The sequence below is a fragment of the Protomyctophum bolini genome (genome assembly GCF_963924005.1).
Source record: "Protomyctophum bolini genome assembly, chromosome: 18".
In the NCBI taxonomy this organism is placed as follows: domain Eukaryota; kingdom Metazoa; phylum Chordata; class Actinopteri; order Myctophiformes; family Myctophidae; genus Protomyctophum; species Protomyctophum bolini.
The window spans coordinates 34,542,598-34,614,686 of NC_137879.1; the positions used below are offsets into that span (position 1 = coordinate 34,542,598).

The 72,089-nt window shown below is 43.0% G+C and overlaps 3 protein-coding genes across 5 annotated transcripts in view; 1 reads left to right on the top strand and 2 right to left on the bottom strand.

Annotated features, from left to right (window-relative positions):
* Positions 1-35,553: 35,553 nt before the first annotated feature.
* Positions 35,554-36,756, bottom strand: LOC308333658 (nuclear factor 7, ovary-like; the record flags this gene model as incomplete). The annotated part of the gene is made up of 1 exon (XM_080790114.1): positions 35,554-36,756. One exon carries the CDS (start codon positions 36,754-36,756, stop codon positions 35,554-35,556), a length of 1,203 nt encoding a protein of 400 aa, XP_080646240.1.
* A 4,927-nt stretch (positions 36,757-41,683) lies between these two features.
* becn1 (beclin 1, autophagy related) lies at positions 41,684-58,249 on the top strand. 2 transcript variants are annotated; one of them, XM_080788728.1, is made up of 12 exons: positions 41,684-41,856; positions 43,338-43,496; positions 44,048-44,112; positions 44,864-44,922; positions 45,368-45,458; positions 46,369-46,505; positions 47,728-47,922; positions 48,292-48,438; positions 50,198-50,347; positions 51,342-51,402; positions 51,768-51,910; positions 55,737-58,249. In XM_080788728.1, the coding sequence occupies exons 2-12, from the start codon at positions 43,370-43,372 to the stop codon at positions 55,903-55,905; spliced, it is 1,344 nt and encodes a 447-aa protein (XP_080644854.1). In that variant the 5' UTR covers positions 41,684-41,856; positions 43,338-43,369; the 3' UTR covers positions 55,906-58,249. The 2 variants fall into 2 exon arrangements, with proteins under 2 accessions (XP_080644854.1, XP_080644853.1); XM_080788727.1 differs by having other exon boundaries at positions 41,684-41,852; positions 43,333-43,496.
* Positions 58,250-61,939: 3,690 nt separating this feature from the next.
* Positions 61,940-72,089, bottom strand: part of LOC308332878 (serine/threonine-protein kinase tousled-like 2) — a 31,636-nt gene continuing 21,486 nt past the window's right edge. Inside the window, exons 18-21 of one of the 2 annotated variants that reach the window (XR_013965761.1) lie at positions 71,557-71,668; positions 68,077-68,184; positions 63,451-66,970; positions 61,940-63,379 (exon numbers count right to left, since the gene is read on the bottom strand). Coding sequence is in view for 1 of the 2 variants with exons in the window: in XM_080789000.1 (XP_080645126.1) it covers positions 66,755-66,970; positions 68,077-68,184; positions 71,557-71,668 (436 nt within the window). In the remaining variant the exon portion in view is untranslated. Of the gene's footprint in view, positions 66,971-68,076; positions 68,185-71,556; positions 71,669-72,089 lie in introns of both variants that reach the window. The other variant, XM_080789000.1, reaches the window with a different exon arrangement.

Sequence of the window (72,089 nt, forward strand, 5' to 3'; positions counted from 1 at the left end):
AAGATGTATATCTAAAATAGGGGTAGACCTTTGGAATAGTCTAGATAAAGAGTTAAAACTATGTACGTCACTCATCAGATTAAAAAAAGTTGTTTAAAATCAAGGTACTTAATACATATAAAACACTGTAAGATCAATGTAATTCCCATTATGATTATTATCTTTATTATTGTTGTTCATCACTATTACTTAATTCCCCATTTGGACGGAGCTCTGATTGTTCTCGGCCTATTGTCTTAAATTAGCCTGTCACATCTTGTAAAACAACGAAAATAAGTTAAAAAAAAATGCTTTGTTCTCTTTTCTGCTTCTGCCGTTTTACTTTGTTTTTGGTTTTCTCGTTTTTCTTTTCTTACTTAGTTTTTGTTTTGTCAGTAACTAATGTTACTCTTAAAAAGGGTAGGCATAATAAGCTTTGGCTTCAGCCTACACCTTTTCGGTGCTAAACTTGACCTTATAATACAATCTGTCTTTAAAAATGTAAAAAATGTAAGTACCGAAATAAACTATTCATTCATAATGCGTCGGGTAACCGAAAGAAACAACCAAAAACATCACGGGAGGTTCCATTAGCCTTTTGCCGACTTCCTGGTCACGACCCGGGGTAATTTTCACCTTTAAAACAAAGAGCTGGCTGAAAAGACCTTGGCAAGGAGAGAACAGGTGGCAGTGAAAGAGCTTAGTATCCCACAGCGGTAGTTGCACTCAATGATGCTAAGAAATGATCTGTTGATGCGATACATTACGTTTTGTTCTTTTCTGCTGTCTTAAGTGCAATAACAGCTACAATTACATGTTTGTGCAATATATAGCCTATGCCTAGTGCTACAGGGGTTGTGAAATAACAGGAAGTCATGTGTGTTTTGTTTTAGCTTTGTGGTTTTGGTTGGCATTTTTTATTTCAATGTACGTACATGTTGCAATGACAATAAAGATCTATCTATTCTATTTGTAGGCCACTTTTTTTGTTAAGGCTTTTTTTGGATGCCACTAGCAATACCCTCAGTAAATCCTGGAGACCTGCTGTGTTTTATTTATTTTAAAAGGGAAAGTGTTTAAGTCTGTGTTGGTTTCATTAATATTTAACCATTAACAATTAAGATCTTGTAAATGATAACTACATTTATCCATTGGAACTCAGGTTCTTTCCCATTCCTGAAAAGAAAGGCTTTAGGACACAATGTTTCCACTTGACAGCAGCGATATTTTTCTCATGGACAAAAGGTGCTCGGCTTGCAGCAAAAACTGCAGCATTAGAGCTAGTAAAAACGTGCCTGCATATTCAAACTGGTTGCTAGTGGTTCAACATCGATCTTTATGCTTTAAGGTTAGGAGATAAGAAAGAAATGTAACTGAAACATTTTCAGAGGCTCTTTGTTCACTTCCACAGAAGGAAGGACATTTGAATAGTTTTGACAGATTGTGAGAAAACGGAAGGAGACCATGATATGAAATATTCAAAGCATTCAGAAGTTATCAGAATACCCAATGTGTACTGTGGGTAAAAACGTGATAACATGCAAATATAGGAGTGCCCAACATGCTCACTCTACTGTACTTTTGATTTGCATGAACAGAGGACAGGGCTTTTTCGACTAGCGGTTCATGCAGTGACTGGAGGTCACACACAAGCACAAAGATCAACGCTAAGGATCAACAGCCTATATTATGTACCACAGGTTTTGACGCGCAAACAACATGGCCTGCCCTTGGGATATAACTGTCAACTATTGTTGACAGTTATAGTCTGGGCCACTTTGTCACTGATCCAAAAAATGTCCCCCCGACGGCAAATGACTGGCATATCAGGAAGTGGACCAATGAACAAACAAAAGAAAATATCCCTGGCACTCCTACATGGTGTTGGTAGGGACCGGGCGTCTTATTTAACAATAATTAAATACTTATGTTTACAGGTTCAAAAACGAAAATAAAGAATACAGTTGGCAAATAGGCAAATGAACTTACGGCATGGTGAACAAGAACAAACAATACTAAGGATAATAATAAGGCAGGCACGAGAGAGGACAAGAGGGATCGAGTCTCTGCTGCAGAATGCTGTCGTCCCCTCCTGAAGGCCAAGTTCAACTGAGCTTTTATACAGACACAGGAAGCTGGTGTTGCCAGGGAGAACCAATAAGGAACAGAGGGGCAGGTCCAATCAGGGACCTGTCACTCAGAGCCATGTCTGTCAATTCACTTGAGTACTGCAGTAGGAGAGATACAGTTGGTTACCTGCCATACACATAAACAAGTAACAACTTATAATTATTATGCTCATTAAATAGCCGCTTTATAGGAAAATCTCTGAAGGCCAGACTGCATGTGGCCCCTCTAGGGGACTGTGGCCCCTAGAGGTGTCGGAGGCCCCTCGAGGTGTCAAGAGATCTAAAACGAAAATCATAGCCTGGTTTCCCATATTGATTGTAAAGAAACGATGTCAGCCAATCGAAAATAAATATCCCAAAGCTACAAAGTACACTTTTCTATTAAACTATTAAAACACCAGGCTCATGGACGTTCACAGCTTTACACCACGGGTGCTTTACTTCCTGGTCTGAGCTTAGATCCAGCCAATGATAAGGCTGGCTTTGGTAGCAGGGACATCCCTTAGTGGACTTGTGATTTGAATCAATTGAGAAAAAAATGTACTCGGTATAGGGAGATGTATATCTTCATCCATAAAGCAAGACAGGTGGGTGATTGACACTTAGACTTACAAAGCACACAAAAACACATGACACAGTGACTGACGCACTACCATACTGTACTGTTCTAGATCACCGTGCGCAAATGTCACATTGAACCTCAGCATTTACTTTATGTCCTCCACTCTACACAATCTACCAGTGTAATGTAATGTATTGACTCATTTAGAATGAAATCATGCCCTGTTCTTTTCTTTCCTTTCTTTCTTTTTTTTTTGTCTTTTTTATTTTGTATCCCTCTGTCTTATTTTGAAAAAGCTTAATAAAAATATTAAATACCATACTGTACTGTACTGTACTGTACTGTACTGTACAGTGTATATTAAACATAACCAATGAACACACCACCATGATGACGAATGCCTGATTTACATACTGGTTGCGTGTCGTGCACCTGGAGAAACAAAAGCCGCTCTAAAAGCTCCCAATGCATAGCGATGCAGCACTCTTATGTACTCTAACCCAACCCTCATACATTAGCAAACAAAACCATGAGTAAGGTCACACATACATTTGTCTATTAGTCCTCACTCAGCTCAACTTTAATTTCAGCTAGCTGACACAGAGGGGGTGAAACTAAAGAGGAAGCTATAACTACAACATGATGTCACTGAGCCACGGTGGTCAGCGCTCTCTGTTTTTACTAAACACCGTTTTGGTGGGCACCTCTTCACCGAACACTGGACTATGAACAGGCCTTTAGTCGACCTCTCTAGTACTCCCTGGCCGCAAGGTTCCCGGTTCGATCCCTGTGGACTCCCCCAGAGTTAGTGTAGAAGTGTCCTTGAGCAAGACTCTGAAGCCCTGATTGCCCCCGATGTGCAGGTTGGTGCCTTGCATGGTTTCCTCCACCGTGAATGTATGTAATCACTATGTAAATGCAGTGTTTAGTAGCCGTAGTTATTGCTTCTCGTTAACAGGCTCAAATAACATAAAGATCTATCTACTGAACAGGTAACATAGACACTTAACAGAAATAAAGAAACAGTAACTGAATATTTTACTATCTTCCTGTGCCTGTTCTACCTGGAAACGCATTTGAATGAATGAAATTAGATTAGCACACATAGATTAACTCACTGTCTTGATCCCTCCTTAGTCATTTGCAATATTTTGATTATTCTCTTTGCGATTGGTGGACTACTGCTAGTATTTGATGATTATTTTCTATGTGATTGGTCGACTACTGCTAGTATTTGCATCAGAGTTAAATGTGGAGATAGTACAGGGTTTAAATATTAGCGCTGCAGTCGTCAGTCACTCATAGAAGCCACGATGAAGACTCACACTCTTCTACTACTCTTTATGCTGACAGGTACGTTTCCTAATGTGGTTCTAATGTGCATGGTTCTAATGTGGTTCTAATGTGTTTCTTATGTGGTTCTAATGTGGATCTAATGTGTTTCTAATGTGGATCTAATGTGTTTCTTATGTGGTTCTAATGTGGATCTAATGTGGATCTAATGTGTTTCTAATGTGGTTCTAATGTGGATCTAATGTGGATCTAATGTGGTTCTAATGTGGATCTAATGTGGATCTAATGTGTTTCTTATGTGGTTCTAATGTGGATCTAATGTGGATCTAATGTGTTTCTTATGTGGTTCTAATGTGGATCTAATGTGTTTCTAATGTGGATCTAATGTGTTTCTTATGTGGTTCTAATGTGGATCTAATGTGGTTCTAATGTGGATCTAATGTGTTTCTAATGTGTTTCTAATGTGGATCTAATTTGGTTCTAATGTGGATCTAATGTGGATCTAATGTGTTTCTAATGTGGTTCTAATGTGGATCTAATGTGGTTCAAATGTGGATCTAATGTGGATCTAATGTGTTTCTAATGTGGATCTAATTTGGTTCTAATGTGGATCTAATGTGGATCTAATGTGTTTCTAATGTGGATCTAATGTGTTTCTAATGTGGATCTAATGTGGATCTAATGTGGATCTAATGTGTTTCTAATGTGGTTCTAATGTGGTTCTAATGTGGATCTAATGTGGATCTAATGTGGTTCTAATGTGGTTCTAATGTGGATCTAATGTGGTTCAAATGTGGTTCTAATGTGGATCTAATGTGTTTCTAATGTGGTTCTAATGTGGATCTAATGTGGTTCTAATGTGGATCTAATGTGGTTCAAATGTGGTTCTAATGTGGATCTAATGTGTCGCAGTATTTCTCTCTCTGGGTGGATCTCTGTCAGTTTTCTGCTCTACATGTAAAGTGTCTTGAGACAACTTATTGTGATTTGAGACTTTAATACATTTGAATTTATTGAATTAGATCTAATGTGGGTTGTCTTTGCGGAGAAGTGTTTTGTACAAAGTTTGCTTTCTTAAAGAAAACCAAATCAAAAGTGGTCTGTCATATCTGAATTCTAAATTTTGAGAGAAACGAAGACGGAAAAAGAAATTCCAAGAGAAAAATGTTGAAACCAACAACTGCATTGGCTTACATAAGGGTAAAAAAGCTGTGAGAAACCTAAAATACACCGTAATTTATACTTAATTGATTCGTATTACAGTATCGTTCACTTCAAATAACAGAAATAAGATGTGCTGCATCATACAGTTACGTATAAACTAGTCTTAGTAATGTAATGAAATGTTTACATTTCAGCAGCAGCAGAGAGGAACTTGGAGAAGAGATACTTTGGTGAGGACTGCACTTCGAAACAAAGGCTGTACCATGTGGAATTGATGAACCACGAGGGAAGATGTGCAGGTTCACTTATCAACCGTCGCTGGGTGTTGACCGCTGCTCACTGTCAACCAAAAATACCAGGGTGAGGAGTAGGTGTGTGTGTGTGTGTGTGTGTGTGTGTGTGTGTGTGTGTGTGTGTGTGTGTGTGTGTGTGTGTGTGTGTGTGTGTGTGTGTGAGTGAGTGAGTGAGTGAGTGAGTGAGTGAGTGAGAGAGAGAGAGAGAGAGAGAGAGAGCTAGATCACAGTGCTACTGAGGAGGTATAAAAAAGTGAGTGCCCTCCAACCCCACAAGGCCACTGGCCATGACAATATTCCTCTAGATTTCTCAGAGACTCAGCCATCTCTCTAGAGTCTAGCCCCACATAATAAACCTCTCCATCAAACAGGGACAGGTCCCCCAAGATTTCAAACTGGCCAAAGTAACCCCCCTGCACAAGAAAGGGAGCAAATTAGACCCCGGCAACTACCGCCCTATTTCTATTCTAAGCTCCATCTCAAAAGTGATGGGGAAAATAGTCTATGAACAGGTTGAAAAGTATCTTGCCACTAATAAATGAATGTATGAGTTCCAATCTGGCTTCAGAACATCCCACTCCACTGACACATGCCTTCTCTATTTGAGCGACCACATCAAACACGAGGTGGATGCTGGCAAATACTGCGGCATGGTCATGCTGGACCTCCAAAAGGATTTTGACCCTGTGAGCCACTCCATACTGGTAAACAAGCTAAAAAATCTTACCTGGAGGGGAGAGAACAGATGGTGGAGGTGAACGGAACACTGTTTCCTCTATCTGCAGGTCGATCACTGTGACACTCGGTGCACATCATTCGTTTGGCACAAAAACCCAGCAGGACAACAAGGACGTGGTTACTGTGGATCGACAGTTTAAGCACGGTAAGGGCGACATCATGCTTCTGCGGCTAGAGAAAGATGCACCGGATACTTTCCCTGCCATCCCCCTGCCACCAAAAGGATGTAAGAGTCCTGAAATTAAGTCCGACGTTGGCCTTGGAGGGTACGGACCTTACACATGGGATGAGACCAAAAAGCACTATACAACAGGTGAGCTGTATTCAGAGTTCACTTCAAGAAATGAGATCTAGACCTTATAAGGAGTCAAATAATACAGGATGTAACTAATGTATTTCCTTCCCAATTAAACAAGGTGGGATTAGACCTCTCCTGCTGCAGTGTGGCGTCATGAGAATAACACCATGCACCCCCACATACATCTGCTATACACATGGAAATGTGGATACCTGTTTCGTGAGTTTGTTACATTTGAATATTAAGCAATTGATATAATAATCGAATATTGTGGGTCACAGACCAAGCTTTACTTTTCTTAGATTTTATATTGAACAATAATTGTATAGGGCCCAAAATGTGGGCCCTGGCCCGGCCCAACCTGTGGAGTTCAGCCCATCCCCGGCCCAACCCGTTATGGTGCCACAGTTTTACAGCTCGAGCCGTGTGTGTGTGTGTGTGTGTGTGTGTGTGTGTGCGTGTGTGTGTGTGTGTCTAACCACAGGGAGACTCTGGTAGTGCAGTGGAATACGACGATGACAAGAAGAACGGTGTCAAGATCTATGGAGTACATAGTGCAGGCCACAAGCCTAATGGCTTGTGTTCAGGACAAGCTGTGGCCACAGATGTGTGTTTCCCTCAATACAGAGATTGGATCAACACAGTCCTCACTGATAAGCTTTATGATCCCAAGAATATACCAGTGGGCGACCCTGACTATTAATCATGATCATTGATCCTATGTGGTAATAAATTGATCCTATGGGGTAATAACTTGATCCTATGAGGTAATAAATTGAGATCTCCTTACATGGCATAAATGTCTCAGAGTAACTTTTATGTCTCAGTCATGTTTCTATTCACTTCACACCTTGTGCTTGTAGCTGGGGATGAAAGCTAGTTGTCTGTTTGCACTGAAAATAATTGATAACATACTACATTTTTTTAAAGGTATGCTTTTTAAGATGGGTGCCCACGATGGTAGCTGGGAGCTTAAAATGCCTATTCATGTAAAAAGGGGAAGAGGTCTTTTTTTATGGATTCTGTTACTATTGGGTATGCTAAATAACATACAAGGCATTGTTTTCAAGATGGCATCCACGATGGCTGCCAGGAGCTAACCTGGGATCTAATACACTTCAAGCCATACACGTCTAAAAACGGTTAATAAAACACCACACTTATGCCATCCTCGCGTTTGAATGTTTAATGGTCATACTGTACTTACGCCTCCCGTATATATGGGTCCCGACTACAAGGGGACCGGCCACCATGTTGGAACGGTCGAGAACCAAAAGTAATGACGAAAATAATGCTAATCCGTGCTCCATAGACTCTCATACTGGCCACCATCTTTAGCTTCATCTCGGAATTGACCCTCAGATTTGGTGACATGAGACAAAGTATGAACTTAGGATGTCACTAAAAGGCTATCATCGCTCCGGTTATAGCATGTTGTGCCCCACACACACACACACACACACACACACACACACACACAGCCAGTTGGGGCCACAGGGTGGTGCACTGCTCCTTTTTGTATTCAACACATCACAACACAACATTTTTCAAGTTATTCTGACACACACACACAAGTTGACATTTCACTCATGCCAGACTCCAATGATTGCCTCAAAGGCCCTTAAAGGGCTCTATAGATCAGATTTTTTTTTACTTAAGCTGTATGAGATACTTAATTAATATAGTGGTTGCAACTGTATTAATTGATTGCCCGAGTCCCGTGGTGGGAGTTCTGCTCTGGTTTTGTTGAAATATTAAGTAGTTCCGGTCATGTTGTGGGGGGGGGGGGGCACAGGGGGCCATGCATTCAAAGTAAATTAATCCACAAAACTAGCGTCATTTGTATTGTTGACCTATTTAGTAACAGACTATTGTAATTGTAACACTTTATTGTGGGCTCGCAACAGCGAGCACACACTAGTTATTTCCAGTTCATATTTGTGGGCTCGCAACAGCAAGCACACACTTGTTACACTTTCCTCCCTTTTTCCCCGAATTCCTACTACTTCCACATACTTTATGCTAGAAATCTAGTTCAAACTTCAAACTGTTCAGCTCTTTGCAGTGATTTATGCTTTTAAACCTTTTTTTTTTTACATTCTTTATAATGAGAGTCGATGGAAGAAAGGTCCCATTTTTCACAGTTCACCGTTTTGTGCTCTTATTACTCCGTCATACTTTCACTTTGAAACTCCATTCAAACTTTAAAATGTTCATCGATATTTTAATTTCCATTGGTGAAAGAGTTGTTTTGAAAAGGTTTATACTTTTTTTTAAATATTTAACTTTATTTATAGTTTTTTCCTCCCATAGACATGTATGGGATTTATCTCTAAATCAACCTCACTTTTGCAGCCTCATTACTCTAGCATACTTTGTCGTAGAAACGTGATTTAAACTTTAGCAAGCTCTCATGACTTTGGACTTTTTCGTGTTTTTTTCCGAAATTTGCAGTTCAATCGCAGGCCGCTTCGCCTAATTAGTGCCCCCTTAGAGTGCGGGGCCTCCTTGAGTAGATTGTGGAAATTGAAATTCTTCCCTCGGAAATCTACCAAACAAATTGTCGTCCTGGCCAAGATATTCACTGTACACGGATGGTCATTTTGTAGCCACGCATGTCCTCTTTCATTATTGAACCAAGCCGGTCCCCATTATTGAAGGATTGCAGCTGGTTCAGCACTTCGGACAGTTCCCAATGGCGGCATCCTTCAATTAAGGGAGGGTGCCGATTAAAGCTTATGATTTGGAACTGGACAATCATGCTGATTGCAGTAAGCATTGTTCAATTAATGGGGACCGGCTTGGTTCAATATTAATAATTACAGTTATGAGGGTATAAAACACATTGAATGCCCTGATGGCAGTTGATGAGAGTTACAACAAGTTGCACAACTCACGTGGGTAAAGTGTCGCTGCACGCTGTAATGGCAAGTCTACAGCCAGGCAAAAGAGGAGGCAAGATTCTGGTACATAATCGATGCCGCTACCAAAGAAACAAAACTAAGGGTGCCAAAATGTACTGGCGCTGTTGGAGGAAGACCTGTAATGTCTTCATGCAAACCTCGGCATTCAACATGGATGAAGCTAATCCAAATATCATCATTTTGAATGCTCCAGTCCACAATCACCGAGACGATGGTGATGTTATTTCAACTATACTGCCATTGTACAGAGGATGATTCAGGCGATTGAAGCTGAGCCAACAAAGCCGGTTAAGAGGTCTTATGGTAGAGACATGAGTATCCATCTAAACCAGTTATCTGTGAAGACTTCAACCTGACCTCTGAAGCTGAATGTAATTCTCTACATAATAAATATACTAAAACAATCCATTCATTTATAGTTGGTATATCATTTGTAAGACACTTTTTTTGGATTCCACTAGCAATACACTCAGCAAAATACTGTAGACCTGCTGTGTTTCATAAATATTTAACCATTAACAAGAGCTTGTAAATAATATAACTACATTGATCCATTGGAACTCAGGTTTTTTCCCCATTCCTGAAAAGCAATGTTTTTGGACAAACAATGTTTCCACTTGACAGCAGCGATGTGTTGCTCACGATCCAAAGGTGCTCGGCTTGCAGCAAAAACTACAGCATTAGAGCTAGTAAAAACGTGCCTGCATATTCAAACTGGTTTCTAGTGGTTCAACATCGATCTTTATGCTTTACGGTTCTCAAACATTCAAACTGCAAGGTCTCCCCTTAACTCTTTAAACCTTTGAAAAGGAGACCATTAATGCATTACTGAATACATCTTCATTAGACGTTAATGTCTCTAGAACACTGAAAAACACGAGACACTTGAGTTCAACCTGCTTCCTTTGGAACCGGGAAATGACTGCCACAAAAAAACCTTCTAAGAACAAAACAAAAACAGTGACCCACCAAACCATGGCACAAACTGGTCTCCCAGCTCAGAAGCATCATAGCCTACTGGTCCTTGTCACTAAAGCAGGGAGTGTTTGACCGTGTCCCTCTCCCTCCACACTGGGGAGGGTAAAATACTCTAATAAACCTTGTCTCAGTTAAAGTATGAGAAATGTAAAGAGCCCACCCTACAGAATATTTCAACTGTGGGCATTAATAATGGAGGCAGAACTTCCCTTGTCACATTGATTAATTAACTTATTTATTTATTTAATTCATCCACATGCAAAGACAACCATAAAACATACCGAATGCTTCCCCCCCCCCCACCCACTACAATCCTGTCATACTACAAATCAGTCAATTCATTGAATGAAAGACATTCGCCGATGGGCTTTAAAAGCATCAACCTACGCATCACATAATACAAGTTCACAACAGATTTAAAGCAGTAATTCATGATAACCTAAAAGTCTACAATGATGAATGGTTTAGCCATTCAGTCTCAGTGGCAGGCTGAACTGCCACAATCATCATGTACATGAGCATGTAGTTAAAAGACATCATTTAGCAGCAAGAGTAATACAACTAGAGCTGCATTTAACAATCATAATTATGGATAATATCGGTCCATCAAATTAAGATAGAACTTTAGCCTGCTATTGAATCGTTTTACGATCATGGAACAGTGATGAATATGCATATTGTAGCTGTTGGGAGGAAATTAACCACCTAACTCACATTTCTTTCATCCATAAATCAGTGAACACCCTTTACATCCGTGTGTCGTTTCGAAAATACGGAACCAATAGAAAGTAGTCAAATACGCTTTGGACAAAACCTCTTAACTCCATTGGACCCTCAAACTGTCTGTTAAAGCGACTAACTGCACCACCTCGACACCTCCCATGCAAGTAATTGACAATATATAAAGTCACAACAGCTTTGAGGAGAAGCGGTATTGCTTTGATTTCAAAATATAGGATTTTAGTAATTTTCTGTATTTAAAAAAAATGTTATTTCCTGGAAAAATGAACATCTTGGAGTTAGGTGGTTCATTATAATTTAGACTCACAAGGAAACTCGCTTTAGTTTGGTGTAAAAAATAAATAAAATAAATACTTTTGAATAAAAACAATTTAAAAAAAACTCGCTTTAGGAGATTGTGACTTCGTCATAATCACAGGGGGGGAGGCGTCGGAGATATGATTATATTCTTGTGCGGGCAGCCCTCCAAGCTCACTCCACTTCGAGCCTGGGATGCACGGTCGGTCATATGTATAAAGAGCGGAATGGCCTCACATTAACCGCATCCCTTTAAGCTTCTCTTAGCCAGACATATTGCCTTGACTCTGCTGTGGCCTTTGTAGAAAATAAGGTGACACGGTGAGAATCTGACTGACCTTTTCAAAGCAGGTACTATAGAACACTTGAGGCGGGTAAAGGAGGCGAGGCTAGCCCGGCAGAGGCTGGCACTGGAGGAGAGGCTGGTACAAGAAGAGGGGCTGGGCCGGCAGAGGAGGCTGGCCCAGGTGAGGCTGTCACAGGAGAGGCTTGCAGGAGAGGAGACGCTGGCACAGGAACAAAGATTCACAACAAAGATTCTCGTGAAACTCTAAAGTGCCAGGGAAAATATAATCATGTCATTATGCAACAACCATTGTTATTCTATTTTATTTTATCTATTTTCCTTTTTTTCTTGTATAAAAGTCATTTACATAAATCAGTGACAAATAAAACGTATTGAATCTTGAACAGCAAAGTGACTTTCTTTCTGCAATTATAAGTGATGGGTTTCAGGAAAATTGACTTTCACCAATTGCTATAGCTTTGTTTGAAACGGTCTACTGATAGCCATGGTTATACACATGCCACATGGGCTCAAATTAATAATGACACACACGCGCACACACACCAAGTAAAGCATTACTATGCATCATTATAGACCAGTAAGACGCGCAAACGCGGGAAGCGAACGCAGCTCGTACATATTTGGGTTTTGGACGTATAGCTGCTTTGGGGACTCCTTATATGGTTATGGCTGAGTCATGGTGACACAAATCACTCAGCTCCATATATGGGCACAAAAGCGGGACAGACAGACAGACAGACAGACAGACAGACAGACAGACAGACAGACAGACACACACACAGACATGATCTGCTAGGTCTCATAGTAAGTGCTCACTGCGTTCGCAATCACTGCGTTCGCAATTACATTCTGCTTTAAGTATGTTGTGATGTCAGAACAGGCCAGATCCATATATGGAGATATAGGGGTGATCAGATACGGAGCCCGGGCAGAGACATTTGTGCTGGTTCCGGACAACCGGAAATGCAGAGTACCCGTTCCACCCATTTGTCTGTGTCCCTTTTATGCCCATATATGGATATTTCTGTACCGACACTCGACACTCGGGCACTCACCTGTGGTGGCGTGGAGCGCGTGTGTCGAATTTTAAGTCGGTGGGGCAAACGGTTCTCGAGTTACGTGGATTACACACGTACAGAAGTACTGTAGGGAGACAGAGACATGGTGCATTTATAGATATATCTAGATGTGTCAATGATTTTTTCATGATTCTGAATCCATTCCAAGCATTTGTTTTGCACTTCAAAATAATGTAAATGTCAGAAAATACACATTAACATGAATCCAACGTATAGATAATGTAATGTCTGTAAACAAACAAACATAATACAAGTGATTTGCACAAAGCAAAGCAAAGCAAAGTTCTTCGTTTACCCAGGGAAGTGGACTAAGCTCAAGATGCTTGTTTACAGCCACACCCTGCTCATAGAACATTTCATGGTAGGGGTTCAATGCCTTGCTCAAGGGCACTTCAGCGGTGGTAATTCTTAACGTGCCGAACTGCCGACTTTCCGGTATCAAGACCGCTCTGCAAACCGTTCGGCCACCACTGAACACTGATGATATCACCCCTGCCCACTTTGACAAGCTGGAATGGCTTAGGGTTGACGAGTACAGCATCTTGCAAATGGGTCTGGTCCACAAGATTCGATACACCACCAAGAAACCTGTCTAAATACTTCCTTAATGTCAGTGAAGTCCACACCCACGACACCAGAGGAGGGACTTAAACAAACCATGTGCAACCCAGATTCGGCACAAACAAGGGACTAAATTAATTTCGCTCCTATGCCACAAAAATGTGGAAAAGCTACCAACTGTCATTAAGACATGTGAATCCCTTGACTCCTTCACAACCGCTCTCAAAGAGCACTATACGGACAGCTGCCATTCGAAACTGGCCCCCGTAAAATCTGAATCACCACCCACCCCTTTCCCCCCCTCGCTGTAGGCCTATATGTTTATGAAGATTTCCTGTTTTTGGCTATATATAGAAGTGTATATTTGTACGTCTAAAATAAATGTTATGAAGAATTGAAAACGGCGGACCCTCTTGTAAACAAGTGTAAAACTTTATGGTCGTCCACTCACAGTTAACAGTTTTTGTATCGAGTTGTGCTTGAAATGTAGGCCTAGTGTAATTCTGCAAACGGTTAATAAATACTTGAATCAATCAATCAGTATTGCTGTCAAACTCATCTATGAAGCCATCAAACCTGCTCCATCACATATCGGAAGCCTCATTACAAAACCCAGGGGAAAACTTCTAAACTACTGTAGTAGTCTCAAATATATCAAAGATCAACAACTATTGATCTATTGTCCCTGCTTTGTTTATGTCGCAATTAAGGCCGGGGTCCTTGTTTGGCCTGAAAACAGTTTAAGACCCCTGATGTGAACGTTTTGTATCATTGTAGAGCCTCACCATTAGGTCCTACAGCGAGGGGCAATAGTATATTCATATATTGGCTTATATATATTATATATTGGCTTGACGCGTGCACATACAATTCAATGTCCAGAGAGTTGTGTCATTTTCGATATGTCAATCCATTTATTCACATAAAGCCATATAGATAAACTACTATAAAGGACATGAACGCCACCAGCAACAAACAGCACAGTGTCACGGTCAAAAACTGTTTGGCTTCACACATTGCACACCTGAGTGCCATCACCCAACTGACAGGTAATAATGGGTTACCACTTACCAAGGTAACCACCCAGCCTCTGACTGACAGATGAGTGACACATCATTAATTAGCAATTTCACAACATTAATTTAAATAAACAAAACAAAATAAAATAGGAAGGCAATTTGGCTCCAACAATCATTCATAAATGCACGCATTGCCTAATATTTTAACAAACAGCCATGATGACGGTTCATCTTAACAGAACTGAACCGTGTGTGAATACTGAATAGTGATGTTCAAGGCTTGTGGACAAACCATGAAAATAAAGTCAACAACAACGTTACGTCATCATACCATTATTAGTTCCAAGATGTTCTGCTACTGTTTACTCCTGTTCCACGCAGTGTCGCTTGTACAGGATCAGAATCGGATCAAAGTTGTGATAAACTTCTTCGGCGAACGTCACCGTTCACGACGACGCACCATAATCATTTTTGGTTGATAGGATTTACTGATCCAAACGGTTTGTTTACATGGAAAATAAAACGGCTAGAAGCCACCAGCAAACGGCAGTGAGTGTTCCACTTGTAGCTTGCTTGTTGTTAGCATGTTTAGCATTGAAGCGCAGAAGCAGCATCTCTTGCCTAAAACTGATAGATTTGTCTAAGAGCGCTTTGCGCCTCCAGCCAATCACAAGTCGAGTTGTCTCAGCCAATCAACATGCCGAGTTCCCAGCGACTAGAAAAAGTCGCGGAACTGCCCAGCTTCCGCGTCGCCATGGCAACCGTGTTTGTTGATAGCCTCGGTGTCAGCCTGACACTGTCAGGCTTACGTTTGTTGATGGGAGGAATACTGTGCTGTGATTGGCCAGTTCCCCAAATAAAAGGTGAACGTTAAGCTCAACACCTCATTCACACTTTTTGTCTTTGTTCAGGACAGTTCAAAGGGAGATATAATATACAGAGAAAGGAAGCCACTAGACCTCAGCATAATATCCACAATGTCTTACAAACTTAGAGACAGAGAGCCTTCATGCAGCGACTCAGGAGATGATTCCACCTGTACAGCAGATGAATATGACTCCATGGTTTCAACTGGAGACAGCAGAAAGATGAGGATGAGAGTGAGACTGAGAGGAGAGGTGAAGCGTGAGGCAGGCCAGAAGGTGGAGGCAGCCGTAGTCCCACTGCAAAGACCCAAGAAGACACGTGGCCGTGTAAAGTTAGACAATGAGTTCATTGACAACCCGTTAAGGCGACGCAAAACCTTCTGCACGCGTAAAAATGGTTTAATAAAAAAGGTTAAAGAGCTCGCCAAGCTGACAGGAAGCCAGGTGCTGTTGCTGGTGGCCAGTGAAACGGGACACATCTACAAATGTGCCTCCGACAAGCTCCAGCCCATGTTCACTAGTGAGGCGGTCAATGCGGTTATTAAATCGTGCCTCAATTCACCACAGGGCTCACCACGCCACGATGAAGATGACGACGACGCTCCCATGGATTTGAGTGCCACGGCTGCCCCGGGCTTCAAAGAGAAGATGGACCTCACCTTCCAAGCTTCTGAGGAGGAGAGCACTAACGATGAATCGAAACCATCCGTCAATAACATCATGGCTAGTCGTCTACCAGGAACCGCCACCACCACCCGTGCCCAGTCCATGGTGCCCACAACCACCACAGCCAGTCTTGCGTCACCACCAGACTGTAGTCTCTCGCAATTTACAAGAGCTTCCGTCATACGTAGGCCTCTATATAGCATTCGGGGTACGGCTAGGCGAGACTACACCACCACCTCCGCTGTGCAGGTACAACAGCACAGCCATGCTCCGGCGTCCATCTCCCATGCAGGGCCATTTGACTTGCAGTTGTCACATGAGGAAGTGGTGGAATGTACTGCTGATTCAAGCCTATAGGCAGTTCAAGGCTCTTTGCCTTTGGTGGATCAAAGAAATCACTGCAAAGTGCCCGAGAAAATCAAGCGGTGTCTTATTATGCAACCTTTATATCATTGCCATTCTATTTTATGTTCTTGTATTTTAATTTTCCTGCTTTTACACAAATGTAAAAAAAGAAAAAAAAATCATTGTTATAATTCAGTGACAAATAAAACATATTGAATGTTGAATAGCAAAGCGTCTTTCTTTCTGTAATAAGTGATGGGTTTCACTATGGAAAATTAAATTGTCTTTCATCAATTGCTATAGTTACACATTGTCTGAAACTGTCTCCTGGGTCCTGATGACCATGGTTAGGACACGTATCACATGTCAAATTAATGACATTGATTCCTCTAATTTCCTCAGCTGATCCCTTCAACCCCACCCGCCCACACACGTAATTCATCATTATAGAATACGGTAGTTAATATTGCTATAGTGCTGTATCCATTGTCAGGTTTGGAGTTTAGCTTTAGTTCATTTCAACTGGTATCAGTGTTTTAGTTTAAGATTGTGATTCACGCTTTAAGGCTTGATGAAGGAACAACTCCAAAATGCATGTGTATTGTGTGTCACAACACGCGTGACTCTTGATGTATGGAGAACATGGAGTCATGGGTGTCACAGCCTGGGGCGAGACATGTCTTGTGAAATATATTTATTGAATTTGGGGGTATATTGCATACAAAATATAACCCACCCATATAGAACCCCCCCCACACACACACACAAAACACTGTGTGAAGGCAAACAAGAGTTTGCAACAAGATAATTTGTTTCAAGTAAAAAGTATAAAATAACATTTTTTAAATAACATAAAATAAAGTATAAAAAAATCAAATTGGAATTGTTTGAGGTGATATTGCTGGGTGCAGTACTTAGTTTAGACAGTTTTTGGTTTAGACTAGTCATTGGTTAGACCAGTCATTAGTCCTACAACTACAACCTATCTTAAACCCTCACCCTAAACCTAACCTCCCACGGGGCAGCACACCTAAACCCAACCTTAACCCATGTCTAACCAATGACTAGTCTAAACTAAGTATGCACCCCGATATGGGTTATTGTAATGACATTTAAGCCCAGTGACTTCAGGTGTGGACAGGAACAAAACAAAACATGAATCAAAGAGCTTGCACACTAGTCATAAAGCATAAATGTTGCAGACTGGTCACAAATCTGGCTAACTTTCCCCCAACTATAGTTGAAATAGTGAGCTCTGTTATGTGTCTAAGAACTACAGTGAAGTTGAAGTTGTGTCCATTTATGGAACCAAGTAATCAAGAACAGATACCTATAACATAGATCTTTCCTTTGAGACTGCAGACAGCTGTACCATTACCGTTGGATCAGCCTATCAGCTACTCCTTTCCTGAAGCAGATGATTTAGGGTTGAACGTGTACATTGCATTCACACAGCAGCCATCTACAGTATAGGACAGGATGACACATGGCAAAACATCATATAGACCGTCAATGGGAGAATGAAGAAGATGCAATAAAGGCTTTGGGACATTTCCATTTGCCGACCGTCTCCATCAGCTGCCAGGTGAATAGTCTTGCAGTTGTAGCGCTCCACTGAGTGCACACATCCCCACGAATCCTCCTCGCAGCCACCCACTGCATACTAGACATAGCCATCCAGCGCTATACCAGGCCTATGGAGCACAATCTCCTCATGTTGCCACGTCTGCCATACTGATCGAACCGTCCTTTCATTCTCCTCCGGGCCAAATACACAGTAAAGTCCATCGTGGGATAAGAGCATTGTTTAAATTGTTATGCCTCGATTGATAAAGAAATAAAGATTGTCAGACCTCAAGATACATTGCCATTAAAGATAATTGTAATAAACGATCTGAAAGGTTCAGTAACGCCCCTCAATTTGTTTTACCCCCCTCTGAATTACTGAGATAGTACAGGAGAAACCACCACAATAGGTCCCCCCCTCAATTTTTTTTAAATATAATGTTTGTACATTTATAAACTGTGTACATTGGTGACTATAATATGGCATTGTAGCTGATCTTGAGGCCTACAAAAACAGGGGGGAAATAAATCTTATCAACTAGTACCAACAAGGTCAACTAGTGGATTTACTAGTCAACGAGTTGAATAGTGAACAGTCGACTACCGTAGTTGCTTAAAGCCCCATGCTCAGGGCGCACAGTTAGGGGTAGAACCGTGCCTGCCTGCATGCATGCTGGGGGCACTACATTACGATCACCGTTTCCAATTACTCTCAAAATGCAAATGACTTTCAGCCGCTCAATTCAGAGACAAAACAGAGCTGTTTGACCTCTACTACAGTCCACTCTGATGGTTCCTCACCCTGACACAACCAGACCATGCCTGCGTACAGCGAAGGGGAGATGGTCCAGAGTCCCCCACTGCTTTGTTAGAGGATCAAAGGACTCTCAGCGCAGCTTATGAACTCCTCCCGGAGTCCCTGTCCTCCAACCATCACTATGACTTCAGGCACTGGGTAGTCACAGTAATGCATGTGCAGGTTAAAAAAAAGGTTATCATGCAGTAGCACCAATGATAACCTGGAGAGAATTGCCATATACATTCTCAAGTTATAGGTTTAAAACTGCAGAACGCTAAACATGAAAAGTTTCTAATTTTAATTATGATTCAAGTAGCATATGACGGGGTTTTTCGCGATTCTGAATCCACTCCAAGTATTAGTTTTGCACGACAAACATTCCTTGGGCTAAAAACTGCCATAGCCGTCATCACAAATGTGGTGAGGTCAGCAAAGCCGTTGACGGTCATGTTATTGCGTCAATCAATAATATTTTGCTCCGCTTTTTTTCTGAATGGTTATGTGGGTCATCATCACATTAATTAACCAAATAATGATGTAGAAATGTAGCATTGACAGCATGATAGCCTCCAAGGCCTCCCTAACATGCCGTTCAAACCAGGTGCCGTGAAACACTGAGAAGTGACTGACCTCTCTCTCTGCGCATACTAGGACACTTGTTTAACCACATCATGGCCACCTCGAACACCGTCTCCTCCGTGGACACATTGAGATGATCACTGGCAGGGACCTCTGTCAGTCTGTCCACACACAGAGAGAGGAACTCTTCATATGGACATAAAATACAGACTATTGATACATTATAACCCTGTTGTGTTCACATACTGCCTGAAGTAACCCATTCTCAGCTCAGAAGTGCTCAGCTCACTGGTGGTTTATTTATATGTGTCCTTGTGGAAAATAATAATAACAAAATCCCAAGTGACATATTCATAATATCAATACATTGATATCCATACCAGACATTCAATTGTTTCTGCACAGAGGTTTGGGTAAGCTTTGGTAGTGACAGGTTGAGTAACAGTGACAAAGCAAATATTATTTGACTAGGGTGGCCTGTCTCATACCACCAATCCCCACAAAACTATAAGCGAAAAAGCCCAAAACAAACAACTTGGGGAAAGCATGCTGGTAGACGACACTGAAGTGTTCATGAATGTAGTCCCTGCTGCTTTTCTCCAACATTTGACAGGAGTAGGCCTCGGCCAAGCCCTGACTCGCTATGCAGTTATTTTCATTCATGTGACGCTCCATTAATGTTAAAAATGGCAGGGCACAAAATCAGTAGTGCTAAATCTGGTGGAAGCAAAGGCAAGACTGAATGTCATTCCTACGCGTAAGCAACTCTTGGATGTTATTCTTGATCTGGAATCTATAATAGTTGCTATAGAGCACAGAAGTCTGACGTCACTTTCAGTACACAGGTTCATGTCTTTTATTATTTGCAGTGAAATCCCCATAGGGCGATTTTAGGTCGCTTCATATAAGAACTGCGTTTGAAAAATAAACCGATCATCCCGGCCTTTCTGTCAGGGGGATGGCTGTGCGTCGTTAATGATGTCAATTCATATTTGATACAGCCAGTTTCTGGCGGTGACTCGACTCGTACTAACCACGAAACATTAAATTAAAACCTTTAAAAAAAAAGAAAACATAATTAACATGTCAGTTTATGTTGTGCGACTGGCAGCTGCAGCCACCCGCTTACCCGGAAATGTAGTCTCTGGGTTGTTTGACTAGTTTCTAACGCTTATTTTGTTACTCGTCGGGTATATTTGTACATTTCCACCTTTAGTCGATGCTTCATATCCATATGAGTGAAAAGGTTGATCGGTTTATTTTTCAAATAATATAAGAACACAGTTCTTATATGAGGCGATCTAAAATCCCCCTATGGGGAATACAAAGCAAATAAAAAGTACACAAACCTGTGGACTGGCGCCCTCTACTGACAGTGACGTCAGGACTTTGGTGCTCTATATACCAACTCTCATAGGCCTACATGCAAATAGAAAAGTCTGATCTGATTGTATTAAAGGGGAATACCACTCATTTTCAACATTGAACTATGTCATTAAGAGATCTGTGGAAATAATAAGAAAAATGTCGTCCGTCACCACCTCTGTTTATAGCCTAGAACTGGAGGTCTAGAACCTGGAGTCATGTGATCAGTGACATCACGAAGGTGTACTTTGGAAGCCAAAGAGTACATAGTTCAATGTTGAAAAGGAGTGGTATGCCCCTTTAAAAGGATGTTAAAGGCAGCAAAACGCTGCGTTCCCTTAACACAGGTGAATATATGTGTGCATTGAATACCGGAGAACTCGCCAGTTTAGCAAGCCGCCACTGCGATAATTCTTCATCGTTATGCTACCACGCTGTCCTCATCAGTGTAGTATGTCAAACTCACAGATGTTATAGTTCATCTCCAAAGTGATCAAATTATTTTGTGCAATTATTAAATGGTCATCTAGAATAGATGATGATAAAAAGTTATGTGAATACCAATGATAAGTAGGCTTACCATTTCAGGAATTGTTTGCTACATTGTTTCGGTACTTTGGTGTTTAAACTTTTTAGCATTCCTACTTTCTCTAGTGTTAACTCTAAACAACTATCCTCTCTCTCTCTCTCAATTCAATTTAAATGAAGTAAAACTAAAATGCACTAAATCGTGGCCAGTTGGTAAACTGGCGAGTTCTCCGAAGTCCGGATACCTGTGCAATTACCTCAAAGTAGGAGCTAAAGGTGGCTAGTATACGTTGCGATGGCCGGGGAACTCCTTTCCGCCACAACACCAGAATCACATCTCAGAAAGCATTGTTCAGTCGCAGACGGTTTAGGGTCCTCTAAGACCTTGCTGGGATGGCTGTTCTCCACAGACACAAAGTCCTCACTCGCCAGGACAGTGGTACACGAGGGGGTGGTACACCGATAACATCCCCAGGGCAGGGAGGTGAACGGGCAACGCCTGGAATCATTTCAGCCATGTCTCACTTTGCTAGACCACCCTATAAGACAGTAGAAGATTGAATAAAATGGTCAGATTCGAACGATTGTCTCATGATACCTTTACTAAACAATACTTTACTAAACAATACACAGTGACAATCATTATTATTATTTTTATAATTATTTTTATGTAAATGTATTCATTCTTGTAATAATGTGAGTGATGGGGAATCGACTGAGCTTGACTTTACAACACAAGGCCAACATCTATTGCTCACAATGCAAAAATGGAAGCCATCGTTCTCACGATAATAAAAATCTAAATATTGTTTAAAAATGGTGGACGGGTTTCTGAACTGAAATGGTCAAGAGGTCAATATACAAATGTCAACGCGTGCAGGATCCAAAAAAAGTAACTAAGAAAGGAGAGAGGAGATCCGCACACCGTTTTAAAAGCTCCCAAAACATTATTGACAACAGAGCGGAAAGACAATACGACAATAAGACAATTACAGCATTGTCTTTTTGCTCTGTAGTCAATAATGTTTTGGGAGCTTTTAAAAACCGTGTGCGGATCTCCGCTCTCCTTCCCGGGTTTCTGAAATGCCCACAGCCCCTCCTATGATGAGACACAGACTTATAGTCCGGAAGCCGACAGGCTTCTAATCTTTAGTTTAAAGTGGGAAATGTGTAGCCTGGATCCAGCCCATAGACCCCCCCGCCCACTCTCTGAGTGGACTCAATCAGGCTAGGAATGCAGTAGCATGTGACGTGTTTTTTTTTTTTTTACACAGACATTTTTTTCACAAAGAATACTCCTTGGGCTACAAATGGCCATAGACGTCATGACAAATGTGATGAGGTCAGCATAAATGTGATGAGGTCAGCAGCACATTTTGGGCAGGTGGCTGTACGGCTGTTTGTAGCTCGAAGGAGTGTATTTTGTGCAAAACTAATGCTAAACTAATGCTTGGAATTATGAAAACGCCCTAGTTTGACATGCCACATGCTATACTTAAAGCAAAAGGAAAGTGTGCCTGCCAGTGCCATAGGATGTTAATGGTAAAGTCACAAGAAACCCCTATAGAACAATTGCTCAATTGACAGCAGGTCAGCAAGTGGATTAATTAATGTATATAGAAGACAATATTTTAGGCCAATAAAAAAAAAGACATGCGTATACCACATTTCCCACCCATCCATTAATAGAAGAAAATGGTGCCATTTTATCATGAACATTAGTGAGGAGTCTCCAATTATACGAAGATAGGTTGACTAATAATCAACCTGGGGACCACGGTTGTGTTGGGTGGGCTAAGATTGGTGCTTTTGTAACACTTGCTATGCATCCCATGTGTATACATCCCACTGCCTCTCAACCAATGGGCCATTGAATACTAATAATCTCCTAATAATAATGACAATCCAGTGAGATTCTCTTGAGATTGTAACTCCCTTTTTCTGTTGAATTTGTTGACCTCCAGCTTGTCAGTAAATGTCACTACATGGAGGTCACCAAGTTATAAGATTTATTAATATTTATTTTTTTATCAACAAATCCTACATTACAAAATGCATGGTCAGGGACCAGGACCACATGCAATGCCTCCATGGACCACGGCACGGACCACCTGTTGAAAACCCCTGCTTTAAAATGATCCACCATGACACCCTTCAAACGCATGGTGTTGTGTGCAGGCGCCCTACACTCTGTCTTTGTACTATGGATTGTACTATGTTTTTGTATGGACGTGGTGTTGGGTGCCTGCACATATGCACACATGGCATCAACGCATGGTGTTGTGTGCAGGCGCCCTACACTCTGTCTTTCGTTTTCTTTTCTTTTATCCCCCTGTTCCCCTCACTGTATAAATATTTTTTTCCCTTTTCGCTTCCTATATGATGAATTCCTGTTCTGTTCTTTAACTACATAGAAGTGTCTATTTGTTTGTCTATAAATGTTTTGATGAATTGAACAATGTGGACCCTGTTGTAAACAAGTGTAAGGCTTAATTGGGTCGTCCACTCACAGTTAACAGTCTTTGTATTGAGTTTGTGCTTGAAATGTACTGTAATTCTGCAAACTGTTAATAAAGATTTCAATCAATCAATCAATCTGTGCCTTGCTCTTCAAATCTGGACCAAGCTGCACCTGAACCAGCTCATCTGCCCCAAAATCAGTTGCTTTTCAAATGTTAAATAAATCTAATAAAAACGTGTAAATGTAGAATTAAATCATTCAACAAACATTCCATGATATTTAAACACTAACATGACTGCGAGTCTGCGATCAAAACAAACACTCGTTTTGTTAACATGTATTGTTGACAAAATCAGTGATTCCCTCACACAACGGAAAGCTTCACTGAGCTCTAGTGAAGACATGACTGAATCAAGAGAAATATTAAGCTTTTCAAAGTTACCAACATATATAAGTTAAGAACATCAACTTTAAGTTAATAACATAACATTACCTTCTTGTTTCATGGACGAAACGGAACAGCTGCGCTAAATTCCGCTAATTAAAGTTTCGTGCAACGAGTCGTTGTGCTGCTTCGTTGTCACTGTGGTCGATAACAGCTCACACACACACACACACAGAGGGTCAGTGCTGCGACTCTGCGAGTCTCTCACTGAGGGCTAAACCTGACCCAATCCTCTCTTTACTCTATGTAAAGAGTGTGTATGAAAAGGCGGTACTTGTTTTCATGTGTGGATTCACATTGCCATCTACTGGCAACACTGGTGTACTGGGACTTTCGTTGTAGCAGATTTTATTTGTCAAGCTTGGGAAAGAAGACAGAGTACTCTGTATACATCTGAGGTGTAATATAATGAATTGTGTAATGTAAACATGCTATAAAATGCATAAATTATGTAATGTAAAACATGCTGTAATTGCAAATGTGAAATGGTGTCTTATAAACCCATGAGGGTTGGGCACAAGGTGTGCATGACACGAAAATAAATAAACAATCAATCATACTGCTGCTGGTGCACAAGAAACCCCTTGTCGATTACTGCAACTGTCATTAATGCAGATAGAATATCCAAGGGGCTGAACAAATTTGTATCTTCATGCAGCTGTACACAAGACATGACAATACATATAAACCTTGAACATCAACGTCAAGTTCTTTCCTACGTTCCACTCCAAAGGCAGGGCTGCCAAGTTTCAGAAAATGCCAAGTGAGACCTTAGTGTCTTAACTAAAGAGCTGGAGAATACTCATTCCTTTGTCAATGTGAACTTCAAACACTATGTAGGGTCTGAATCATGCCCGATATGGAAACCTTCTCCTTTACAACTTCAGCAATTCTCCATTGGACCCTCAAAATGTCTGCTAAAGCAACTAACTCCACCACCTCTCCCCCCTCTCATGGAAGTCATTGACAATATATAGTCACAACACCAACTTTGACTAATAAGCCAGAATCAAATTACACCCTGGCAGGCAATTATATTTTGCCAACGGCTGATTCGGTCTGGCTTATTAGCCAGGCTAAAACATCATGCGGCAGCCGAGTCTATGGACTTAACATTAAAAGGTTTGAGAAACAAGTTAACTACAGTATAGGGTTGAATAGAATTGACAGTGACCGATGTCCCCCTGGCTCTGGTCTATGGGCCCAAGTGTCTGAGCAATTACTGCTCCACCACATTCTGTATCATGAAAGATGACTCCTGCTCCTATAAAGTGGTGGAAAAAGTACTCACATGTTTGACTACCAAGTAAAAGTACCAACCAGATTGTAGAAATACTAAGAGTAAGAGTTCAGTCATCAAAATTTACTTGAGTAAAAGTAATTGCATCAACATACAAGTAAAAAGTACTCAGAAGGACCCATTTCACATGTTTTCAAATGTATTAGTTATTTTTAAATGTCAGAGCTACAAGCTCACTTTGGCAATTTGAAAATAACCGAAGTGAGATTGACGATCTGATCAGAGCTAATAATAAAAATCTACAAAGTAGCTATATCTAAAGTTTTCAAACAATTAAGATCATCATTTGTATCACTCCCTCAGCTCAACTAAAAAAAAATGAGTCAGTTGTTCTGCATACTGCTAGATTTATTGAAACCGTTGAACTGGTAACAAACACAAAAGCTTAGACTAACATGGCATAAACATAATACAGCACATCATAAATTAAAGAAAATATAATACAAAACATTTGTCAAGTGACAGGCGTGCACCTATGTCTACCCGACACCAGACAGCCATATAAAGGGTTCGCATTAGCCAAAACAATGGCACTTCCGGCCCAACTTTGACATGCATTGAATAATAAGCATATATGAGCAATAACTGAAATTAAATACCAAACAAATTACAGCAGTTACAATTTGCCTACGAGATTCAGTAAAGTAGAAATAATTTGTGCCCAGTTAGTACAAATTAAATTAAATGTGCCTAGTTACATTCCACCACTGGACCCTGAATTAATCGCAATATAATTTAATAACAAAACACTAATAAGTGTAAAACGTTATGAGGTTTCCTCCCGACAGCAACGATATGTAGACGAGCAAATCGGCTAACCAATCACATATTCAGTTCAATGAAAGGAGAAATTAGGTCATCTGTGCCTCAAATATGACATAAACACACAAACATTAAATGCCATTGACAATGAAGGGAAGATTTACGTCATATGTAGACGAGCAAATTGGCTAACCAATCACATAAATTCAGTCGTTCATGAGCTGGTATAATCACTTCATACGGGTGGGATTTCTTTTTAATGATTTAGTTTAGGTACCCAATGAATAGACCCTTATGTGTCTGTGCCTCAGTGTACAGTGTGTACACACTTGAAGAAATTGACAGGATTTCCCATTAACCCATTTTGGACGGGAACCCCTTTGTGTTTTAAGCATCAAGTTATATTTTAGCTATTGAAAAATAGCAGCTCTGCCACAATACGAGCTTTTAGATCTGCCATTTTTGAAAAATCGTGAAAATGTGGCACAAATCTTTGACTACATGTTCTTTCAGAGCAAACGTTTTTAATTCAAACCTTTGCTTCCGGGGTGTCCCTCCCTGGAACTACATAATTTTCAGATGGGGTCGGCGGCCAAATACAGATAATTCTGGAGGTCCTCGACATGAAGTTTGGGAACCACAGACATAGAAACTTGGGTTTTTCAGGATTTAGAAGGCATTTGTAGAATCATCCTCAGGTCTAAATATGGCTTTTAAGTCAAGCCATTTAGACCCGATTTAAAAACATTCACTTTGAAAGAATATACATTCAAAGATTTGCGACAAATTTTAAGATTTAAAAAAAAATAGCAGACCTACAAGCTCGTAGACTAAGTTACGTTACTATAACGAGACTAAGTTTGAACTTAGCTTGAGGTGGTGCAACTGGCTAAGTGGCAAGTGCCTAACCTTAAAATACAATCGAATTCTCTCATAGAAGTTCAAGTGCTTAAACTTTACACAAACTGTAATAAAAGCATTCTGTATTAATCTACACAATTCTATATGTGTAAGGTATGAAATAAAAATGTCTGTCCTGATTCCTCATCACCAGCGATAGACATGTTGTCAGGGACATCTCCAAACACGGTGGGCTGGATGGCCACGCCTCCTCCACACATCAGCTTGGCTCCCTCCTTCTTCCCACTGCTGATGTAGTGAACTGCTCCTCATCCACCTGCACAGAACAGGTTGTGTTCATATACTGGCTCAATACATTTCACCATTGTCATGCCTCAAATAATTCAGTGCATAATCAATACTAGTAGTTCGACCTGACATTTAATTTAGATTCTCAACCTTTTACATTTCCAGTTTGATGAGCATTCAGCCACGGACCCCCATTTTAGACAACTTTTATTGATCAGTTCCCAATCTATCTCGACATTTTTACTAATTTAGTGTGACCGTCTTTTTTCATTAACCCAATAGCACCCGAGCCCGATTCTACAAATCCCTTCTAAATCAGTGGTTCTCAAATTGATATGCATTTGGCCGCAGAACACAAATCTTCAAGATTTGTCAAAAATATTCACAAATAGCAGATATGAGCTTGGTCTATCTGCTGATATCCAATGCGATAATCTAAAATTACACTTTTAACCCATTTTGGGCGGGAACCCCTTTTGGTGTTAGCACTATGTTATGCTTTAGCTATTGAAAAATAGCAGATCTACAAGCTCATAGCGCGCTACGAGCTTGTAGGTCTGCTATTTTTGAAAAACGAACCACTGACATATAGCTTTTTCAGAAAACTGTCAGGATGTAGAAGACATTTTTAGAATCTGATCTCAGGTCAAAATGGGTTAATAGTGCAGCAGTTGTGATTTACCTGGGGTCCCTGCTCAGTGTTGTAGAGATCTCCCACCACCACCACACCTCCTAGCATGCTCCACGGTGGTGTCTCGGATACCCTTGTGGCGATTTCTGTAACACAGGTTTGTTCTATCTAGGGATTGTCCTTAGTTGATCCCTTACCGTTTGAGCTGTCCGGCATGTAACTGCCATGACCTGCTCTCTGGGTAAGAAATACATAAGCTCCTCCGCCACGTCAAGGCGACAATCCATGGAAGGAGTCCCAATTTAGTCATCGCCAATTCCCAATTGCCCCAAGTGTCCTTGAGTCCTTGTTGCTGGCACCACCACCACAGCTGGGGAGGTATAAACTACTGTGTGCATCCTCCCATACACACTTGCAAGTAGCTTCTGCAGTGCAGCAAAAGGGACGGTCACTTGATCCATCGCCAGATTAAGTTCCCACCCGTAAACACGGCCAATTGTGTTTGATGGAGCGCCAGGCCAAGTTGGAGGCACCGCAGTTAATGCTGCAGTGGTGGGAGAGTACTTTACCTCTTACCACACCCAGACGCCCCATAGACAGACGTTGCAAGACGCAACCTAGAGTCTGGCCCCGCAAGACGCCAAGGCCAGTGACCATCACAGGGTTGAAGGGCTAGCCCGCCAGACACGAGGCCAACTGACTGGTGACGATCAGCACGCAAGACTTCGTCAGTAGAAACCTGTGGACAAACTAGACATAGTTAGTGCAGAAAACAGACAGGCACGACATTACTTTTTTTTGTTGATGCAATACTGGTCAGAATACTGCTCCATTCTGCTGATCTGTGGAGAGAGGGGGGGGTTTATTTATTTGTTTTCTTTGCGACTATTACTCGTCGTTAAAAGTTAAACCCTATAGAGTAGAGAGACAGTGTCAAGTTTCTCTGTGAGGCCTAGCACATGTGGAGGAACAAGATCTATGCCTCCAAGATCCACTTCCTGCTGAAAAGGCACCAAACCAACCTGTACCAGAGGTCCTTAAGAGCTGCTTGTCGTCTAGGAAAGGTCACTTACCTGGTCGCTCCTCTCATGAAGTACTACTAAAAGCATTCCGTTATTAATCCACACAATTCTATAAGTGTAAGGTATGAAATAAAAATGTCTGGCCCTCAACTTAGCTGCATGTCCAGAGATAGACGGCTCCTTGATCAACTTGATGCACCCCCGTAGGAAAGGAAAGACCCTGTGCATGCAGCTGCTACAATGACCAGCGCACCCCAGGTCTGTCTGAGTTACAGTCTTAGACCAGTCTTGCTTCGAGGAGGGCCTCTGTCGATGCGACCAATACCATCGACATCGGTCTTCCTCTCCAGCCCCCCCTCTTCAGTCACTTCTGCCCCGTGACTAAAGACGATACGCCTCCGTACCGTTTCAGGGAAGCTACAGAACACGGACAGCTGCATCTGTCCGTCTGACCTATAGACAGTCACTCTCCACTGCCTTTGTACTGGCCTTCCACCGAGCTCCCATGTGGCGGAGACACCAGAGATGACTCTGGCCAGCTGCTGACCGTTCACCTCCACGAGGTCATAACGGCTGCCACAGCGGGCGTTCCAACACCTGAAGGGGGGCGTTAGGGTGTCAGGGTGGGACGGAGTCACCAGGGAACCAGAGAACTCCTGGAAGAGAACGTTGCTCTGGGTAGTCACCACGGCTTTTGGGGGCGTGGGAGGGCGGACTAGCACCCACGTCTTAGTACTGGGGACATAGCGCTTACAGCAACACCGGGCGACTTTACGGATAAAAGCTGGTACCCACTGCTTTCTACAAGGGTCATACCAAGGAAGCACCGGCCTCCACTCATTAGTACGCTTGTCAAAGTAGCATGCACAGGGTCTCTCCTCAACAACGGGCGTGACATCCTTCGGAAGTCTGAGCAGCTGCTTCTCAACTACTACTAGTGAGGAAACGTCACTTACCTTGTTGAACTGGCGGTACAGTTCAGGGACACACGCTGTGATGGTGGCCAAGTCGTCAGCGGTCAGGGCTCGGTTCACCAGGTTGTCCACGCGGACGTCTACCTCCTTTCTGGAACGAGCCCTGAACTTACCTGCACGTCCAGAGACAGCCGGCTCGTTGATCAACCTGATGCGATACTGCTCCATTCTGTGGAGAGAGAGAGAGCTGCTTTGTGCCTGTGGAGAGGGAGAGAACTGCTGCTGTGCCTGTGGGGGGAGAGAGAGACAGAGGTCCTGCTCTGTGGAGAGAGAGTACTGAGACACCTGTGAAAGAGAAATGTCAGCAAAAAAAAAAGAACAGATCTAACAATGAGTATTATTTATGCTACAAGTGGTTAGCTTAGGTCTGGTCTTTAAGAGACGCGGTGACTGATTTGAATGACTGCAGCTATGTTGTTATAGTTTGATTCAAAATGTAATGGCCGAGGCACAATTTGAGTTAACTTTTAAATGTAGGTAACTTAAGCTTGAAACACAGTACAACGGAAATAATTAAGATGGGAACCTGACGGTGCAAAAAACAATTTAAGCTAGGCTACAACGGCACAACTACAGACGTTATGCAATACCGACAGCCCAAATCCTTACAAAGGTATTTGAAATACAAAACTAGACGTTTTCGATCAAATGCTTACAAATGTATTTTGTAAAACACAACTACAGACGTTATCGACGACGATACAGACAGCCCAAATGCTTACAAACGTATTTGAAAAACACAACTATAGACGTTATCGACGACGATACAGACAGCCCAAATGCTTACAAACGTATTTGAAAAACACAATTATCGACGACGATACAGACAGCCCAAATGCTAACAGAACGTTCCCCCTTCCCCGGCACTTACCCCAAGCCCAAAACTCACGGTTGAAGAGAAAACGCAACAATATTAGCACGATGCAAGAGAAACACTGGTTCCTTTCGTGGTTGTCGATGTATCCTACAGTGTGATGGTGGTCGGCAAGTGATGTCTGTTGAGCAGGTGGTGGTGGTAACTGGTAATGATGCTGTTAAGCGGGTTGGTAGATGCGACTGTCTCTGTTTAGGATTCAATGCATCTGAAGGTTGAGACCGTGCGACTTGGCTTTTTATCTGCAGCGCCGGCGCGGCCCGCCCCTCGTCCGTCATTGATTGGTTGACTGTTGGGCTGTCGGCTGTCGCTGCTCGTTGATTGGTCGGTTTAAATGTCAAACTAACTTTTCAGTTAAAAAAAAAGACTGATTCTGACAGGACATTAGGGCCTACTACTCTATGGGGCCTACTAGCCAGGATAAAAAAAATCTTCCGTAATCTGCTCACTGCTAATATCCTAAATTTGCCTTGTCCTATTGATAACATATTATAAGGCAATATTTTCTAAATTGCATTATGCTTTAAATGTGCATGTGACGTGTTAAACTAGGGGGTTTTCATGATTCTGAATCATTAAGCAAGCATTAGTTTTGCATTAAAAACTAATGCTTGGTTAGTAGACCTAATGTCCTGTCAGAAAGGTGAAATAAAATACCGTAATAACATTTTGTCCAACCTCTGCCATTTAATTATTGGACTAAATGGCTCTTGTTGTTTCATACAGTTTGTACAGTATTTCACATGATTGAACATTTACGAAGTTAATTAAATGATCACTGGCATTCTAGGTCTACATGGTTCCATCCTTTAATAGTGTCATCCAAACATGAAAATAGCTCAACAGTGAGAAACATTATCTTAAATAATAATTTATTTTATATTTATTTTATATATAGGCTTACATTTATTTATACAAATGAGGGCCTATTCGCTTTGATTGATTGCAGAATTACAGTACATTTCAAGCACAACTCAATACAAAAACTGTTAACTGTGAGTGGACAACACCATGGCATAAAGCATACCGGTACATGAATGAAAGTAAATGAGATCACTGGAGGATTCGATACACCACCAAGATACCCATGTACCTGTCTAATACTTCTTAATGTTAATGAAGTCCACACCCATATAATATTAACACCAGAGGGAGCTCAACAAACCATGTGCAACCCAGATTCGGCACAAACAATGAAGGGAATACATCATTTTCGCTCCTATGCCACCAAAACGGCGGTCCAACAGTCATTAAGACATGCATATCCCTCGCTCTACTCTTTCAAAAGTCAAAACCGCTCTCATAGAGCACCTATATGGACAGGACAGCTGGCCGCCGTAAAATCTGAATCCTCCACCCACCCCTTTCCCCCCTCACTGTATGTTTCTTTTCCCTTTTTGATGAATTCCTGTTCTGTTCTTTGGCTATATAGAAGTGTATATTTGTACCTCTCTAAAATGTTCTGCTACTGTTACTCCTGAGTCCTACGTACCACGGAACTCAGTGTCGCTTGTCGACCAGATCAGATACAGATCCACTGTCCAACAAGCTGTGCTAAACCTCGTCGGCGAGCGACACCGTCCATGACGACGCACCGATAATCCTTTTGGCTGATGATTTACTGATCCAAACGGTTTGTTTATGAAAAAAGAAAGCAGGAAGTTGCAGTGTTGTAGCTTGTTGTTTTTGTTAGCGTTGAAGCAGCATCTCTTAAGAGAGATACGTTGATTTGTCCATGAGCGCTCCGCTCCAGCGTCTCAGCGAATCATAAATCGAGTTATCTCAGCCAATCACATGCCGAGTTGACAACGGTCGTTCTAGTTTAAAAAAAAATGTCGCGGAACTGCACAGCTTCGGCGTCGCCATGGCAACCCTGTTTGTTGATGGGAGGAAACCTATGCTGTGATTGGCCAGTTTCCCCAAATAAAAAGGGAACGTTAAGTTCAACACCTCATTCACACTTTGTCTTTGTTCAGGACAGTTCAAAGGGAGAGATACAGAGAAAGGAACAGCAACAACATCACTGTGTGGCCACTAGACCTCACCATATCCACAATGTCTTACAAACTTAGAGACAGAAAGCCTTCATGCAGCGACTCAGGAGATGATTCCACCTGTACAGCAGATGAATATGACTCCATGGGTTCAACTGGAGACAGCAGAAAGAGGAGGAGGAGAGGAGGGGTGAAGCGTGAGGCAGGTCAGAAGGAGGAGGCAGCCGTAGTCCCACTGCAAAGACCCAAGAAGACACGTGGCCGTGTAAAGTTAGACGATGCGTTCATTGAGAACACATTAAGGCGACGCAAAATCTTCAGCGTTCGTAAAAATGGTCTAATAAAAAAGATTGAAGAGCTCACCAAGCTGACAGGAACCCAGGTTCTGTTTCTGGTGGCCAGTGAAACGGGACACATCTACAAATTTGCCTCCGACAAGCTGGAGCCCATGTTCACTAGTGAGGCGGGCAATGCCCTGATTCAATCGTGCCTCAATTCACCACAGGGCTCACAACAACCCCACGATGATGATGCTCCCACGGATACTGGAGGCAGCCGACTGAGGAGGAGGAGAGGAGGGGTGAAGCGTGAGGCAGGTCAGAAGGAGGAGGAGGCATCTTTCAACAACATCATGGCCAGTCTACCAGGGGCAGGAACCGCCACCACCAGTGCTCAGTCCATGGTGCCCACAACCACCTCCACTGTGCAGGGGAGCAGCGGGCTGCAGGTACAACAGCACAGCCATGCCCCCACGTCCTCCCCACCTGCCCACGACGACGCTCCCACGGATGTGAGTGCCACGGCTGCCCCGGGCTTCAAAGAGAAGATGGACCTCACCTTCCAAGCTTCGGAGTCGGAGAGCCTGGCCGGCACCAGCGATGAATCGACACCATCTTGTTTCAACATTCTGCCAGCGACCACCAGCAGCAGCAGTGACCGCCAGTCCACGGTGCCCACAACCACCACCACCACCTCCTCCTCCACTGTGCAGCAGAGCAGCGGGCTGCAGGTACAACAGCACAGCCATGCCCCGGAGTCCTCCCTGCTGCCCATGGAGGGTCATGTGATGTACCCCAGTGCCTCAGACACAGGGACGTACAACCTCTCATTTGACTTTGACTTTGGGGAATTGATGGAGTTTACACTGAACATGTGCGCTGCTGATGGCCTATAGGCAGTTGGACATGCAAGCGTCAGTGTGCAAAGGGACAGAGACGAGGGGTTCGTATAATGCGATATGCTTAGCTGATCGGCTGAGCACAGAATGTGATGTATTTTATTCTCTTGCTTGTCTTTGTTATGTTGAACATTTTGCTCCTGTATATACTGTATATAAGTTGTTATAAGTCATAATTGTATGCAAGTCCGTGACCACTGACCAATAAAACTATCCTTGAATCTTGAACAGCAGTGTCTTTCTTTTCTGTCATTATAATTGAGGGGTTTCACTAAGGAAAGTTGTCTTAGTAGTTACACATTGTTTGAAACTGTACACGTACCACATGGGCTCAAATTAATGATATTGATCCCTTGACTGATCCTCATCAGGCCACAGTACACACACTAATTACTATTCATCATTACATATATCATTACTATTCATCATTATACATATTGCTATAGTGCTGTATCCATTGCCAGGTTTAGATTAATTGGAGTTTAGGTTTAGTCAACCACCACTCAAAAATAATCTGTTCTTTAATTGTCCCATACCAAAATGCTTCTAATAGTGCCCCCCCATATTTCAACTACACTCACCAACCAATGACTGACTGTCCCAAAGTTGGGACGTCGTCACTCCCTCTCTCACAAACTATAGGTGACTTCCCATGTGTGGCAGTCATAATAGCTACAATAAATTAAACCATTTTACCCAACTACAATTTACACATTGACATTGTATGAAAAAAGAAAAGAAAAACAGCTTAGCACGCAGGGGTCTTTTCCAAAAGCTCAGTTGTATGTATATATATATATACACACACACACACACACACACATACAAGCATGATGTTGATATGGAAAATGCACTTGACAAATTAATGTACCTCGCTGGCTGCATAGCAATGTAAAGGGAATGAATGTAGTCCATGGAAAGTGGTCCCAAAACAATCAATATAAACTGTCAAACTGAAACAAAAGGTAAATCGATCAATTAAACTCAAACAAATGTGACATGCAACGTAAATGTAAACTGAGAACTCCAAGGGCTTGGTCAAGGCCAAGGTGGGCCAGGTCATTTAATGAGACCTGATTGAATGCTCCGTTGTTGTTCTGATGTGAAGGCAAACAGTTTTTTTTTTTACAGTGAGACATAGGCGGTTGATTTATATGGCTTTGACACTCTTTGGTTTTATTTAATACAAGTTACAGTGAATAAATAACATTTTTTAAACTTCAGTCTTTTTTATCACACGTCTGAACTATAGATCCTCGGCATCGGGCAACCAGTAGCCCAAAGTAATAGGACTTTGACGCTACAACAAGTCTGACTTACTTTACTCCCATCATCTTTAATACGATCAAATACACATCAACACACACATCATCACTGTCACATAGAAACTATAGAATTCAATCCTGGACCATGAATGACAAACGGTACAATATAAAACATGGTATCAGTAATAATCATAACAAACATGTCACCATTATTATCGTTTATACACTACAAATGAAAGTACATTAGTCTGTCTGTCTGATTGTCATCAATCTAGATTTAAATAATCACATGCAATTCAAAATGATGATTAATTAAAAACCTTCAATAAAACAAATGTCTTCCGATTACCACATATCTCTTAATCAATACCAGATCAATATATTCAGTAGTTTTTGGGTTTTTTTTTTTTTACACCAGACGTTCTAATTGTGGTTTTCCAGAGTGACGCAGATCTTCCCTGGTAACATCTTGAGAGACTCACCATAACCACCATTGAAAATGTATGGAAACACTGTCTCGGTGAACGTGTCTGTGAAGGTGTGTAGGTGTGTGCTAGAATCAGGATCAGAGATGCGCAGCTGTCCTCTCTCCCAGTCCAGCTCGACTCTGATCCTCCGGGGTTTCCGATTCACTGGGAGAACAACGCTCCTATCCCCTGATAAGGACATCGCTCTGTACACGTCCCTATTGAACCATATACACCATATTCCCATTCCCCTTCCACTTTCCACTCTGCCTCCCTTCCTCCGGTACCACTGCTCACACACACCTACTACCCAGTCCGTATTGTCTCCAACCTCGACATCCCAGCTGTGAGACCCCACGTTAAAGCCCGCTGAACCCTGTGCTCTGCAAACATGAAACCTCTCTGGGTTGTCAGGGAGCTGACGCTTCTCTTCTTCCCGTCTCACACTGGTCATGTCGTCAGACAGCGCGAGAAATGGACCAACGGCGTTGGGGTCCAGGACGACAGGAGTGTAGGAGACGACGTCCTTCATCTTGTGCCAGACGCTGAAGGTCAGGTTCTTCAGGTGTTTGGCCTCGTCTATCAGCGCTCCTCCCGAGAGCGACGGTGGTGGGTCCTGCGGGGTGAGCTGCTGGACTCCCTCTATCGCGGTCTTGTAAGTCTGCAGGAATGAGACGTGGTCGTGGATTCTCAGCAGGTCCGCAGCAGGCTGGATTGCATTGGAGAGGGTTTCAATGTCTCTGCTCAGACCCTCAATCCTCTCCTTCATCTCCTGACTCCTCTGAGCCTTTTCCTCCCGCAGAGCGGCAATCCTGGCCTCCTCTTCCCCCTGTAGGAACCGGCGGAGGTTCTCAAACTGTTCCTTAATCTCTGCCTCCGTGTTCCTGGCCTGATCCTCGATGTGATTTTCAGTTAAATCGTAATTTCTTTTAACTCTATGAGTTAAAATGAACAGTTTCCCCTGTAAAGGCCTCAGTGATCCAAAGACCTCGAGTTTGTAACGTCGATACGCCTCGTCCACGGGTAAGAACTGGTGTCCGGCATGTTTCTCTGAAGCGCGACACGCGAGACACGCCACTTGTTGGTCCTCCAGACAGAAGAGCGTGAGTTTCTCACCGTGCGCGGCGCAGAGGACTTCAGTGCTCACCGACGAGGGCATTTTGTCCGCTGGTCACACACACCGGGTCTGGAATGTTCTCTGAGGCTGTTGTTACACCAGAGGAATACTAGAAGACAGAACCACAACAACAACATGATTAGCATCAATAGTAGTAGTTATGCTAATAGTAGTAGTGTTTGTACTAGTGGTAGTGGTTGCATCATCCATAATGACAGTAATATTTGTTGCACTTCTTATAATCTGCCTGTTCTTATCTCAGTAGAGATTGTAGCTGTCTGTCTGTTTGTCTTTTAGTCGGTCCGCCAGATTTGTTCAAATGATCCGTCCGTCTATTAATCGATACATATTGATTGACATTTGTGTAACAATAAAGCTAACATCAGGACATACAATATCCTGAGGTGAAACATGGAGGGTTTAATCATCGAGCATCAGTGGACAACAAAAGCCGTGAGAGCCATTTTATGGCGTGTACTGTAACGTCAACTCCAACTAGAGTTGGAAATTGAATGTGACCTCCTAAAGTACATGCACATTTCACGATTGAAATCTGACCGTGAGTCACACTGCAGTGGTTTAATCCAAGGCCTTTAATAAATCAACCGCATTCAACAAACATTAGAGATAAATGTAGAGCCCTTCACAAGACCCTTAAGTACTTGAATAGGCCATGCAAAATAATAGTTTGTTCTCTGGTTGGCTGTCATTTTTGGGCTGAGTCGGTAGGGAATTTATTTTATTATTTTTTCCTCGGGATGGATGGGTAGCAATTTTATTTTAGATTTCTTTCAAATTGCGGCGCCGATCAAGTTCCGACCGAGATCTGATTATTTCCGACATTCTGAGAGACCAGACCCAGCCAGGCAGACATACATACATGTGGACTATATTAGAAATAATATAACGTATTGACCATTACCATTTTATGATTAAAGCTCGAGAGAGAGACAACACACAAACAGACAGAGAGAGAGCAGTCTGCGCGCGGCAGTAGAGGGTGAGAGAGAGAAAAAAAAAGTCTAGTCTCTTCTCATCTCCTCAGCGTGCGTGAATTTAAAATTAACCAAACGGATAATTTGTTTTTTTTACACACAACGCTCCAACTACCGGTCTTGGCTGAATGGAATATTAAGGCGCGACACTCAATGCACTTATAAACAGCTTCTACTTTTCCCTCTTCTTTATCCACGTGTGGGGAATGGGATACACAGGAGAGTTATCATGGTTGCTTTAAACCTTCTTATTCATTTTATTTGAGCTTTGGCAGCCTTCGCTAGTTTGCTTTCACCTCGTTGAGGTCAACACTGTTGTCGGGATCCGTATATATATATAAAGTATAATTGCGCACCGGTGTTTTCATTCAAATCAGCGCAAGACAAACGGAGTAGCTACACTGTAACGTCAACTGAACTTACAGTCAGCAGCTGGGATCCACCCGTCGTGCTCTCCGGGACGGAGAAGCCGACTTTTCTCTCTCGTAATATTGTTCTGGGCTACTTTGGCTTTGTACGTTTTGTTGGGCTGCATATATATCCATATGACCTTTTTGTTCTGACTCGGTCGGTTTTTGACTTATTAATTTTTTTTGTTTTTCACCAAATGCCAATACAATCATCTGGGTCGCATCATATTTAATAGAGTCGGTCGGCAACCGGAGACCGATGTATTATTTTGTCCTGCCATATGATCCCTGGTTGGAGGAGAGAGAGAGAGAGAGAGAGAGAGATGGTAGCTGGTCGACACTCGTTTTAGCCAGGAGGTGGCGGCACGGTTAAAGTTTTTCACTTCACAACTAGATGGCCTTTCGTTTACAAAAGCCAAGATTGGGAGGTGACCTTACCTCCGTTGTAGAAAGTCAATATCTCAGATGCTCGCCGATAAGAACAGTCTGAGCTGGCGAGGGGCTGTAGATGTAGACCCCGGGTCTTTGGGGTGGTTCTGGAGGGCTGTAGATGTAGACCTGGGTCTTCGGATGGTTCAGCTGGTCTAGTCTAGAGAAGTAGAAGTTTCTCCACAGACTTTTAATGATCAGGAGCTCCCTCTGGCGTGGCGAGAAAAGGTTATGGAATGAGACAGGGATTCTTTGACTATATATAATGTGAGTCTCATCTGGATTGGCCCTGCCCCTTTTGGGGCCCCGCCTCTAGCCTCAACCTTATGCAAATGTGATTCCTGAGTTAATCATCATTGTTATTGTACTTTCATTCCTGATTAGGTTACTTGTGAATGACTCTTCATATCAGTTCCATTGTCCTGGGTGAAGGGGACAGGCTGTGTGTGTGTGTGTGTGTCTGTGCGTGTGCACACTCATGCATGTGTGAGAGAGAGGAAGCAAGAAAGGCCTTCTATGCCATCAAAATTAAAATCAAAATAGACATGCCAATTAAAACCTGGATTAAAATATTGGACTCTGTGATAGAACACATTTCCCTCTATATGGTTGTGAGATCTGGGGACCATTTGCAAGCCAAGATCTTGACAAATGGGATAAACACCAAATTGAGACCTAACCCTGCAAATCTATGCTCCGGATCCAGCGGAAAACACCAAATAATGTCTGCAGGGCAGAATCAGGACGATACCCACTCATAATCAAATGTAAAAAGAGAGCATTTACATTTTATACATACCTAAAATAAAGTGTCCTAGATGCACTCCATAACAAAGCACTCGCACAGAGAAAGTCTCTAGAGCAGCATCAATAATGTTTTTAGGCCAAGGACCCCTTAGCTTAGAGGGAGATGAAGCAGGGACCCCTTAGCTTAGAGGGAGATGAAGCAGGGACCCCTTAGCTGAGAGAGATGAAGCAGAGACCCCTTAGTTGAGAGAGATGAAGCAGGGACCCCTTAGCTGAGAGAGATGAAGCAGGGACCCCTTAGTTGAGAGAGATGAAGCAGGGACCCCTTAGCTGAGAGAGATGAAGCAGGGACCCCTTAGTTGAGAGAGATGAAGCAGGGACCCCTTAGCTGAGAGAGATGAAGCAGGGACCCCTTAGTTGAGAGAGATGAAGCAGGGACCCCTTAGCTGAGAGAGATGAAGCAGGGACCCCTTAGCTGTAATAGGACTTTGACGGCGCTACAGTATCTTTAATGAACATACTTGCCATGAAAATGTTTGATATCAACTGCATGCAAGTATTAATTACATGTACAGTTATGTCGCCCCCTGATGCCTATTAGGGAGAACTACCGGTAATATGCATCAGCTTCATTTTTTAGATTTTCTTTTATAATGGGATGAATCTAGAGTTGCAATACCTTCCATTGACTCATCCAATTTGCGTTTGCGATCTGCTTGTATTAAACTACGTTTAACTCACAGTCACCAACATTGCAGCTGTAGGGAAAGCTTGAATTATCCTCTTTCAAACTGCAAAGCGTTTGTTTCATAAAGATCCACCGTAGACATGTAATGAGCTATTTTATGTCAAGAAATTCTGTACAAGTGTTGAAGTTTGGAGGCGCCTGTCGAAGTAGCTGAACGGCCCTGCCGCCTGCGTACCAAGTATCGAATTTTCACATAATGGAGACAGCAGCACGATCCGTTAAAAAAGTGCTTCCAAACTCCAACACTTATCACAGCATGTACTTTCTTGACATAAAGTAGCTCATAGCATGTCTACACTCTACGGTGTATTTTTATTAAACAAGCTCGGCAGACTGAAAGTGGATCATTCAAACTGTCCCTACAGCTGCAATGTTCCAGTTTTAACGTAATTTAATACAAGCAGATCGCAAAAGAAGTGTATGAATTGGAGGGTATTGCAACTCTAGATTCATCCCATTATAAAAACAATCTAGAATTGCAAAATGCGGCTAGGCTGGAGCCAGGCTAGGCTGAAGAAGGTAAAAAAAATAGATAAAAACAAGTAAAGTTCAATGCCTCCTACCTCGATGGCTCGATCTGTTCTGCTAGATGTAACAACCTGTTGTTTATGGTGGTGGAAAGCTGGTGAGGCGAGGTTAGTTGTTAGCTTGTAGAAGAAACAACGGAGACTATGGGATGCAGACGTTATTCAAATAATTCAACAGCTGGGGGGAAGAGCCCAATTAACTGAGCCCTTCTACTTCTCCGTTTACTGGCGGACGGGAGCACACGCACACACACACACACACACACACACACACACACACACACACACACGCACACACGCACACACACAAGCGCGCGCATATATTAGAAGTGTAACAATATTAACGCCAACTTAATTTCAAGAATCGAAGTAGGCGGTAGGCCTATATCGAAATGTAAATAGCAACCTTGACTTGTAGGCCATTGTATAATTGTATCGTATCCGTTACTATTAAGTAGGCTACTGTACTGTGTTGCATTTAGCAATTTTTAAGAAGAAAAAAGAAAAAGAGGCCAGGGGTTTAATTACTTTTCCACTCGCTCGCTAGACTTGGTCACTCTGCTGCACATTTATACACAGATTTAATTTATTTGCTAAAAAGCTACTATTAGGCCTACTGTACGAGTATCGATTTCAAATCATTATAGCCTACTCTGTTACAAGTCAAACAAAAATATTTGTATAGTGGAGTACAATACTTACTCTAGTGAAGTTGAAGTAGAAATATAAAGTAATGGAATTTTATTTTAAATTTAGTAGACCTACTACTTGAGTAAATTTACTTTTGTTGCTTACTTTCCATTTCAACCAGCCAGCCAGCCGCTGTCTGTCTGTCTGTCTGTCTGTCTGTCTGTCTTCTTCTCATTGTCAGGTCTCTTTAGGGAAATACCAAGCAAGATATGTTTATAATGGCAGGCGTATCATTTATTTATTCGTTTGTTTAGATTTTCTGCCAGTTATTTTGACCACATTTTGGATGCAATGCCTGTGCCACACTCCAGTCCAGTTGGTGGCGGTAATACTCTATGGCGGTAACGCACGTCTAATCTCGCCTGCAAGGAGGAGAAGAAGAAGAAGCAAATCCGGTCAAAACAACAACAAGGAAGTTCTAAGGATAAAACTAGTCCCGTGACTCCGAGAGGAAAACATGTAAACATCGCGCCTAAAATGTTAGGAAACTAAACATTTATTATCAATGTAATTGTAATTTTTAAGCCGAGCGACCCAGGACCTCTACGTTTAATAAGAAACACATTTAACCTCCGACTCCGAGCGACCAACAGTGAGTCGAACCAACCTTTTGTGTGCTAAACCGTTGGCTAAAAGCTAATCCACACACAGCAGCTCAAACTGGTCCATTTTGATAGTGAAATTAGCTTTGTGTTCAATTAAGATGTTGTGTGTGTGTGTGTGTGTGTGTGTCATTATCAATCTCAGCATGTACAAAACAAACGGCTTCTGTGTATTGATAAATGTTCACATAAGATGCAGAGAGAACGAGAAACTAGGATGCCTAATGAACAAGCGATCTGTCTAAAGTTAAACATGCATTTGAATTACATTCTGAACATTTGCGGTCAAGAGAAAATAAACCTAATGAAAACGACACAAAAACATGAGAACGCTTGACCAAGATATGTCTGCATGGCGTCATCCCTATGTTCCCCAGGTTCTATGTTCCACACTTACCTTTGGGTTTAGGGTTAGCGTTAGGTTTTAAGGACTTCAGTGTTTTGTACCATACTTACAATTGTATGTATAAGTACAGAACAAAGAATGTTTGCTTTTGTCATCTTTGTTGAAGAAGAGTCTGAGCAATTATGTTTTATGCCGGTGTTAATTTTGTGTTGGCTAAGACTAGATAGTTTAAGTAGCCTATGCAGGCCTAAAGTTCAATGGATTGTTCAAAGACTGAGCTTAAATCAGAATTTCCTACTAAAAGTAACACTAAGACTAAGTTGCTAAATTACTTTTAGTCTTACTAGAATGACTAAATAGACAGTCACAAGCTAGATGAGACTGCATCCAGTTATATTGTGTCCGTTTACTCGTATCTCTTTCACCAAAATAAACATGTTCTTCAACAAATACAACAAAACACTATATGTACAAAGGTGCAATATTTTAATTGTACTTTTTTTAAAAGAGAAACAAGCCATCAGTTCTATGAAAACAAGCCCCAAAGAAGCAAGCCCCTTCGCCCTTTACCTTCAACATGCACATACTGTAACATAGGCTTTTTGAAAATGGCATGGCAACACTGAGCATAATGGAAAACAGATGTGGCAAGAGTCCATTTCAGTTATATTTATTTTCTACGTCACATTTGAGACGGAGACAGTTTTGAATTGCCCAGGCTGAATATAATGGATTATGGATTATAAATAGAAAATTGACTCTTGCCACATGTGTGCGATCCATCACCTCTGTATTCCATGATGTTATGTTTTGAGTAGATTTTGCACCAGAAGTCAAGAGCGCGGTGGTCACAAGAAAAGTCATTTATTGTAAGTAAGGCCTCACTCGCACGCAAGACACACTTGTGTGTTATGGCCGCCTCAATGCATTTCCAATGGGAGTCACATGGTTTGAAGACAAACCTTGTAGCATGGGGGGGGGGGGGGGGGGGGGCATTGAGGCGGCTATAACAACACATAGAAGACACAGGACACAAGTGTGTCTTGCGCGTATCTTAACGTGTGAGTGAGGCCTAGCACTGAGCATGACCCCTGTGTGCGACGTGCGTGTGATTTGACTTGCAGCCTAGTAGCAGCAGCAGCAGCAGTATAGTATCTAGGGATGGAGGCCTCCAAGTCGTCCAGCAGCACCATGCAGGTCAGCTTCGTGTGTCAGCGCTGCAGCCAGCCCCTGAAGCTGGACACCTCCTTCAACGTCCTCGACCGGGTCACCATCCAGGAGCTCATCGGTAGGTACTATAGGCTTGTTGTGTTGTCCTATATGCGCCCAGTTTGTCCCATACTGTAACTGTAACTTTACTGTACGTGTCTTGTCTTGTGTGTTAGTAGTGGACGGACGCCGGTGTTTGCACTGTCCGTGTCATTGTCTCGCCGGGTAGGGCTGTGGGACGATTGCAAGATTTTAAGTTGACGTTTTTTTGGGGCATTGAACGCGCAATGCTTTATTTCAGTTTGGGTTGTTTTTGGGCTTTGTAAGCAGAGACATGGCAAATTACTTAAATACACAGAAATTACTGACACAGTAGTCATTTAATTTCATACATTCCCAAAAAATGGGAAAATTGCTGATCTACGATGCTTGTAGATCTGCTATTTCTCCTATTATTGGAAAATGTTTGAAAATGTATGAAAACATGTTTTTACGAATATGCAAAAAAAAATTGTGATAATTCTAGGGGGGGTTTAGCCAAACCTAGCCAATCTACAAGCTTGATATGCATTGTGATCTTGTAGTTCATCAGCTATTTTCATCTTAGTAGGTCTGTCTCTCTCTGAACAGCTCCACTGGTCACTGTGACTCCTAGTAAACAGACCGACAGCAACGAAGGGGAGACTGCACCAGAGGTACACTTGAAACAGTTCCTTCACAAGTCTTACGTTCTTCTGAGATTTAACTGGATGTGTAGGCAGGCTGACTGCAATGTGCATAATAAAAGTCTATGTACAGTGTATCCATTCATTGACGATTTATTTTATTACTGGTGATATACAGTATTATACATTATGCGTACACACATATTCATATCTACCTATATACCAGTAAGACGCGCAAACGCGGGAAGCGAACGCAGCTGAGACCCTGCAGATCATGTCTGTCTGTCTGTCTGTGTGTCTGTCCCGCTGTTACTGTATATGTGGACCTGGCCCCTTTTGTGCCCATATATGGAGCTGAGTGATTGCTGATGCAACACACTCCATATTTGGACGTATAGCGGGACAGACACACACACAGACAGACAGACACACACACAGACAGACATGATCTGCTAGGTCTCATAGTAAGTGCTCACTGCGTTCGCAATCACTGCGTTCACAATAAGGAATAGTTCAGCCAAAATTGGGTTATTTTCTATCAATTACACACTCCATGAAGCCTTGAATTCATGGATATTTGTTTTGGTTGTGCCGCATTCGTAAAGACAATCATTTGACTGACGGAGATATACATAATGCCAGTCTAATCGGTCCAATTGAAGATGGCAAGGCCAGTCTTAAGTCTACCTGTTTTTGCCTACCTACCTGCCTGCCTGCCTAGTACCTACCTACCTATCTATCACAGTATCTTTTCTCTCAATGTCTTTCATTTTCTTCCAAGGAGACCTTTGCGGAAAGCAAGCAAGATGGAGTTGCCAGGAAATACATCCCTCCTGCGCGGTGAGACCTTGTATTATCCCTAGTCCCAAACGCTGCCGGTTTAACCCATTCTGACCTGAGATCAGATTCTAAAAATGTCTTCTACATCCTGACAGTTTTCGTTCTGACCTGAGATCAGATTCTAAAAATGTCTTCTATGTCAGTCGCTCTTCGATTTTTCAACAATAGCTAAAGCACGATGCTAACACCAAAACGGGTTTCCGCCCAGAATGGGTTAAATGGCTCTCATGTTGAGTCTTACAAGCCCTTGCTGATAATTGAGGCCAAATACATATAATTCGAAAGGGTTCTTGACGTGAAAAAGTTTGAGCACCACTGATATAGAAACACTAATAGGATAGGCTTTAAGGAGACATTTGTAGAATCGGGGTCCTGCAGGCCTTAATGGGTGAAGTGAACACAAAGGAATGTCTTTAATTTTTTATTTTAAATTGACCGTGTGCAGGGTGATGTCGACAGAGAGCGCCAACAGCTTCACGCTGATCGGGGAGGCGTCCGACGGAGGAACCATGGAGAACCTGAGCCGCAGACTCAAGGTGAGCCGTCTGCACTCACCAGGGGGTTGTTGAGATCCGTTAGAATTTGAACGATTTCCTGCTTCCTGAATAATAATCGCCCCTCTTCTTAACACAATCATTCCCCGGGGATTCCTTCAAAATAGGAGCTCTGGGGGTGCCGGGAAAGACATGGCTTTTAATCTGAATATCATTGAGGATTGCGCTAGGACGTGTACACAGTGTACACACGTCCTTATCCTATGCATCCGTCGATTGGATTCCCTATGACGCGTGGACACGTCCTATGAACGGAACCTGTTAAAGGGCCACTTCACCCCTTTTCGCAACCAGATCTTATTTTAATGATTTTTGGGGGAGACAAGAAACACTTTCCTGGGGTTTTTTTTTTACGTGGGTAATATGTGTTTTTAGATATTTTAGTATTTCATATTGTCCATGGGCTCCATGATGTCATGGACACTGGGCTCACTTATTACCTGGACTACATGTCTCAGTAAAGGGCTTCACACACCGCCTGCGAACGCCGCGTGTCAAAACAGCCGCACACCGGCGGCGTCCGACGCTCGCTGACGCCTCGCCTGACGCTCCGATAGAAACCAGTTCTACTTTCCAGGCGTTGCCGCGTCTCTGCGTACCCGGTGTGTGTGTTGGGCTATAGACAGCCCTCCCCCTATCCACAAGGAGGAGCAGTGGACCAAAGCATTATGGGAATTGTAGTCCAGGAAGAAAGTGCGGTGGAGAGCTGAGAAATTGAATTGAACAGCCGGGCGGGTTTTTAAAATGGGACGAGCTATTGCTGTGACCCCCAAACAGATGACTGTGTGTGTGTGTGTGTGTGTGTGCGTGTGTGTGTGCGTTCGTGCACGCCTGCCTGCCTGTCCCGTGTGTGTGTGTGTGTGTGTGTGTGTGTGTGTGTGTGTGTGCGCAGGTGACCAGCAACCTGTTTGACATCATGTCGGGACAGACGGACGTGGACCACCCGCTGTGTGAGGAGTGCACGGACACACTGCTGGACCACCTGGACACGCAGCTCAACATCACGGAGAACGAATGCCAGAACTACAAGTAAAGCGTCCTAAAATCTCCAACGTTCCAGCTGTTTGTTTGTTTGGTTTTTGTCTTCGTAAATGAACGCCCTCTCTCTCTCTCTCTCTCTCCAGGCAGTGCCTGGAGCTGCTGTCTGCGCTGTTATTCAGTATTTTAGTTCCGACGTCATTTTGTAGTGCTATACGTTACGTCTGGGTCCATGTGGCACTAGCTCCCGTCCGCATCTCATTGGAAATAGAATATCTAGACACGTGAATCTTTTTACAATGACGTTATTTTTCAGAAAGGAAGCCGTTGAGGGTTAAAATGGGCCTTAATGCTTCCAACTCGAGTAGAATTATTAATGTTTTGTACAAGTGTCCATGACAACAAAAATATATGATGTGGAGACAATAAAGACTATTATTATTATTATTATTGAAGGTGGCAACAGTCCATTTGCTCTGTAAAATATTTCGGGGGCATATTTAGAACGTGTGCAGGCTTGAGTATGTTGAATCTAGTTTGCATTAATGCGGATTTAGTTGACACAATAAAATAAAATGGCGATAGTATTCCATGTGGGGCAAGACGGCCTTGTCACAGCCAGATTTGGGAGAGCAGTGCAGCTTTGTTGTTTTTGCAGATTTAGTCCGACGGAGCGTCACAGTATATAACTCTATGGGGACACAAAAGTAGGACCCGGAAGTATCTCAGCTCACGTCACAGCTAAAATACTGAATAAACTTGCTCCCTCCCTCTCTCTCCCTCCAGGCAGTGCCTGGAGCTGCTGTCTGCGCTGTAATAACCTTGCTCCCTCCCTCCCTCTCCCTCTCTCTCTAGGCAGTGCCTGGAGCTGCTGTCTGCGCTGTAATAAACTTGCTCCCTCCCTCCCTCTCTCTCTCTCTCTCTCTCTCTCTCTCTCTCTCTCCAGGCAGTGCCTGGAGCTGCTGTCTGCGCTGTAATAACCTTGCTCCCTCCCTCTCTCCCTCCAGGCAGTGCCTGGAGCTGCTGTCTGCGCTGTAATAACCTTGCTCCCTCCCTCTCTCCCTCCAGGCAGTGCCTGGAGCTGCTGTCTGCGCTGTAATAACCTTGCTCCCTCCCTCTCTCCCTCCAGGCAGTGCCTGGAGCTGCTGTCTGCGCTGTAATAACCTTGCTCCCTCCCTCTCTCCCTCTCCCTCTCCAGGCAGTGCCTGGAGCTGCTGTCTGCGCTGTAATAACCTTGCTCCCTCCCTCTCTCCCTCTCTCCCTCTCTCTCCAGGCAGTGCCTGGAGCTGCTGTCTGCGCTGCGGGTGGAGGAGGAGGACAGCCTCCTGGCGGAGCTCCGCCGGCTCAACGAGGAGGAGGAGGCTCTGGTGCGGGAGCTGGAGGCGGTGGAGGAGCAGCGGGCCGCTGTGGCCACGGAGGTCAGCCAGGGACGCACGCACTCCCAGCAGCTGGACACCGAGGAGCTGCAGTGAGTTAAACGCATAACGAGCTCGTTAACGCATAACGAGCTCGTAGGGTCTGCTATTTTTTGAAAAACCCAGAAGAACCACTGACATTAGAAACATGGCGTTTTCAGAAAACTGTCAGGATGTAGACATCCTGTACACACACACACGCTGGCCACGGAATTCTCTGTATTTTGCCCCGCCGACCTATAGCATATGGGTTTCCGGCCTGATGATTCGCTGCGTTCCCGCTGGGTCTGAAATGTCACTTCTTCGCGAAGAAGTGACATTTCAGACCCCAGCGGAACCCGACTAATGTCTAATGTATTCAAAGATTGGCACACGCTCACCTATCAGTTAGTGACACTGTGTGTGTGTATGTGCGTCGTCAGGTACCAAAAGGAGTACAGCGAGTTCAAGCGGCAGCAGCTGGAGCTGGATGACGAGCTGAAGAGCGTGGACAACCAGATGAGATACTGTCAGATCCAGCTGGACCGCCTGAAGAAGACCAACGTGTTCAACGCCACCTTCCACATCTGGTATAACGTTTTAACTATGTCCATACACAGAGGAAATTGCATACAAAAGGGACATAAATAGCAAAGTTTACATCCACAAAATCAAGGAATATGTCGCGGTATACAACAAGAATGTCACGACACCCAGCATTCCATGGGCACAAGTATAGTGTAGGGCAATAGGCATGCGTCGTACGTTTGAAACCCCCCCGGCCACCAACAACCAGTCTACAGGCACACGCACGCACGCACAAACAGAAAAATATGAAATGTGGAATTCTCTGCCTTTACATCTATGGGAGTTTTCTTCTTCTCCTTCTGTCCCTTCTTCTCACCAATTCAAGAAGGTTCTAAGAATCACTTAAAGGACAACTTTAGTTTTTTCAACCAAGGTTCATGTTTTAGGTTGTTATTAGAGAAAGTAAAAGATGAGTGTTAATCTTTTTTCATTTGCTGCTTTCTTTCGTTTTAGGGATTTTAGCTGTTTTTGACAGGGGGGCGGGGGAATTCGAGCATGGGGCTGAATATGTATATTTTTATACAATTTTATGGTGATTTATTTTTTTATGGTTTACTATAGTCCTAATTAACGCCAGGAAATTACATCTGGCCACAGAAGATCACAGGCTCTACTGAATGTGAAGGTAGCCTACTGGGGGAAGGCTTATACTGTGTATAGGCTCAAGATGTCAGTTTGTCACATTCAATAGATCCTGTGATCTTTTGTGGCCAGATGTAATTTCTTGGGGTCTAGTAGGACTATAGTAAATAATAAAATAATAAATCTCCATAACATTTTGTAAAATAATACATATTTAGCCCCATGCTCGAATGCCCCCGCCCCCCTGTCAAAAACTGCTAAAATCCCTAAAACGAAAGAAAGCAGCAAATGAAAAAAAGATTAACACTCATCTTTTAATTTCTCTAATAACAACCTAAAACATGAACCTTGGTTGAAAAAAACGAAAGTTGTCCTTTAACCACCAAATACTTTTCCAATATACGGTCTGCCGAAAGAGAGGGGTCCATTAGTCCACACGATATGTTCCCTGGCGGTTTTGCCGTTTTGTGACTTTTGCCGTTTATATACTATTGCGATAGGCTCTTGCCGTTTTCTTTTCATATTGTCCATAATATTGTTGTCGGGCGGCTGTGGCTCAGGAGGTAGAGCAGGTCGTCCGATGACCCATGGGTCGGCGGTTCGAATCCCGGCTCCTCCTCCTGTCTCTACATGTCGAAGTGTCCTATGGGCAAAGACAACTGAACCCCAAATTGCTCCCGATGTGCTGGTTGGTGCCTTGCATGGCTTCCGCCGCAATCGGTGTGTGAATGGGTGAATGTAATGCACAATCTATGTAAAGCGCCTTGGATAAAGGCGCTATATATAAATGCACCATTTACCGTTTTGTTTTGACTCTGTATGACAGGTCTAATGTTTTATTCGTAATAGAGCCGAGTAGTGTGAGTGTCTCTGCTACGTCCAACGAGCAAGCTACATACAGTTCATGTGCTTACTGTCGGACTCACAAGACACTTATTTCATCTATAATAATAATAATAATAAATCTAATTTACCCTAACGCCTTACTGTGTACTCCAAGTCGCTTCACAACGCAAACAAAAACACATTCATTAAGAAAAGGGCCAAACAAAATCATTCAAATCAAAAGGCAAAAAAAAGGGAGATTACTAGAGCTTTCCCTCAGCCTGTCTGTCTGTCTCCTCGTGTTCAGTGTGTTTGAGTGTCTGTCCCACTGCTGTCCCGCCCCCCAAAAACCAGGCACAGCGGTCAGTTTGGAACCATCAACAACTTCCGCCTGGGTCGCCTTCCCAGCGTCCCCGTGGAGTGGAACGAGATCAACGCCGCCTGGGGACAGACGGTGCTGCTGCTGCACGCGCTGGCCAACAAGATGGGCCTGCGCTTCCAGAGGTGCACGCAACGCACACACACACACACACACACACACACACACACACACACACACACACACACACACACACACACACACACACACACACACACACACACACACACACGCTGGCCAACAAGATGGGCCTGCGCTTCCAGAGGTGCATGCAACACACACACACACACACACACACACACACACACACACACACACACACACACACACACACACACGCTGGCCAACAAGATGGGCCTGCGCTTCCAGAGGTGCATGCAACACACACACACACACACACACACACACACACACACACACACACACACACACACGCTGGCCAACAAGATGGGCCTTCGCTTCCAGAGGTGAACGCAACACACACACACACACACACACACACACACACACACACACACACACACACACACTGGCCAACAAGATGGGCCACTTTTCTGCCTCCTTTTGAACCAAATTAACCCCAGCCCTAAATCCCTAAAAAGTTTGTTTGGAATGGAACCAAAACCTACTTCTTACCCTGAATCTGAATCTGATAGGTTAAGTGGAAAAGAGGCCACAGACGTTTCACATTTGACTCCATCAATAACACAATGAGTCGTGATCCCTCCTCCCTAAGACGACGATCAGGTACTATGACTATACTAAGGAGGAAGATCCTTTATCAAACACTGGCTAAAAAATAGCAGATCTACTAGCTCATTTCTGGGCGAAGAGATTTGATGTAGACAGAAAAAGTGGTCCAACAGGGTGCATTTCATAGTCTGGTATTTTCGGTGATGAGGTGACCACCCACCGCTCCGGTGGTGAGCTGACCACCGGAGCTGAAATACCGTTGAGCGGTGTGGTGAGTAAAAAACAGAGAGAAGGGCTGGGGGCGGTGGTTTGCTCTTCACCGCGGCTCGTGACGTCATGTTGTAGTTCGGTGGTCACCTCACCACCGAAAATCCAGACCATGTATGGGAGCCTTTAGTTTACTCAATTGTCATCCGTGGGTTGCAGGTATCGCCTGGTGCCATACGGAAACCACTCTTTCCTGGAGTCACTGACCGATAAGTCCAAGGTAAAACAAAACACAACAACTACTGACAGAAACCACACTGCTGTCTTGAGTGTTTCACAAATCACATATTAGACTTTTTGTTTCAGTCATGAGGTTTTAATTTAGCTTTTTGAGTGGTGCAACCACTCCTACAAGCAGCAATGTCCGTGTACCTGTGTACCTGTGTACCTGTGAGCACGAGTATGTTACTTATTTATACCAGTAGGGGGCGCCAGAAACAGAGAGAGGGGTAGTGCTGTGTCTCTAATGAATGAATGACTGAGAGAGAGAGAGAGAGAGAGAGAATTGCACCACTCAGTTCACACGTGTGTGATTTTTATTCCATGAAGATGCATTGTCTCGTTGTCGCATGCTTTTTCTCCCAGGAGCTGCCCCTGTACTGCTCGGGAGGCCTGCGCTTCTTCTGGGACAACAAGTTTGACCACGCCATGGTGGCGTTCCTCGACTGCGTCCAGCAGTTCAAAGAGGAGGTGGAGAAGGGAGACACAGGCTTCTGTCTGCCCTACAGGCAAGTTGGGGCCCCATTTATTTTTTTAGACTGCAGTCACATCCGGTCAAATCTGATTCATTTCTCGAATCTGATGTCTTTGGCCCCCCGAACGTTCACCACTGCATTTGCAAGTGACTACCGTAGATCTGATCTGTGTGTTCAGACTGGCAGCCCCAAAACCAGTCTGAATCAGATCTGTGCCACACAGAGATTGGAATCTGATTTGTTTAACTAAGGCGCAAACAAGTCACATACAAGTCACATGGAATCCGCAGTTTGCTGCATTCAGACTGAGACAGATCTCCTCAAATCAGATTTGAAATCCGATTGTTGCTTTAGACTAAAACAAAACAAATGTTCGTCCTTTTTTCACCGATACGATAAAATTTAAAAAAACATGGGCTATAACCCATCGTTTTTGTCATTTCGTCATTTTTTTCAAATCCTCAAAAATGATGAAAAACGGCGCGCTATAGTATGCCGTACGATATGGGCTATAGCCCGCGGTCCAAAATGATGAGAAACGAGGCTAACTTTTTTTTTCAAAATTTCAAAAAACATGGGCTATAACCCATCGTTTTTGTCATTTCGTCATTTTTTTCAAATCTTCAAAAATGATGAAAAACGGCGCGCTATAGTATGCCGTACGATATGGGCTATAGCCCACGGTCCAAAATGATGAGAAACGAGGCTAACTTTTTTTTTCAAAATTTCAAAAAACATGGGACCCATCGTTTTTGTAATTTCGTATTTTTTTTCAAATCCTCAAAAATGATGAAAAACGGCGCGCTATAGTATGCCGTACGATATGGGCTATAGCCCATGGTCCAAAATGATGAGAAACGAGGCTAACTTTTTTTTCCAAAATTTCAAAAAACATGGGCTATAACCCATCGTTTTTTTTATTTTTTTATTTTTTTCAAATCCTCAAAAATGATGAAAAACGGCGCGCTATAGTATGCCGTACGATATGGGCTATAGCCCATGGTCCAAAATGATGAGAAACGAGGCTAACTTTTTTTTCCAAAATTTCAAAAAACATGGGCTATAACCCATCGTTTTTGTCATTTCGTCATTTTTTTCAAATCTTCAAAAATGATGAAAAACGGCGCGCTATAGTATGCCGTACGATATGGGCTATAGCCCACGGTCCAAAATGATGAGAAACGAGGCTAACTTTTTTTTTCAAAATTTCAAAAAACATGGGCTATAACCCATCGTTTTTGTCATTTCGTCATTTTTTTCAAATCTTCAAAAATGATGAAAAACGGCGCGCTATAGTATGCCGTACGATATGGGCTATAGCCCACGGTCCAAAATGATGAGAAACGAGGCTAACTTTTTTTTTCAAAATTTCAAAAAACATGGGCTATAACCCATCGTTTTTGTAATTTCGTCATTCTTTTCAAATCCTCAAAAATGATGAAAAACGGCGCGCTATAGTATGCCGTACGATATGGGCTATAGCCCACGGTCCAAAATGATGAGAAACGAGGCTAACCTTTTTTTTCAAAATTTCAAAAAACATGGGCTATAACCCATCGTTTTTGTCATTTCGTCATTTTTTTCAAATCTTCAAAAATGATGAAAAACGGCGCGCTATAGTATGCCGTACGATATGGGCTATAGCCCACGGTCCAAAATGATGAGAAACGAGGCTAACTTTTTTTTCCAAAATTTCAAAAAACATGGGCTATAACCCATCGTTTTTGTAATTTCGTCATTTTTTTCAAATCCTCAAAAATGATGAAAAACGGCGCGCTATAGTATGCCGTACGATATGGGCTATAGCCCATGGTCCAAAATGATGAGAAACGAGGCTAACTTTTTTTTCCAAAATTTCAAAAAACATGGGCTATAACCCATCGTTTTTTTCATTTTTTCATTTTTTTCAAATCCTCAAAAATGATGAAAAACGGCGCGCTATAGTATGCCGTACGATATGGGCTATAGCCCATGGTCCAAAATGATGAGAAACGAGGCTAACTTTTTTTTCCAAAATTTCAAAAAACATGGGCTATAACCCATCGTTTTTGTCATTTCGTCATATTTTTCAAATCTTCAAAAATGATGAAAAACGGCGCGCTATAGTATGCCGTACGATATGGGCAATAGCCCATGGTCCAAAATGATGAGAAACGAGGCTAACTTTTTTTTCCAAAATTTCAAAAAACATGGGCTATAACCCATCGTTTTTGTCATTTCGTCATTTTTTTCAAATCTTCAAAAATGATGAAAAACGGCGCGCTATAGTATGCCGTACGATATGGGCTATAGCCCACGGTCCAAAATGATGAGAAACGAGGCTAACTTTTTTTTTCAAAATTTCAAAAAACATGGGCTATAACCCATCGTTTTTGTCATTTCGTCATTTTTTTCAAATCTTCAAAAATGTAGAAAAACGGCGCGCTATAGTATGCCGTACGATATGGGCTATAGCCCACGGTCCAAAATGATGAGAAACGAGGCTAACTTTTTTTTTCAAAATTTCAAAAAACATGGGCTATAACCCATCGTTTTTGTCAAATTGCGGAAATTGCGGAAATTGCATGAAAAGGCGGAAATGGAAATAGAAATGGAAATTGCGGAAATTGCGGATTTTTTTTCTTCATTTTTTTAAAATCCTCAAAAATGATGAAAAACGGCGCGCTATAGTATGCCGTACGATATGGGCTATAGCCCATTGTCCAAAATGATGAGAAACGAGGCTAACTTTTTTTTCCAAAATTTCAAAAAACATGGGCTATAACCCATCGTTTTTGTCATTTCGTCATTTTTTTCAAATCTTCAAAAATGATAAAAAACGGCGCGCTATAGTATGCCGTACGATATGGGCTATAGCCCACGGTCCAAAATGATGAGAAACGAGGCTAACTTTTTTTTCCAAAATTTCAAAAAACATGGGCTATAACCCATCGTTTTTGTCATTTCGTCATTTTTTTCAAATCTTCAAAAATGATGAAAAACGGCGCGCTATAGTATGCCGTACGATATGGGCTATAGCCCACGGTCCAGAATGATGAGAAACGAGGCTAACTTTTTTTTCCAAAATTTCAAAAAACATGGGCTATAACCCATCGTTTTTTTCATTTTTTCATTTTTTCCAAATCCTCAAAAATGATGAAAAACGGCGCGCTATAGTATGCCGTACGATATGGGCTATAGCCCATGGTCCAAAATGATGAGAAACGATGAATCGGTATCGATTCATCGCTCATAGCGCGCCACCGAGTGGCGCGCTATGAGCTTGTAGATCTGCTATTTTTCAATAGCTATAAAGCATAACATAATGCTAACACCAAAAGGGGTTCACGCCCCAAAATGGGTTAAGTGGTATAAATGTCAATCAGATATATAATATAACGTCATTTTGCATTTTTTTGTGACGGGCCTAAGCATTCTCCCCTTCCTCCCCGCACACACAGGAACAGTTTTGACATATCATCATTTTGGAAATATTAACCCATTCTGGGAGGGAACCCCTTTTGGTGTTTTAACTTAAGCATTATGTTATACTCTTCTGAAAGAATATATATTCAAAGATTTGTGCCACATTTTCACGAAAAAAATAAAAAGCAGATCTACAAGCTCGTAGCCCGCTACGAGCTTATAGGTCGGTCTGCTATTTATTTATTTTTATCGTGAAAATGTGGCACAAATCTTTGAATATATATTCTTTCAGAAGACTTTTTCTTTATTTCGACGTCGGGCCTAAATGCGTTCAAATTTGCACCATTTCACAAGATCGGTATCGGACCTATGGGTATCGGCCGATCATGAGAAAAACAATCGGTCCCCAAAAAACCATCGTGTCTGTGTGCGTTTTACTTGTGCACGCTTTTAGGATGGACGTGGAGAAGGGCAAGATCGAAGACACAGGCGGCAGCGGCGGCTCCTACTCCATCAAGACCCAGTTCAACTCGGAGGAGCAGTGGACCAAGGCCCTGAAGTTCATGCTGACCAACCTCAAGTGGGGACTGGCCTGGGTCTCCTCGCAGTTCTACAACCGATAAAAAAAACCAACGTTTGACTTTCCTGCTCCCGAGGGTTGAACAACAAGAGACCGGTACCGTGGACAATAATGGACGTCACGTCGTTAACAAGAATCCTCCTTTTTTTTAATAGGGAGGGTTTGAGTCAAAGGACTGGGACGAGGTCTGCTAACGACGTTCTTCATGGACTCTAGCGGTCGAATTAGCCCTTCGCTAAACCCCACCCCAAAAAGCCATTGTCCAATCCAAATAGTTTAGCAACCGTTGCTATGCGGGCCAATCTTTCGACACCTCGTAGCGGTCAATGTTAATTTGCATGGCCGCGTTGTCGAACACGTACCACAGCTTAACGTCGGTGACTCAACGACTCACCCGGTGCCCAGGTGATGGCGATAACACTAATGATGACCGTCGTATATAGCCTTACCAGTGCATTACGTGAAAACTCCTGTCAGACCGCCGTTCGAGTCGATTACGCTGGATACCGTTTCTTCCTCGTATTTTTCTACTTCATTGAAATGATGTCCAGCGCGTAGCCTGTTTCTATACAAAATGATGTCTTCTGGAAAAAAAAATCTGAATCAGTGGCGCTCAAACGTTTTCATGTCGAGGGCCCATCTGAAAATATGTTGTTCCTGGTGACCACCAGAAGCAAAGATTTGAATTAAAAACGTTCGATGTGAAAGAATATAATGTTCAAAGATTTTTGCGAGCTATTTTCCAAACACCTAAAAAGTTTAAAAATACTGGTTAAAACGGTGGTCTTAATGGGTTTAAAAATAATAATTAAGAACCACTGGCATGGGGGGGACATCGACAGAAGCCCTTCCTTTTGGTTTGTTATAACTATCCGGGCATGATTGGCATAAATCTAAATATTGTACAGCATCTGTATCTGTTGCATTCTATGTCCTGCGAGACAACCAGAAGCTAGAATTTACTAGAAGCATTAAAACCAAACTGCTGGTTTGACTGAAGACATATTGCATGTTATTAGAATGCTGCCCGAAACAGGCTTTCCAGCTCTATACCCCAGCAGGAGACATTTCATTTTAGGCCTCAATCTCACGGATATTGCAACTTTAACCACTTAATACCTATACTCGGTTGACCGGCGGAGTCTATATATACACTTGGTCGGCTCCTTTTTTTTCTCCCCCTCTACATAATTTAGCAAATTTAGGCATTTAGCAGACTTACGATAAGCAAGAACACGTGGTAATACATCAGATACAGTCATCACGGATCATAAGTAAGCTATAGGACCTGTACAGACACATTTCACTAGCTCCAGTCAGTGCTTCAGTGTACAGACACATTTCACTAGCTCCAGTCAGTGCTTCAGTCAGTGTACAGTACAGACACATTTCACTAGCTCCAGTCAAGTGCTTCAGTGTACAGACACATTTCAGCTGCCAAAGGCATAAAACACTGATTATGTACTCCAATCGCTATAAAGCTGCCAAGACAGGTGAGACCTACTGTATACACAGTACATCATGTCCTCCTGTAGGAAAAAAGAAAAAAAAAAACGTTTTCATGTCAAGGACCCCAAAACGATATGTATTCGGCCACGGACCTGCCATCTGACAATACTATTTTCTTCCAGGGACCCCCAGAAGCAAATATTTGAGTTAACCCATTAAGGACGGGCGTCGGGGAACCCCTTTGTGTTTTCACCATTCAAGACGGAATGTTTATATGTTTTTTCAGAAACTTAGGATTTTGCAGGCATTTTTAGAATCAGCCTCATGTCTAAATGGGTTAAAATATATGTATATATATATATATATTCAGAGATTTGCACACATTTTCAAGATTTGTTTTTTCAAGTCAAAGTGACGCAATACATAAGCTTTGTACATCTGCTATTTTTGAATAGCCCAAAATCTAAAATGACACCGATATGCTTTCCCAGAGTATTATCTTAATTCATCCATTTTGTGATTCACAACGAGAATTTACAAAATGGATAAACGAACTCTCCCAGAGGATTTTACCGTGCGCTCGTCTCAATAACCAAGTGGACTCGGTTGTACATTGACTAACACCATATATAGCAGGGATACTCAAATAGATTTACCTGTGGGCCACATTACAAAAATGGCAAGGGGCCAGGGGCCAGTAGATAAAATTACGACATTAATGATACTTGATAACTTCTCTCTTTCAATTGCTTTATTTTCGCAAAATGTATCAAAGTACAATGTGCATGCACACAATATGTAAATAAATAAATGTGTTACATTTTCTTGCATAAACACAAAGAGCTGTTTCCATAACTGCACAAATTATTGCACATAACATGAGTAGCTGTTATAATAACATAATAACATAACATGAGTAGCTCTTTGCCTGCCTGCCTGCCTGCCTGCCTGTCTGTCCATGAGTAGTTATTTGTCTGTCTGTCAATGAGTAGCTGTCTTACTGTCTGCCTGTCTATGAGTAGCTGTATGCCTGCCTGTCTATGAGTAGCTGTCTGTCTGCCTGCCTGCCTGTCTGTCCAATTGTCCATGAGTAGCTGTCTGTCTGCCTGCCTGCCAGCCAGCAAGTTGGTTAACAGAAAATAAATTGTTATGGCTGAGTAAAATAAAATACAATAAACACAATTTGCCTGAAAATAGATTACCCAGCTATGACCTTTTTCATGAAAAAAAATGAGTAGTGATATGGCTGACTGAGTAAAATAAAACAATCTACCTGAAAATAGATAGCTATAAGTGAAGAGCAATTTCCGCAATTACCATTTCCGCAATTTCCTCAATTTCCATTTCTGCAATTTCCGCAATTTCCATTTCCACCATTTCCTCAATTTCCGCAATTACCATTTCCTCAATTTCCGCAATTTCCATTTCCACCATTTCCGCAATTTCCGCAATTACAATTTCCGCAATTTCCATTTCCTTTTTTTTTTAATTGCGAAATTGCGGAAATTGCGGAAATGGTAATTGCGGAAATTGCGGAAATGGAATATAACTGAAGAGCAATTTCCGCAATTACCATTTCCGCAATTTCCGCAATTTCCATTTCCGCAATTTCCTCAATTTCCATTTCCGCAATTTCCATTTCCACCATTTCCGCAATTTCCATTTCCGCAATTTCCGCAATTTCCATTTCCACCATTTCCGCAATTTCCATTTCCGCAATTTCCATTTCCATTTCCAACTATTAATGGCAGCTGGGTTTCATCATTCAAATAAAATAGAATTCTGTCCGTTTAGCTATAAAATTATGTCAGGGAATAGGGATACACAGTATATGTCTTTCATTTGCATTGCATCTCCCCCCCCCCCCCCAAGCTTTTATTTTCGTTCGAGTAATAGTACAACTCTAATAGTATTACTTATAATAATGTAATTAAAGATAACTTCATTCAGATTTATTTATTTTTATTTCATTTTCCAGATTTTTTTTTTCTTCTTTTTTTTTAGATTTTCATTGGTGGGCCAGTCATCAGAATCAGAATCAGAATCATTTTTATTTGTCATTTTCCTATGTACTTACATACAAAAGAATATGAAATATCGTTCCCCCACAGTTATTGGCAGTGCAACATAAAACATAGAGCCTATTTAAAAACACAAGCTAAAAACTAAAACCAAACATGGACAGACATTTTAAAAAGAGACCCCAGTATGCATGATGACGTGCAATTCATATGGACAAGTTAAAAGTCACCAACACCACGCACAGCCTATAAATAAATAAAGTGGCATGGTGCAATCCTTAAAAACAAAAACGTTACTAGCACTGTTAAAGTGCTGTTGTGCATTGAAAGTGCATTTTTTTGTCCAGTTCACGCTTCATTTCAATTTTGCCGGGGGAGGGGGCGCAGTTCATTTATGAGCCTCACTGCGCTCGGGAAAAAACTGTTTGTCATCCTGGATGTCCTTGCCCTAATACTCCTGTACCTTTTCCCTGAGGGTAGGAGCGTAAACAGGCCGTGGGAGGGATGATGGGGGTCCCCAATGATGCTGGTGGCTCTTCTGGCACAGCGCTCTTTATAGAGCTCCAACAAGGGGGGGAACAGAGGCACCAATGATCCTTCCAGCTGTCTTCACCACCCGATTCAGCTGATGTTGTTCCTGTGCCTTGAGGCTGCCGAACCAGGAGGTGAAGCTGTAGGTCAGGATTGACTCTATGGTGCCTCTGTAGAAGGTGGTGAGGAGGGGAGTGGGAAGGCCCGCCTTCCTGAGCCTCCGGAGGGGGTAAAGTCTCTGCTGAGCCTTCTTGATGATGGCTGTGGTGTTGATTGTGGAGGTCAGATCGTCTGCCAAATGCACCCCCAGGAATTTGATGCTATTAACCCTTTCCACAGGGGCACCACCGATGGTCAGTAGTGGTGTATGATGGCAGCTGCTGGCTCTCCTCCTAAAATCAACCACCATCTCCTTTGTTTTGTCCACATTCAGAAAGAGCCAAAGAGGTTATGTGAACTGCACCACTCTGTAAGCAGATCCACCTCCTTCCTGTAGTCAGACTCATCATTTTTACTAATAAGCCCTACCACAGTATAGTGTCATCGGCAAATTTGAGGATGCGATTACTGTCAAATTTAGCAGAGCAGTCGTGGGTCAGCAGGCTGAACAGCAGGGGGCTCAGGACACAGCCCTGGGGCGATCCTGTGCTCACTGTGATGGTCCCAGATGTTTGGCCGTTGACTCTCTGTTGCCTCTGAGACAGGAAGTTGAGGATCCAGGTGCAGGTGCCATGGTTCACATTCAGCAGCAGCAGCTTTTCCACCAACTGTTGTGGAATAATGGATGGATGAGCATGCACTGTTAATACTTACTGTAACTGATGTCTCGAGGGCTTTTTATTATAACAGAACGAACAAACAGCAGAGCTCCTCTCTTCACCTCTGCTCTGTTTGTTCTGTTCCCAAACATGCCCAAACCCAACAGGTGATTGAAATGAGGTGATTAGCTGTTTAGGTTGAGCCTAATTCAACCTGCCCATGAAACAAACGGAGCACAGTAGATGGCACTATCTCACCATGTATTTACCATACAAATACCGAAATATACAGTTTGTTGCCCAAAACAAAAATACAATTTACCATATGCATTTTCAGAAAAAGAAGCTAAATAAATTATTACAGCATACCCATAACTGGGACAGCTACACTTACCCTACAAACAGTACCGCGTATACCACCTCCTGTCAGTTCAGAGACGTGTGCTGCTGCTGTGTGTTGGGGTCCTTTACGCACTGACACCCTTATACAAACCCTTAAAAGGACCACTTCACAACCTATCTTCATATAATAGGTCCTCACTAATAATCATGAAAAAAGATGGCGCAATTCTTTCCCTACTAAGTCTGTGTCTCATAGGAGGGCTGTGGGGCAGTTCAGAAACCGTCTTCCAGTGACATCATCGATGGGGAATACAAGCTAATAGAAAAGTTGCAATGTGAAAATGGAAGCCAATGAAAATCTAAACATTTTTGTAAAAAAAAAATCTTGTTTAAAAAAAAAAAGATTACCTAATGATGATGTCACTGGAAGACGGTTTCTAAACTGCCCACAGCCGTCCTATGAGACACAGACTGAGTAGGGAAAAAATCGTGCCATTTTTTCATGATTATAGTGAGGACCCATTATATGAAGATAGGTTGAAAAGCGGTGAAGTGGTCCTTTAAGCCTTAAGGCTCATACATACTCCAGTTTTTGGTGACCGCTTATCACCGCGGTGTAGTTTTTTTTTAAAGGGTTGGAAAACTACACCATTGCGTCAGTCGCGGTGATGATTAGCTATCACCGCGGACACAGACCCCCATCTCTCTGTTTTTACTATCAGACAAGTCTGTTCACAGCTATCACCCCGTTCACCGATTGGTCTAGAAGTTGGGTAAAACCACAGGAAGGCGGGGTCAATCCTTTAAGGACATCGCCGCGAGTATGATGGCCTCAACTCTTATCACCGTTTGAGGTGATACGCTATCACCTAAATTGGTGATAACCTATCACCTAAAACGGTGATAACCTATCACCAAAAACTATGTATGTATGAGCCTTTAAACAAACCATGTGATGTAATGTTCAAAACATTTGCTTGAGCGTTTGAGGATCACCCTGCACCCATACAGTTTGTTTTTCAGGCATTTGGGCTGATTAGACCTCTTCTTGTTATAGAATGAAAGGTGACCACCTTGGTGGTCAGCGAAACTACACGACGTCACGCCGCAGTGATAAGCCACACTCACCCTATAGCGGCACTTCCCTCCGTTTTTTGCCGTTGCGGTGGTCACCTCATCACCTAAAACTGGAGTATGAATAGATCGGTCAGTCACATTGGGCTTCGTAATGCGCCGTAGACCATTCCCTAAAGGCTCATTCATAGTCTGGATTGTCGGTGGCGAGGTGACCACGAGGTGAGGTGACGTCATGCTGTATAGTTCGGCGGTCACCTCACCACCGAAAGTCCAGACTATGAATGAGCCTTGAAGGGCCCATTCATAGTCCACGTTTAGGTGATAAGGTGACCACCAAAACGGTGGTCAGCCTATTACCGGATGTGTCCATTTCCGTCAATTGTTTGTACGAAAGCAGTCTAATCAGCCCACAGTCTGTCATCACCTGTGTGGGTGACATATGGAGCTTGGCTGGGGTCGATTGTAGGATTTGGGTAATTCAATTGTACATTAAACAAATGACCTTTTAATTAGAGACGTATGCTTGAAAGCAACTCTCATGTAACACTGCGTGACTTACAATAAAGTGATTTCTTTTGTGACACGTGCGCAAGTTATTTTCCCCACACAAAAATCAATGAAAACGCGACAGTTAAACCAAATGTTGGTTTTAATGCTTTCATATTCAGTTCTGTTGAGGACTTGCACCTGCTGAAGATGACAAAACCACATGAAAAGGGTCTGGGAAATCTCATGGAAAAAAATATGAACCACTGAAAGAACAAAGTCCAACTTCCAGTTATCACAATACAATAATTGAAAAGGGTCAAAAACCAGGCAAAGGGGTACAAAATGACCCTACATTTGCATCAAACATTTCCGAAGCTCCGGAACAACAACATTAACTTTTGGTCATCAATAAAAATCATTCTCAATAATATATGTCCCCAGACAGAATGAAGTCTGGATCTCTGCCGACCGATAGGTCTGGTGAACGAAGGGCAGTTGGATCTCTGCCGACCGATAGGTCTGGTGAATGAAGGGCAGTTGGTTTCTCAAAGTGGGCTCCAGTCTCCAGGGACTTCCAAGGGTTCCAAAATGGACCCTTAGGCCTATATACCGCGGTTCTGTAAGCTCTGGTGTGCAAATGGAACCAAATGGTTTCCATTTGCACAAAGAGTGTCCTTGAAGTTAAAACGTTTCGAGAATCACCGATGTGTGCAGGTACTGTACTAGAAGAGGTACTGTACTAGCACAGGTACTGTACTAGAACAGTGGCGAGAACCTCCCATTGAGGCCTTACCTCAACATTTCAATCTTCTAAATCCTCACGGTTTTTCAAAAATAGCAGACCTACAAGCTCGTAGCGCGCCACTCTGTGGCTCGCTATGAGCTTGTAGATCTGCTATATTTCAATAGCTAAATTATAACATGTTTAAAACACCAAAATGGGTTAACAAACCGACTTCTGCTGCTTTTTTCCCCCTGCGAACCCAGTCCCGATACCGTCCCAATAGCGAGGAGTCGAGGACTATACTAAAGTCTTTGCATTGGTTCTGCAATGCACTTTTATTTTTAAAGCACCGTTAAAATTGTTTAATTGATTTTGTGCAATTGTTTACACCCAGTCGTGGCCCCTAAATGTAATCTAGATCAGTGGTGCCCGAGAACGCACGGCCAGAATTCCCCCCAGGAATGGAGACAGCCGGAGGCTGGGTTGCCAGGGCTGGGGGGGGGGGGGGGGGGGGGGATGAGGCTGATGAGGAAACCTCCTGCCCTTGTCAATTAATGATAATTGACAAGCTCTTTGAACATGAGCTGATGAATGAGCTGAAAAACACAAGGCGCGCTTTATCGGGGACTTAATGGATGGCCTCGAGGTTGCAAAGTATATAACCACATTTTCAAGGTTTTAAATGAGAAACCATAACTTCATTTTATTAGTATTATCATTTTATATTAATATTATCGTTAAACTCCTAGTGTCTGTGCCAATTACTTGCAAAACACGCTTATATCTGTGACTTAACGGATGGCCTGTGTGTGTGTTTTTTTTTTTTAAAGGTTTCAACTTAAGGTCAGGTTTAGGTGTGCTCCCTCGTGGGAGGTTAGGGTTGTGATAGGTTGTAGGACTAATGACTAACCAATGACTAGTCTAAACGAAGTACTGCACCCAGTTCCACACCACGTTGTAGTCCAAACAAACGGCCCGTCCACTTGCATTGGACTCGTTTTCCCAGAAGCCCTAGCAGCCCAGAGGATGGCTTGCTTTCCGGTTTCGTCGTCATAACGCGACAGCCTCGTCACCAGGTCTACAGCGAATTAAGCACATTAAACAAATAACGGGTTTAGCGAATTAAAGCAGGGCGGAAACGTTGGAATAAATCATTTAAGGCCGTCTAATTTTATTGTGGAGAGTGAAGCCCCCCCTTGAAGCTCCAACTCTGACTCAACTTGAATTGTCCTCGCGGTCCACAGGTTGAGAAATCACTGATCTAGATATCATACTAATAATAATAATATCTCAAATTTATAGTGCTCTTTATTAAGTACTCAAAGATGCTTTAGTTTACATGGTGGTGGGAAGGGGGGAAAAAACGTCATCACCATCGCTACACAAGACTATAGGGGCTTTGAAAAGATTCCAGTACCGAGAGAAAATAAGCCTTAATTGTGACCGAAGAGACAAGCAACCACGTTAAGAGCAATCCTGCAAATTGCATATTCTTCTTCAACTTCCACAAAACAAAATGGAGTCCGTTAAAAGCACTGGTTGTCTGGTTCTCAATGAGGCGTTCGGGGGGGGGGGGGGACACGACGGGGACCACCAGTGGTCCAAATGGACCCTCCGTATAGCTCTGAGAGTATACAAACTCTCAGAGTTACAGACCCGAAGGCGCGCTCGCGGGCGGGGGAGGGTGCAGCGGTAAAGTGCCTGCCCACCACCACTGGCAGAGGTTGTATGGGCTCGAATCCACCGAGGTGTGTCGTCCATCTGGCTCTGTCGAGCCAATTAACCCGTATCCCCAGGCAGGTGAGCCAATAGGCTACAACTACAGTAGCCTGGAACTCACCTATGCTTTTTATGGCATTATAGGCAGCTCCCGGCAGGATCCGCCGGGATAAACTATATGCGCAGCTGCGCAACATGAGACTAATTACTTGGAGCGACAGAGAGAGAGAGAGAGGAGTGTGTGCGTGTACATGTGTGCGCGTGTGTGTCAATTTAACAAAGGTGCAGACGATCAGAAATCAGCAGAGAGTGTGCAATGTTTGCGCTATACTCCGAATTGAAGACCCAGACTTTTTTTTCTCTCCCTGGAAATAAAAAAACGTCTGGGTTTTTCCGAGGCTGCAGTGACAACACACAAATGTGTGTGTGTGTGTGGGTGAGGAATCGATTGGCATGACAGAATAAAAGGATAAAAAGCAACCTGAAACAGAAAAAAGGAGCAATTGGATAGACCCGAAAAGCCGTTTTGGCCGGAAACTCAAAGAGTGCAAGGATGTGAAGATCCCCTATTAAACGCTGAAAATGCCATTTAATCCACCCCCCACAGAACCCCCAGTTAAGCGAGGATCGATCATATGGTTTTGAAAAATGGAGGCGCAAATCTAGCTTGATTTGACCCAAAAAGAACAATGAGAGATTATTAACGTTCAAAGGATCTGCGTCCCCCCCATAGACAGCGTTTAAAGCCAGCGAAATGTCCATTTTTCTTTTTTTTCACCGAACCACTACCAGAGAGTGTGTTACAGGACCACTGTAATCAATTGATATTAAAATAGGCGCTGAGCGCCATTTAGAAAATGGGCGTGAAAAAAGGCGATTCAGGCCGCCGAATGAGATAATATCTACACCGTAAAAAAATCCTTTAGAGGATTTAACCCATTTTTAGGCGGGAACCCCTTTTGGTGTTATAGCATTACGTTATGCTTTAGCCATTTAAAAATAGCAGATCTATACAAGCTCATACGAGCTTGTACTGTAGGTCTGCTAATTTATTTTTTAATCGAAGAACGACTGACATGGAAACATATAGCCTTTTTCAGAAAACGTGTCATTTTCAAACAGACATTTTTTTTTTTTTTAAGAATCTGATCTCAGGTCAGAATGGGTTAAAAACTCTTTAAACTCAGAGTGTACCAATATGTGTTCCATGTGTGTACGCTGGGAGTTACAGACCCCGTTGAGTGTCCCGCCAAGACTCCCCCCCACCCGCCCCCTCACATTGACCTGTGGTTGAGGAGGGGGGACGAGACGACGTTGACAACCAGTGTGTTAAAGAAGTCCGTACATTGGCACGAGCAACACAGCCGGTCTGTCCGGGCCGGGGCCGCGGGTGGGCTAAATGTTTGGGTTGTACCGAGCCCCCCACTGTCTGGCAGGAGCTTTGCACAGCAGCCATATTGGACATAAATGTGGGCCACTTCCTTCACGGTGTCTTACCCAATTATACTCATTATCCGTTTCAAATTTAGTGTAGAGTGTAGTGGTTCTCGAACTTCTTCATTTCCATGGACCAGATAACTCGGTTGCTGTGCAAAATGGAAGCATTTTGTACACACTCTCAGTTACACAACAACCGGGTCAATTGGAACTGTGAGCCTCAAAATCAGTATCGTCAGGTAACACCTGTGACGGTAGTAAACGAAGAGGCCCCGAGTTCGTTCTTTCCAAAATGGCTGCTGTGCATGTTTAGAGCCCCCCCCCCCCCCCGGGCTTTCTTCTTCTTCAGTTGGAGTTGGAGGCACTTCTGTTGTAGGAGGAGGAGAGGGAGGTGGAGGGGGCGGGCGCTGCGGGCGCCGCCGCCCCCCCTCCCCCGGGCCCGCCCCCGCCGCCACCGCCCCCCTGGGCCCGGCGCGGCGGCATGAGGAACGGGTCGCTGGACAGCGCCAGCACGTCCACGCGGTCCTCCTTGCGGTACGCCAGGCACCGACGGATGAACGCCTGGGAGAGAGAGAGAGAGAGAGAGACAGTACGTTTTATAACCCATTTTGACCTGGGTAACGATTCTATAAATGTTCTTCTACGTCCTGACAGTTTTCTGAAAAGGCTATGTTTCTATATGTCGGTCGTTCTTCGATTTTTCAAAAATAGCAGACCTACAAGCTCGTAGCACGCCACTCGGTGGCGCGCTACGAGCTTGTAGATCTGCTATTTTTTAATAGCTTTCAAAAATTTCCCGAAGTGCATTATTCTTTTTTATGGGACCACCCGGTCGACTAACGGCGATAGCAGGCGAACGGGCGATGGTCGAAAAGTGGGCGGGGCAACGTCGCCCCGAAAAGATTAAAAAAAAAATTGGGGTGATGTTATTTTTAACGTGTAGGTTTTTAGCGGCTGTGTTTTGTTCTGTAGTTGGCTCATAACATTAGCCGCTGAAGTTATACATATATATGGCGTTGCCATAGGGTGTCGCAGAGTTAACACTTCCGCGTTGGCGGCCTTTCAGGGCTTAGGAGGCACTCCCATTGGCTTAGGCCGGCGTTTCAGAGTATGGGTTCAGATTCGGGGGCAGCCAATAATCATGACTAGGTCCTCAACGCCAACCCGAGCGAAAATAGTTCCAGGCTTCACCTGGCAAAAAGGTTTGAGAACCACTGTTCCAACTTCCAGCGTTAACCCATTCTGACCTGAGCCCGATTCTACAAAATGTCTTCTCAATCCTACCCGTTTTCAGAAAAAGCTATGTTTCTATGTCACTGGTGCTCAACCTTTTTCATGTCAAGGACCGCCAGAATTATCTGTATTTGGCCACGGACCCCCCATCTGAAAATATGTCGTTCCAGGGATGCCCCAGAAGCAAAGATCTGAGTTAAAAAAAGAAACGCTCTGAAAGAATATATATTCAAAGATTTCCGCCACATTTTCACGATTAAAAAAAAAAATAGCAGATCTACAAGCTCGTAGCGCGGCACTCGGTGCTGCGCTATGAGCTATGTAGATCTGCTATTTTTCCAATAGCTAAAGTATGACATGATGCTTAAAAAACACCAATAGTGGGGGTTCTCCCGGGCCCAGAATGTGTTTTAAGCGGAGCATTCCAGACGTACCTTGGCTTCCGTGGTGACCACAGGCTTTGGGGGAAACTGCACCTCCGTGGCTTTCAGGATGGTGTTCTCCTGCAGGATGTCCTGCTGGGACTGGTTGTGGCCGAACGGCTGCGCAGAGAGAGAGAGAGAGAGAGAGAGAGAGAGAGAGAGAGAGCGAGAGAGAGATCAGGTTCAGTGGTTTTCAACCAGGGGGGCAGTCAGACAGATATTTTGTGAAGCCACTAAGGAAATGAAAGTTCATATAATGGCCTGTTGTGGCGCTGTCATTGGACCTAGAAAAACCCATAGCCCCATAGAAGTCCATGTATTTGGGCCCAACTTCACCTAGACTGTATTACCTTAATAAACATGGTCATGAATACTTTCTTCTTCCAGTCACTAGTTTAAAGTCTCATTTCTAATGTCATAATATTCTTTTTGGAAAATTATGGTCCCATTAATTAAAAAAATGACCATAAAGTCGCGTATGTTCTGAGGGGCGTGGCTACCGTTACAGTCTATGATAGGGATTCCCCTCCCACTCGAGTCAAAATAAAAACCAACGGAGAAGAAGGGGGGACGTCCCGCCTCGTTGTCTGGGCCAGCCAATGGCCAGCTGGGCCAAAACGGATCTAGAAAGATGGCGACTTCCATTACAAGGACTGACAGGCTTCAATCTACGTTCATGTTAGACCCGGGGAACGCTTTGTCCATTTTTTTACAGTCTATGTTTTCAACACACAGAGAGACAGATCAGGTTCAGTGGTTTTCAACAGAGAGAGAGAGAGAAACAGATCAGGTTCAGTGGTTTTCAACACAGAGAGAGAGAGAAACAGATCAGGTTCAGTGGTTTTCAACACAGAGAGAGAGAGAGAAACAGATCAGGTTCAGTGGTTTTCAACACAGAGAGAGAGAGAGAGACAGATCAGGTTCAGTGGTTTTCAACACAGAGAGAGAGAGAGAGACAGATCAGGTTCAGTGGTTTTCAACACAGAGAGAGAGAGAGAGACAGATCAGGTTCAGTGGTTTTCAACACAGAGAGAGAGAGAGAGACAGATCAGGTTCAGTGGTTTTCAACACAGAGAGAGAGAGAGAGACAGATCAGGTTCAGTGGTTTTCAACACAGAGAGAGAGAGAGAGAGAGATCAGGTTCAGTGGTTTTCAACACAGAGAGAGAGAGAGAGAGAGAGAGAGAGATCAGGTTCAGTGGTTTTCAACACAGAGAGAGAGAGAGAGAGAGAGAGATCAGGTTCAGTGGTTTTCAACAGAGAGAGAGAGAGAGAGAGACAGATCAGGTTCAGTGGTTTTCAACACAGAGAGAGAGAGAGAGAGAGAGAGAGAGAGATCAGGTTCAGTGGTTTTCAACACAGAGAGAGAGAGAGAGAGAGAGAGAGATCAGGTTCAGTGGTTTTCAACACAGAGAGAGAGAGAGAGAGAGAGAGATCAGGTTCAGTGGTTTTCAACACAGAGAGAGAGAGAGAGAGAGAGAGAGAGATCAGGTTCAGTGGTTTTCAACACAGAGAGAGAGAGAGAGAGAGAGAGATCAGGTTCAGTGGTTTTCAACAGAGAGAGAGAGAGAGAGAGACAGATCAGGTTCAGTGGTTTTCAACACAGAGAGAGAGAGAGAGACAGATCAGGTTCAGTGGTTTTCAACACAGAGAGAGAGAGAGAAACAGATCAGGTTCAGTGGTTTTCAACACAGAGAGAGAGAGAGAGAGAAACAGATCAGGTTCAGTGGTTTTCAACACAGAGAGAGAGAGAAACAGATCAGGTTCAGTGGTTTTCAACAGAGAGAGAGAGAGAGAGAGAGAGATCAGGTTCAGTGGTTTTCAACACAGAGAGAGAGAGAGAGAGAGAGAGAGAGAGATCAGGTTCAGTGGTTTTCAACACAGAGAGAGAGAGAGAGAGAGAGAGATCAGGTTCAGTGGTTTTCAACACAGAGAGAGAGAGAAACAGATCAGGTTCAGTGGTTTTCAACACAGAGAGAGAGAGAGAGAGAGATCAGGTTCAGTGGTTTTCAACACAGAGAGAGAGAGAGAGAGAGATCAGGTTCAGTGGTTTTCAACACAGAGAGAGAGAGAAACAGATCAGGTTCAGTGGTTTTCAACACAGAGAGAGAGAGAGAGACAGATCAGGTTCAGTGGTTTTCAACACAGAGAGAGAGAGAGAGAAACAGATCAGGTTCAGTGGTTTTCAACACAGAGAGAGAGAGAAACAGATCAGGTTCAGTGGTTTTCAACAGAGAGAGAGAGAGAGAGAAACAGATCAGGTTCAGTGGTTTTCAACACAGAGAGAGAGAAAGAAACAGATCAGGTTCAGTGGTTTTCAACAGAGAGAGAGAGAGAAACAGATCAGGTTCAGTGGTTTTCAACACAGAGAGAGAGAGAGAAACAGATCAGGTTCAGTGGTTTTCAACACAGAGAGAGAGAGAGAAACAGATCAGGTTCAGTGGTTTTCAACACAGAGAGAGAGAGAGAGAGAGAGAGAAACAGATCAGGTTCAGTGGTTTTCATCACAGAGAGAGAGAGAGAGAGAGAGAGAGAGAGAGAGAGAGAGAGAAACAGATCAGGTTCAGTGGTTTTCAACAGAGAGAGAGAGAGAGAGAGAGAGAGAGAGAGAGAGAGAGAGAGAGAGAGAGAGAGACAGATCAGGTTCAGTGGTTTTCAACACAGAGAGAGAGAGAGAGAGAGAGAGAGAGAGAGAGAGAGAGAGACAGAACAGGTTCAGTGGTTTTCAACACAGAGAGAGAGAGAGAGAGACAGATCAGGTTCAGTGGTTTTCAACAGAGAGAGAGAGAGAGAGAGAGAAACAGATCAGGTTCAGTGGTTTTCAACACAGAGAGAGAGAGAGAAACAGATCAGGTTCAGTGGTTTTCAACACAGAGAGAGAGAGAAACAGATCAGGTTCAGTGGTTTTCAACACAGAGAGAGAGAGAAACAGATCAGGTTCAGTGGTTTTCAACACACACAGAGAGAGAGAGAGAGAGAGAGAGAGAGACAGATCAGGTTCAGTGGTTTTCAACACAGAGAGAGAGAGAGAGAGAGAGAGAGAGAGAAACAGATCAGGTTCAGTGGTTTTCAACACAGAGAGAGAGAGAAACAGATCAGGTTCAGTGGTTTTCGAGAGAGAGAGAGAGAGAGAGAGAGAGAGAGAAACAGATCAGGTTCAGTGGTTTTCAACACACACAGAGAGAGAGAGAGAGAGAGAGAGAGAGAGAGACAGATCAGGTTCAGTGGTTTTCAACACACAGAGAGAGAGAGTGAGAGAGAGAGAGAGATCAGGTTCAGTGGTTTTCAACACACAGAGAGAGAGAGTGAGAGAGAGAGAGAGAGAGACAGATCAGGTTCAGTGGTTTTCAACACACAGAGAGAGAGAGTGAGAGAGAGTGAGAGAGAGACAGATCAGGTTCAGTGGTTTTCAAAACAGAGAGAGAGAGAGAAACAGATCAGGTTCAGTGAAGGTGTGTGTGTGTGTGTGTGTGTGTGTGTGGGGTTAGTATACCTTGCGTCCGTACAGGCTCTGGTAGAAGATGACCCCCACCGACCACACATCCACCTTGCTGGAGATTTTCGGGGGCTCCTTGCCCACCACAAAGCACTCTGGAGGCAGGTACCTGGACACACACACACCACACACACACCACACACACACACACACCAAAAAAGAAGGGTCAGGGTGTGTGTGTGTGTGTGTGTATTCTTGTAATAATATACTTTAGGGCCAAATGTCCCCACAATTATAGTAAAGAGTTTGAGAAATGAGACTTTGTGAGGGCAGTTCTTCTGGTCCGCACAAGAGAAACGGTCATTATATATACGGTAATAACCCATTTTGACCCGAGATCAGATTCTAAAAATGTCTTTCCACATCCTGACAGTTTTCTGAAAAAAGCCATGTTTCCATGTCAGTCGTTCTTCGATTTTTCAAAAAAATAGCAGACCTACAAGCTCATAGCGCGATAGCTCACTCACAACGCACACATCGCTGCAGTGTGTTGTGAGCTTATAGCACATCTGCTATTTCCCCTAGTTTGT

Coding starts and splice junctions, on each gene's coding strand:
- becn1 (XM_080788728.1), top strand. CDS start 43,370: ATGGAGGCCTCCAAGTCGTCCAGCAGCACCATGCAGGTCAGCTTCGTG. Junction 44,923..45,367: donor AAATACATCCCTCCTGCGCG/GTGAGACCTTGT, acceptor GACCGTGTGCAG/GGTGATGTCGACAGAGAGCG. Junction 47,923..48,291: donor CTGGACACCGAGGAGCTGCA/GTGAGTTAAACG, acceptor GTGCGTCGTCAG/GTACCAAAAGGAGTACAGCG.